Source organism: Chamaea fasciata, unplaced genomic scaffold (assembly GCF_029207755.1).
Source record: "Chamaea fasciata isolate MVZ Bird 193981 ecotype frontalis unplaced genomic scaffold, bChaFas1.0.hap1 SCAF_9, whole genome shotgun sequence".
Classification (NCBI taxonomy): Eukaryota; Metazoa; Chordata; class Aves; order Passeriformes; family Sylviidae; genus Chamaea; species Chamaea fasciata.
In genome coordinates, this window is record NW_027094094.1 from 17,521,375 (window position 1) to 17,592,982 (window position 71,608).

The following is a 71,608-nucleotide window of genomic DNA, read 5'->3' on the forward strand; positions in this document are numbered from 1 at the left end:
AACTCTAGGAGGTAAGGGAAAGTTTATTCTTCTGAAATTCAGCCTCAAGATTTTACAAAGTTGTGGCTTATTCTAAAATTCCATTAAAGTATTTCCTTCCTCTGTGTTTGACAGACCAGACTCTCTTTAAAGTGGGTGACTAATTTTTTTAAAGGTAGTGTGTTTCAGGCTACATGAAAGATAGCTAGAAGAATCAGCCCCTGGAACAATCCAGCAAGTCATGTAATGGATTTTCTACTGTTCAGTGTATTTAAATCAAAATGTGATATCCTGCCAAGCCATCTGTGCCACTTCATCTCCAAGACTCAGGCCTGATGTAGAAGTTACCAAGTGAGTATTTTTAGTGTCACACAGGAGGTCAGAAAGAATGATCTAATTGTCCTGTCTGGGCCTGAGTTCTATGAATAAATGAAAATCTTAGACTGAAGCACTTTGGGGCAAAGGAACATCTTTAAATATTTAGCAAAGCACTGCATCCACTGGGACTGCTCCACTAAGAAAAGTGGCAGTCACATGCCTGAGGCTCAGCCGTCTCAGGTCATGTAAACACTGGTGTGATGAGAGCCCAAAGATGCTCAAAACCCATGGTCACTTAACACTGAAAATGTACTGGTTTTGATTAGTTCTTTCTTAGACAGTCAGTCCAGGCCTTTCTGTGTGGTTGCTCCATTGTGATCAGTCACAGCCCACATACAGTATTTCCTGAGAACAAATTTCATAAATATATTCTGTCACAAAGTCCTTCCTTAGCCTCCAGTTTGGCAAAACACATACTAAAATCTGTGGAGGAAAGGCCTGCTTGAAAAGCAAGAATGAAGATTTGGCCAACTGCCAGCAGGTCATACCCTTAACAGCCCAGCCAGGCTCTCCGGCACAAAGGGCTTGAGAGGATCACCTTCTGGTAAGAACCAACACTTAGACACAGTAGGTAATGCTGGGTGCATCCCTGGGATGTGTTTATCATAGTTATAGGGATAACTTTAGAGCAGGAAACTGAACAAATCATGGACTAAAAATAAAATCACTGCCCCTTTCCCCCTAATCACTGACCATAATTTACAGAAACTAATTTTTCATTACCCAATTCAGAGACACAGAGACAAATTGCTTTCTTTCAAAGTTGTAAATCTATTTGAGCTTCCTTGGGAGTCTGAGTTTTTTCACATCCCTCCAGATCCACTAGCTGAGCTCTGAGCTGCTGCTTCACAAGGTGTGCCAGGATCCTTCCCAGAAACCCCACAAGGCTGATCATAAGGGAAGACACACATTTTAATTTCCCAGTCTTGCTAGTTCAAGTAAAAGAGCATATATCTGCAAATCAAAACTTGCCAGAACCAGGTCCAGCAACAGTTGTCATCACTAATGCTTACATACAGGGTGGGTGAAGACTGTGCCTATGTTACAACATTAAAAAACAAACAAACAAAAAAAGTCACACCTAATCAAACAAGCAGAACTTGTTCTGCCCATGAAACCACACTGCCAATGGTTTAGTAGAGTAGTTGCACTGCAGCAAGCAGTTATCTACATGTAGAAAAATTATTAAAAAGGAAAACAAAAAGAACATAAATGCAATTGCATACTTCAGCAAAAGATGTACATGCATGTATACGTGCTATGTGAAAATATCAGAAGTCATATGCGTATGTAGCCAAAGCCAGAATTGAACTTTTGGTTCATCAGAAGATATTTTTTCTGTGTGAAAATGACTGCACTGAACTTCAAAGACATACTGTCTTATAATACAGATCTTGTACTTTTACAGCCTTTTTAATGGACTATTCCAGGCAATAGGTGAGGCTGAGAACAGAGGGAAATGATAGATCTCCCCTGCCTAGATAAAACTGTGTATTGAGGTTGAAAAGTTAAAGAAAGTCATAGAGCTGCAAATGCACCAAAGATGGATCACCATGGAAAAAGGCCTGTGGGGTCTCTCCCTGCTTTGACTTTAATGGAGCCATAGAGATTTTCAGCTGTTGGAGGACCTGGTTCAGCGGACTTCAGTCGAACAGCCTCCATTCACACAACCTGTGAGCCTGACCCAGTTTGCCCAGACTAGCTATACAGTTTACTATTCATTGATACATCATTTCCAGAGTCTGTGGTGTTTCATGGACAGATGTCATTGATGAGACCCCAAAAGGAACTCCCCCATTTTTATATCACGGTTTCAAAACACTCCCAGAGAGACCACTTTCAGTCCTATATATGCCCTGACATAAAGAGCACAATAGGGATCTTTATCCTCAAGGTCTACCTGGGATCCTTGGAGTCACAGTCAGGATACAGCGTAACTGTTTTGTTTTGCAAGTATCTGCTTTGATGCAATATTTAATGTTGGATTATAACCCTTCTTCAGATCTTAGTTGTGACTATCTCTGACATTAGTGATCTCTTAACCCATAGAAGTCTGCTAACACGTAGGAAAATCTTCAGTTTCCTCCTGTTCTTAGGAAACAAACAGTCTGTCATTTGAAAACTTCTCTCCTAGCTAATAATACAAAGCCCTTTTTTCTGCTTCCAGGACAACTTATCTTTTGACCTTCATTAATCACTTTCTGGAAAATTGAGCCTACCCCTCCATGCCATAATTGAGTTTTGACAACAGCTTGGCATTGCTCTGTCCTTAAATGTCCCCAGCTGCTGTTTTTCTCAGTCTGCTGTGAGACTGCACTTCACATTTTAAATTGTTTCAGCAGTTACAAAACATCGTTCCTTCTACTCAGAACATGGCAATGAAGATTTTAAAAAGCTTCCTCATCGTAATCACTAAATACTAAAGGGTATGTGCAGTAATGATGTATTTCAGAGCAAAGGAAACAAACAAGAGTTTATCAACATAGCACTGCTTTATTTGCTTGATGACCTTTCAGGTCCACGTCTTAAAGGTATTAGAGAACCCATTCTGTGTTTCCCTGAGACTCGTAGACCTTACAAGGCAGCAATAAGGTAATGGAAAAGGAACATCTTCCGTCAAGGACCTGAAATTGTAGTTCAGAATAAAGCCGGGGAAAAAAAAGCCATTAACATTTTCGGGAATTATTCGTTAATATCTATGTGTTCTGCTATATATTCATCCTCTCACAGTCGGACCAAGGCTGCCAGTAAGTAAACTCAATTCTGCTGCCCAAAGTGGGGGGGGAGCTGGATGCGGGAGTTTCACGACGCTGAAATGCGGAGACAGAGGTTGGGGTAAACAGGCAGAGGGAGCGGCGGGATCCCGGGGACAGATGTCGCTCCCGCTGCTGTCACACATGTCGCCCCCGCTGCTGTCACCAGCGGAGCCCCTGCCGGCAACACCAGCCGCTCCGCGCAGGCGCCGCGCTGGCCCCGCCGCTGCGGAAGTGATGCGCGGCGCGGCGCGGTCCCGCGCAGGCGCAGAGGCGGAGCCGTGGCGGTCGGGGCAGTGCGGCCCGGCCCGAGCGGTGCCGCTGCCGCTCCCGCTGCGCCGCGGGGCCGCGGGTTGGGCACAGCCCGGCGGGAGCCGGAGCCCCGCGCGTACCCGTCCCAGCCGCGCTTTGCCGCCCGCCGTGGCGGAGACGGCCTTGGGCCGGCGGGCCCGCCCAGCCCCGCGCTCGCTCGCACGCAGAGGTGGGTGAAGCTCCGCTGCTGCCCGGGCACGGCTTGGGGCGGGCGGGGCGGAGGGCCCCGGGGTTCCCCGGAGGGGCGGGCCGGGCGTGGTGCGGTACCTGTTGTCTGAATGCAGGACCGAGCCTTGTGCGAGTTCCGAGCGGGTGGGCGAAAGCCGTGAGGTGGGACTGAGATCCGTGGGCTGCCGTGCTCGGAGAGGTAGCTGAACACACCAACTCCAGGCTTGCCTCTCTAAGTCAGTCCAGCATTAATTTCCTGAGAACTGAGATGCTTTATGCTCTACTTTATAGCTGAATTGTCAAACTAAAGCTTGCGGCCAGCTACACTCATTAGTGCTTTCAAAGGCAAGTCTTAACCTGTTTCCAAAAGTTGGTTTTTTTTAGGTTTGGGTATGTTAGGTTGCGTATGTTTTTGTTATGTCACAGTCTTCTGGAGGATGACCATTTCCACACACGACTGAGTTCACTGTCTGGCAAGGAGAGTAATTTTTACACGTTGTGTTATTTGTCTTCATGTCAACGTCTTCCAGGAGGGTTAAACATAGTTGTCTCTGAGAGGCTTTGGCCACTCTTTTGATTGTGGAAGTTGGTGTGGAGATGCCTCTGCAGGGAGGACGAAAGGAGAAGTAGACTACCAGGTGTTTTGAAACAAGAATTTATCATAAACATACTTATTGGTTCGCTTACTTTTTGGGGCACCACAGTCTTCATGAGGAGCTTTGTATGTGTGGATGTCCTTATGATAATGTGCTTCTCCTTTGTTGCCTTTGAGCAGAGGATGCCAACACACAAGAGTCACCTGCCAGACAGTATCCAAGAACAAGAGTCGGCCATTACTTCAAGCAATGCTTGCCTGCATAATGACGAGGGCTTGGGAACTGAACAGGAAAATGGCATTTGTGACAGCGGTGTGGGTGATACTAACGGAATTCCCAGCACTGACTGCCAGGCTTCCACTTCCACGGCTGTTCCTGTGGAGGTGCCCAGAAGAGGACATCCCCTTTTACAAATCAACAGGCAGCAGATTCAGTCTGTCTCATGTAGTGCACATGCTGCTGAGCTCAAAGATTTAGGAGTTGATGTCTATGACCAGGACGTGTTGGAGCGAGGAGTTATTCAGCAAGTAGATAATGCAATTAACGAAGCGAATAAAGCAGCAAAAATAGCTAATGCATCTAAAGAGTATGAGTCAGTACTGGAGGATTTAAGGTAAACTGTGTTTTTTCTTACTGTTCCTTTCTGCTACTGACAATCTAATGAGACTTGGTATCTCATGTTTTTAAAATCTTAAAGAGGAAAAGATGTTTTGAAAGTGCTTGATCACATGTTCTCTTGGGAGTTACTCACCTTTTAAAAATGAAGAAAATATTTTTCACATCAGACAATGCTTCATTGCTCTTACTTGACTTATCTAGTCATGCATCAAGGCAGCAGAGTAGCGTGCATCTCCTTTTTCTGCATTGTCTCCTACCTCACCAAGATGCATCTGTTTTCTGGGCAGTGGAGAACGGCATTATACTCTGTTATTCAAAGTTGCAGTCAGAAGAAGTGTCACTTCCCCAATTCTGTATCTTTCGTGGGGTCGTCTGCTTTGAGTTATATTCCTTCTGTAACTTGGATGACTCCATCTCATGAATGTCCTACAACCAAAACAGCCTTATCACAAGTGTTTGTAAGAAATACTTAATGATACCTTAAAAGAATCAAATGCTTAAGTAACATTGATACTATTAATAGTAGAAGACTTGGAGGAATAGGAGCCAGTAATCTTTCAGTGTTTGATCTCCCTTTCTGTTCCTAGTCTCATTGTAGAGTTACTGTGTGAACTGTTGCAGGTAAATTATTCTGCCTGTGTATGTTTCACTGTACTGTATTAATGATGTCTTTAGACAAGACTAGAGTGCTGTAGGTCTTAATTCTATGCACTTCATTCATTTTCCGGTTTGGATGTGGGGATGTGAAATTAAGTAAGTTTACAACACTGAAATCTAATTTCAGGTGTTGTGGAGCAGAAGAACGTAAGGAGTAAGGTGGTATTGAGAAGAAGACTAGAGCAACATAACCACTACAATTAGAGTATGTGGTTATTGAAAGAGTGGTGTGCAGCACTGTTAATTAGTTCATGTTTTCCTGTGTTTCTTTCAGAAGCATCCTATGATTTTTCTTATCCCTCTGTTTTCACCTTTCACTTCAAGTTGTAAAAGAAGATTTACATGAGGGAATGCAAATGGTTTATGCAGATTTGCAGAGCCTTGTCTGCATAAGATGTAATGTGAGAATCTGAAAGTGGATTTTTGAGAAAATTAACAAGTGTAGCTGACTTTGAGCAGAGGGACTAACAGAACTTAGACATCAGTAAAGGATGATGGAATTCCTTAAAATCCTGTTGCACAGTGAATGCAGGACTAAAGAAGAAATCAGACAAGTGTTTTTTGAGTAGTTGGCACCGAGTTCATGGTAGAAGCTGCATTATTCTATAATATGGACACAAATAGAAGCAGAAAAAGGAGAATAAAAATGTTTGAAGTTAAATCCTGTTTAAATTCCAGAGTCCTGTTAATTAAAGTTTTGTGGAAGAAGAGAGTGTCAAGAGACTCCAGGGCAAAGGAAACAAGAGCCAAAATTAGGAGTTGTGCAGGAGGATAGTGTACTGCAAAGCAGCACATCTGCAGAGTGAGAAAGAAAGGGGATGATTCAAAAATGCTAAAAGGAATGGAGAAGTGAGGATGGCAGTGATTGCTGGGGAGCTGTTAGAATATATCTCCTAGGAAGGATAACAGTGGTAGAATTCAGATTAGAGCTGGAAGTAAATGTGGCCCAAAGATTTCCTCCCTGGTAGTAGTTGAGGCTTCCTTGGTGCTTTTCTTTGCATATGGGGGGGATAATAATAGACCTGCTTTGCAGATCTTGTGAACAGTTGTCTTTGACTTTTTTCATAATGCTTTGAGATTCTAATTTGTGTATCTTTATGAAGTATTCTGATATATGAATTAACAAACCTGGGGTTGTTGTTTTTGATGGTGGGGCAGTTCCTTCTTCCTTGCAAATGAATTTCCTTATATAATGGCATCAAACCACTAAAACCATTTTAAAAAATGAAAACACAGGGTTTCCCATTTAGATTTTTAGTTTGTGTTTTGTTTACCTTGAATAATGAAGACAGCCACTCTTGCTTGTCATCATCACAACTATAACTTTTGAGTACTAAATACTACAGTGGTTGTTCAGTTTATGTTCTTCTGGAATTTTACTATTAGCAAAATTTAGTTTAAAAATATTTTGCAATGTACAACCTTTTAAAGTGTTTAGTATTTCCAGTGTTGCTTTAATATGTTATGCTTATTCCAAACCTTTAGACCTTTTTAAGTCTTACTGTAAATCTGGAATTTTTAAATTGTCTGAATTGAGAATATGCTGTTTTACTTTCTAGAATTTACCAGTTCATTGCAATCTTACTATTTTTTCAGATCATGTACAACATCTCTGAGACATATAAATAAAATTATTGAGGAACTTTCACCTCAAGCTGCTGACAACAAAAATATTAGCAGAAAACTAGATTCTGTAAAACGGCAAAAATATAACAAGGTAATTGGATTACAGTTATTTTCTGTTTACAATACTTAGTTTGTACTTTGTCTTGAGGTTTGGTTTTTGTGATATAATTCTTAATTATATAGTTCAGAGTCAGTCTAGAATTGCTGTTCATTTCCTTTGAAATGGTTTCATACTAATTTAAAGAATTTAAAGTGCCGATTTTTTTTTAATTTTAAGTTTTGGAACAAGATATAAAACTGAACAGTGTTCCAGGACCTGTTCAGAAGATTGATTTGCATTAATTTATTTAAAACCCTCACAGTAGTATTTGGAGAGTTGACAAAGCCTTGTTGGGGCATGATTCAGTAGTTTAACTAAATCTCAGGTCTCACGGTTATTCCTTCCCTGTGTTCTTTTCCTGAACCAGCTTTCCTTATCTGTATCTTGTCAGTACAGAGTCTCTATCTCTCTTCAGTGAGCCTCTTTAACTCATTGATTAGTCAGAAACTGCTGCAGCTTTTTTCTGCCAGAGCAATGAGTTAAGGGAGCTGTGGAGCCAACCCAGCTGGCAGCTGGGTAATGTAGGCAATAGACCTTTACAGCTGTGAATAGGGAAGAGATTTGAGAAAAGAGGAACTTCTGCTGCTCAGGAATGTAGCACCTTGATCAGCTCACTGTCTGCTGGAAATTCACCCTAGTACTTTCTCCAATGATAAACCTGACTGTGAAACTTACTGTTCTTTGCCCTCAGAAGGCCAGTCTTAGGTCATGTGCCACTGACTCATTCACTTGTAGTTTTATAACCTTGCTGATTTCAGCAACTTAGATAATACTGTGCTTATAATTTAGCCAATTAAGAGAGTGATCGGGACAGTACAGAGAAGTGGCAAAGGACTAGATAAAAGTAGCTGGAAGTAGTAGGAAGAAAAATGTTAAATTTGACTTACCATTAAAGAATGATCACTATTCTGTATGTTTTCATACTGCTTGAAGATATTTACACATGTGTTAGTTCAGGGGAAGTTCAGACCTCCTTGCAAGTTTGTTGTTAACCATATTTGAATTGAAAGAAAAAATCTCCTTTTGAAAACCATTAGCTATAAAAGTTCTCCTAATAACCTGAATTTTGCAATGAATTTGGTTTTTTACTGAAGTGTATGCCTTTCTAGGTAAGGAAATACTTCCAAAGCATAGAGTTACAAATGTGAAGGTTACCTTGCCTGTGATTTTCTTTTACTGCTTGTAACGTTTTGTTCCACAAATGAAGCTTAGCAACATCTAGGAATCATACCATCACAACTAGATATACTGTTGAGGATTACAATCAGAAAAAAAGGTGTAACAGAAGAATTACTAGCTAAGAATGATTTTCATAGTAGTAATGAACTATACTTCTTACGTAATTTGTAACATTGATCTTTTGAAGTCATTCCACTTTTTATTTTTTGCTGTTAAATTAACTGTGACCACTCCTGAACTAACCATGGCCAAACACCTATCAGGATGATGGACTGATTTACAATTTCAGTTCCTTTGTAACAAAACATTCCAAAACTTCTGGGATGGTGAATAAATCTTAGTAAATCTTGGAGCTGTTATTTGTGGCTTAGTAATCATGAACCCAGTCTTGCAGTCATGAACAAATGTCTTGGTATTCTTGGTGCATCTCTGCAGTCTGCTTTGATGGGCTTCCTTCACTGGAATCAGCACATAAAATGGCTTTAAGAAATGGACACAAAAATGCAGTGTGCACATGAATTTTGTGTGTGTGAACAGCCTGATCTTTCTATACACATATGGTAAGATAATCATGCACTCAAAATTGTGTGTCTCTTGTAGGATGGAGCCCTACAGGTATCACAGTGACACTTCTTTTCTACTTTTTTTTTTTTCTCAAGTGTGATACTGTAAATATTCAAATATGAGATTATTTGAAAATACTACAAATATATTGATTTCAGTGTTGTTTAAAAGGTTAGCAAATTTATAAAGCAGATTAAAAGTAAAATTACTTACATAATTCTTGTTGAAGGAGCAACAGCTGAAGAAGATAAAAGCAAAACAAAAACGTCTTCAAGGAATACTTGGTTTAACAGAGTTTTCTGAGGAAGCGAATGAGACTGAAATTGAAGAAGATGAAGGTATGTATAAGAAAAGTCTGAAAGTTGTCTTCTGCTTTGATGTAATGGCTTTTTTTTGTCTGAAGCTGTTTTGTAAGATTTTTGCCAGTAAGGAAATAAATTTCAGTGGTTGTCTTTCAGAGAGTTAAGGACACGTATTCTGTACACCTGCAGATTTGCAAATCCTGGCATATTCATGTGGGAAGTTTTAAAAAATGGATGTTAATCTGTGTTCAGCTGTGTAGGGGTGGCTAAGGCACATTAGAGTATTGGGCTTAATAAATTGGAAATTCTAACATTTTTTTCACAGCTAATTTGATAAAGATGACTAACATCATGATTGAATTACATTTTATATGCTGGATGCTATCAATCAGCATTAACAAAATTGGTTTTTCTTACTGTTGGGAAGTATCACTAGAAATGGAAGGGGGAAGTGTTTCTTCTTTTCAGGCTGCAGTGTGATTTTTAAAATTAAAGATAAGGTTTCTTGCAGAGCAGGATATATGTTGCCTGAGTGTTTTACTAGGTATTCTTTCTCTCTGCTCTCTGCAAACTAAGCTTGGCCACAGTCAGAAACCTGCAGTATTCTGCAGGGCAAGTTTGGATCCCACTGGTGTCTGCACATCACCTTTGGGTTATATTGTTATTTGCTGAGGTGAAAAAACTTTGTGCTGTTTGACCCTTGCACATGGGGCTGGAGTAGATTCCCCTCTTGCAGAGCTCATGCGTCTCTCCTGATCAACAGCACTTAAAGGAGTCAAAGCCTCCATTAACTTTTCTCATTAGAAAAGCATCTTAAATCCTATTTTCTTTGGAGGGCTCATGCAGCAAAACTCAGGCACCCAGTGTGTTGAAATTTGACTGAGAAGGGAGTGGAGCCCAAGAGAAGAGATGGAGCAGTTCCAGTAGGAAGGGGTGGAGATGGAGGGGTTTTCATGCCTGATGCATTGTTGTTACTCATTAAACATGTGATAGGTACAGTGCTTTAAAGTGGGGCATTTAAAGCTGTGCTGGCAATTCTGATAGACTTACTTTGAAATTCTGGGCCTTAATAATAGATTTCAGGCCAGAATTCTCCTTCAGCTTGCTGAATTCAGGAGCTTTTCTTTCTCTTTGGTTTCAAACACCAGTTACAGTTTGTGTAGAGTAACTGTAAGTGCACCTAAAAGTGCTCTTTATGGCAGAGTGCTGTGCAGCCATCTAACTTTAGAAGTCATCATCTTCATATTAGTATTGTAGGCTAGTAAGACAGGTTTTGGGGTTTTTTGTTTTTATTTTTGATGGGTTTTTTTTTAGGCATATGGTTGAACAGCCTGTGTTTTGTGAGATTTTTGTCTGTTCTGGTGTAGCAATCAAAATGTCAAATTTCAAGCTTATGAGTAGGACTGAAAAATCAGTAATAAAATTGAAATGGGCAGTGTTGCTGCAGATGGAAACACAGTGGTTTATTGTACTCAGCATGGTGACATGGGTGGAATTGACTTGCATAGGTCATACATTAGAGTTCATGTATTGTTGGGAATTGCAGTTTTATGGTACCTCTTGCTGCTGTGTGTTGCTTCAGAAGTATTTGCATTTTGATAGTATGTATAACTGTGTTTTAGTTACACAGAAGGTGTTAAAGGCATGCTGTATGTTCTGACTCTTATTGTAGAACCTGGTCCATCATCCCTTGGCAGTATGCTTATGCCTGCACAGGAAACAGAGTGGGCAGAGCTCATTCGAACTGGTCAGATGACTCCATTTGGAACTAAAATACCTCAGAAGCCGGAGAGGAAGGCACGACAGTTAAGACTAAACGAAGCATCTGATTTTGAGAAGTACTTGGCAGACCAAGCTAAGCTGTCATCTGAGAGAAGGAAGTTATCCCGTCACAAAGGAGCAAAGAAAAAAGTACAAGGCAAAAATGCTCAGTGTGTGGCTCCTGCAGCTGCCACAGAGGAAAAACATGGTAAAGCCCTCTCAAAAACAGATAAGCGCCTAAAAAAACACTTGAGGGAGCTTCAGAAGCATGCCCTTCAGATTCATTCAAAGGCCAGGATTCCAAAGGAAAAGAAATATCTTGAGGCAAAGAAGTTCAGGCAGGAACAAGGGGATGATAGTGGGGAATCTGAGTATGTACCTGATGAGGAGCTCTTCGATCCAGAAGCAGCAGAAGAGGAGGAAGAACAGGCATCTTCTCTTGCTGAGAATGATTCTGATTATGAACTTAAGAGTTTATCAAGAAAAAGAAAAAATTTGGTGAAGAAGAGTTTTAAAGAAGCTGAAAGTGATGCTGACTTTGCTCCAAGCTCTGAGGAAGAAGAGCATACACCAGGGAAGCACAAAGTGAGACGATGGAGAGATGATGGAGATGTGGACTATTATAAACAGAGACTAAGGTTAGTCCTAGACATTTTCATTAGTAATACTAATAAATTAGTATGTTAAAGATGCAAAGGACAATGTATATTATAGACTGCTAGAGTGTGTTGAAGTAAAGGCAATGAGGTAGTCAGAAGGATCATAGATAGCCTTCCAGAAGGATTCACACATGGAGCTTAATTAAAAGAACTTTGCTGTTAAATTTTTCTTGTTGTTACAGGTCCTTATTTGTGGATCACCTGTGCTATTCTGTGATTTATGAAATTTTTATAACTTATTTGTTGGTGATCACAGGCATGTTGTCTCTTTTCTAGTATAGTGATTTAGCTTCATGTAATAAACTTCAGCTTGTTGATGGCATGTGTACTTTTATTAGTTACCTTTAATGAATATCCTTCAGGTAGTTATATAGTCCTCTAGAAAATCATGGAACTTGAAAACAGCTTCTCTAGAGTGAAAGGAAGAACTGTCTGTGAAGGGTGATTGATGACAGTGATAAACCGTAGCACAGGAACTTGATTAATGCTTGGGAGACTCAAATTTTACACTTCTATGAAAATATAAAATCTTATGGATTTAGATGAGGCTGTGTCAGAGAAGGAATCAGGAACTAGAGGTATAAACACCATCTCTGATGTGGTGAGAGCATGAGTTGCTGTGGAGGAACAGGTATCTTCTGGTAGCAGAAGTGCTCTCAGTTGTAGAAAATCTCACATAGGAAGAGCCCAACGTCACATTCACATCTCAGGTTACAAAGCCAGATCAGGAACTGATATAAGGCAATAGGTTTGCAATCCCAGGATGTTGCTTTTCAGAATTAAAGCATAGTTTATTGCTCTTGAATAGAAATTTCAGCAAGAGGCTAATCTGAACAATGTCCAAAGGGTCAAAAAGAAATACATTTTCTATTAAATGCATTAACAAAAATTAATTGTTCTTAATCAGTAAAATATTTACTGTTTTATTGAGTAAAACTGTATTCTTCATATTTAAAGTAGACCAATATTAAATCATTTTTAATTCAGTGTTTTCATCAAGAGTAATTTATTTTGATTGAAAGTTTTAATATGACTCACAGTTTAAATTCATTCAAAAGTGTTTTTTGAAAACGTTTTTTAATAACGTTAAGATTGTAACAATTTATCCTTAGCAAAGTCATATCATAGACTACATTTCTTTTGGTTACTGAAGTTACAATAAAAGCCTAAATGAATTTCAGAAATATCAATAACTGTAATTGCTACCAAAACACTACATCTCTTAAAAATTTCATAGCTACAGTTATTGTGGCTGTTAAGCTGCAGCTGTCCACATTGATGTTTTTATGCTGACACCCCCAGGTAATCTTCATTATGGGAAATGCCATGAGAAAATAAAATGTAGTGAATTAAGAAACATATTAAGAATGCTGTAGAAATGCTGTCATTTGCTTACATTTATATCTTGTTTCATGTCAGTTTTACTTTTGAATGCAAACGAATGGGTGAGATTATGGTATATTTTACCCGTGAGAAAGGCAGAGGAAAGTCCTTCAGGATTACTTTATTCTTCTGAACATCTAGTCTTGTGCTTGGCAATGAATTCAGTCCTGCACTCTTAGAGACTGAAAATGAGTTTCCTTAACATTAAAACTTTTTGGAGATGGGGCTTCAAGAGATTGGTCTGTGTCAAGGGGAAACTACACTGATGTTGTTAAAGCATGATAATTAGCTAACTGCATGACTGCAGTGGATCTCTAGAACAAGAGACTCTTGTCAGAACGGGAGCTGTTGTCTGTAGGAAATGTCAGGCAGGAGAGCAGCCGACTGTTCCCTGTCCTTCTAAAGGCTACTTCCAGAGGTTTGCCTAGTCACTCAAAGCAAGGTGTGAGCAATGGAACATGGAAAAGCAAAATTTAGCTATGCAGAATCAGCTTAGGATATCAGGAATTTCAGGTTTTTTCTCTTTTGTGGTTCCAGCCTTTCTCTAGTTACTGTTACAGGAGCCATGTTGCCGTGTAGACATGCAGATTGACAAAATCTTCTGTTCTGAAAGGTCAATGCCTAAGGTGAATTCATAGTGTGCCGGAATAGTGAACAGTACCAGGAAACATCAGGGTTTTGGAGAGTAAGGAAAATAGGATACTGTCATGCATCTATAGGTAATCTGAATATTCACTGAAAATTAGTGTATTGTCATTCCTAGCTATCCAACATGCTGGCTATTATCAGCTGAACCCAGAGGCTTAGGTAATCAGTCTCTAGGATGGTATTGGAATGTCTCAGAGACTTGATCCCTGTCAAGACTTGATCCCTGTCAACAGGTATATTATTAGTGTCTGTTTCATACTCAGTAGTGACCATCTTCGTCTAGAAGTGTTCAAAATTGGAGCTGGTGGGATCAAAACCTGTTCCCTCCTGTCCAGTGGAGTGCTCCATGTCGTGGTTTAACCCCAGCCAGCAGCCAGGCCCCACGCAGCCACTCATTCCCCCACCAGGGGTCAATCAGGAGGGTAAAAGCTGGAAAACTCACGGGCTGAGATAAAGGCAGTTTAATAGAGAAAGCAAAAGCCACACAAGCAGGCAAAGCAAACCAAGGAATTAATTCATTATTTCCCTTGGGGAGGCAGGTGGTCAGCCATCCCCAGGAGAGCAGGGCCCCAACTTGGATAAGTAACTTGGGAAGACAAATTTCATCACTACAAATGTTCCTTCCTTCCTCCTTGTTCCCCCACTTTCTGTGCTAAGCATGGTGCCCTCTGGTCTGGAATATCCCTTTGGTCCCTTGGGGTGACCTGTCCTGGCTGTGTCTCCCCCCAGCCTCCTCGCCAGTGTGGCAGCACGGAAAGGCCTTGGCTCTGTGTGAGCCCTGCTCAGCAGTGACAACAACATCCCTGTGTTATCAGCCCTGTGCTCAGCACAGATCCAAAACACAGCCCCATTCCAGCCACTGTGAAGAAAACTAGCTACTTCATCCGAAACCAGCACATCAAGTCATGGCACTGTCAGTTTATATGAAGACTATGGAAAGGATGAATATGAACCTGTTTTTCAACTTCTTTTACTTAGAAGCACAAAACAGTGGTAACCTTGAATGCCTATAAAATGTATAGGAAATAAAACTTTTTTGTTTTTTTCTCAACAAGAAAACTGCTACTTTTTTTTTTTTTTTCTTCTCAAGCTTTGCAGATATGGAAACCACAAAGTATCAAGATTTTGTTTATATTAGTTAAAGTTTTCCTTGATATGTATTAAAATGCCAAACATAAGCATAAGAAAGTAATTTTTTCTGCTTATATGTAGTTAATATGTTGCATTATTGACACCAGTATGGTGTCGGTATAAGCTAATAGCTTGGAGTCAGAATAAGCCTTAGCTACAGTTACACTCTTCCCATACCAGTTGTCAGTATGTATCTGCCTGCTGCTTCAAGGAGGGAATTACGCGTTGTTATTATTACACGTTATTATGGGAGGTCAGTATCATATCTGTGTTTTCATGTATGTTCTGTATAGTTTATGGCATACAGTTGTTTTGGCTTCTGTTGCTGTCAAGTGCACAGAGGCAAGGCTAGGAAAGCTGTTTCTTTTCTTGTCTCTCGAGTGATATCCAGGCAGTTGAGTAGCAGGAAGTTTTGACTGTCACTATCCAAAGCAGTTGATTCATGAAGAAAAAAATTGTGTTAAATTAAATTTGTTTTCATAGATCAGTTTTCATGTGCTAACTTTCTTTGATGTATCTGAGTTACTGAATCTTTCCATGTTTCAAAGTTATAAATTAAAAAAGGATTAAATACTACCTTTCCTGAAAGATACTTTCTAAAAACATTCTTACTGCTCTTTAAAGTGACAAAGCCAGGACACAAATGAAGATATATTTTCTCTCACTCACCAAGTACACCTTTCATTCTAAACTCAAGTGTGTAATTGTCTGCATCAGTCTTAATTTACTTATGGAGGCTTGTGATACTAACTGCATGTATTTCATCTGTTAGAACATACCAATTAAATCCACCCATATAGACGATAAAAAGATAGATCAAAAAGCAATACTGAATGCGTCAATTTAGCAAATTAGAATAATCTGTAAGGGATTCTTAGCTGTATAAAATGTAAAACATATTGTGCTTCACAAATGCAAGCTATATTAAATACTCAGCTTGGTTCCTGACTGATTTTTCTTTAAAAAAAAAGTCAAATTGTGCTCATTACTGTTTTGGGTGCAGAATTTCTTTCTAGGGTATTGCAGTAAGTGGGAAATGGGCTTAGTATCTGAATACATTCTTATATTAAGAAAAAATATAATTGTATGATATATGGCTTTCATACTTCACTTTCAGGTATAAAATTATATTTATGTCAGTGACAATGGACAATATAAGGCAAATTTCTCAAAGGTCATGCTTCTGTTTTAAAGAGACTTTGGCAGTATAGTAAAGCCTGTATTTTCTGATTGTTTAGGCATACTAATGATGTTTAACTGATATGTGTAAAGAATATATTTACCAAATGGACAGTAAGTTGTTGTGTGTTTAAGTCAAAGATGATGGCCACTGTTTCTCCCTCCAAAGTCTGACTTCCAGGGAAAGGTACAAGACTAGATTAACCAATAGACTGACCTGATCTTGGAAATTTTGTTTGTCCTCCCATGGCTTCGGTCATTTGGATATTCACACTTTTCTAAATAAAATAATGAAGTTTCAGCGTAGAATATCCTAAATTATGTGCGTTACATTAAGTTCACAGCCTTTCAGAAACTGAATAGCTTATTCAAACTTTGAAAGTTGTTTGTGGTAACAAGTTGCTGCTGTTTTTTTAAACTGGTGATTGATGCCTAAAAACCTCTAGACATTTGGAAGAGATGTAGTACTTCAATGAGGTAGCAGAGCATGTAAAAAGGAAATGGTTTTTTTGAAAATTAAGTACAGGATTTATTAATTCAAATTATAGATGTATGATTTGAGGAGAAATCCCAATATGGATCACGCTTCCTGAAGAAAATGTATGGTTACATGGAGGTGAAATACCTAAATTCCTGGACAGCTTCGAGTTAACCTCGGAGTTTGCTCTTGCCTGTTTCTGGATCACTTTTCCCAGTGCACACTAGAGGGCAATCTGCTCCTTCCCAGGGGAGGCTGCCGCTCCAGTGCTGGCTGTTGGGGATTCGTGTTGGAGCACAAAATTAATAGCAAACTCTTGTACAAATTACTGCCCTGCTTGGGTTTCACCTAGATGTCTCTTTGGAAACTTTGTAATCTGTAGTTGTTTTGATTTTAGTGTGTTAAGTAGGAATTTCCTTCCTTGGTTTGAGTCGTGTCATAACCCAGTTGGATGAAATAATCAAGTTCTAGCATCTCTCTCTTCCGGTAGTGATACAGTCTGAAGCAATGACTATCAGCATTTGTCGATTTGAATTCCTTTTTCTGGAACTCAGAAAAGTAAGACCCTCTGTGCCTGATATCATAACATTGTAGTACTGAAGAAACATAAATGCATTCTTATGCTGTGACTCTAGAATGTATCTTATCTGCCTGCTAGACTCCAAACCATGAGTGTAATTTTGTAATTTAGCAGACTTCTAGTCTAAGATAGAGATTTCCATTCCTGTTAGGATAGGTTTATAAAGGAAAACACTGGCACTTCATGTGTTTTTAGTAAGTTCTTTTTTACTACTTATTTGGATTCATGATTTCATGTCATGAAATAAAAGAATCCTATATAAACATTAACAAATCATCAGTTTTAAACAGCAAACTGGAGACTGTCTTTGTTCATCTAATTTTTCCCCATAAATGTTCTTTTTTTCTCTTCGTCATTATTTTTGCTTCTGAAGACATCTTGACTTTAGAGATGAAAATAAGCTTCAGTGAAACTGGCCCTCTAAACCTGACCAGCATTGTGTTGTCTTAGCTTTTCAGTGCTTTAATTCTTGGCAGTGATTGTAACCTGTGTGTGTTTGGAGATGGTGATGTTTATTTTGAGTTAATAGAACAATACCAAGTTTGTGACTAGTTCCAGAAAGACTGACTTGAAGTATTTTCTCAAAAGGTCCTGCTGAAAAGCCCATCTAGAAACCTCACATAATTAGCTTTTTTTTCATGAGAATGAGTATATGACTGTGTTGCTTGTGCATAAAGTGTTGAACTTCTTCCCTGTTCTCTTGTTCCTAACACAAGTATTCTTAAACAAATTTGCCAGACATGCAGAGACCGTTAAGTGGAAGTTTGCTTTTGCACTGCATCCAAAATAGCATGTGGATGGTTTTAATCTGTTGTGTACCTTGTGAATTTCTGAAGGGATTTTGTCAGTTTATCCACCACATTCAGTGTGCCTGTAGTAAATGGCACTTCCAGGAGAGAATTCCAGCAAAACCCAAACTGTCAGTGAAGTGCTGTTGGTTGAGTAGTACACAGCCAGCTAGAGTACACTTTACTGTAGAGGCAGATGGGTTTGGGTCACTGAAATACAAGTTCATCTCTTCGTTGGAATGTTGAAGATCCTTTGGTACGTTTTCAGCAGTGGGGGAATGATGGGACAGGAAGGTAATTCTCTAAGCTGCCTGGAGTCCAAATAAGATGAGGCTGCAAACCACAATCACACTGTAATTTCAAAACTTAATAAAACTCATTCTCTTAATAATGACTGCTTTACAGATTTAGAGCATGTTGCCCTGAAGATGGTGATGTTTCCAACTGAATCTTCTGTGTAAGATTATACACTGCTTCACATTTCTCTACAGGAAGGAACTTAAATTTAAGTATTTTGTTAAATTAATAAAAGAGCTTTGGAATACCTAAACTTTATCAATATTTTGGTGGGGGGAATAAGGGGAGGGATATTTAGGAGTTTAAAGTTGCCAGTTTTTTTGATGCTGTTAACTGTTGATTCCATGATATTAATTTTTTTTGTTTATAGAAAATTGTAGCTACCTATAAAACGTGTAGCTTTTATAACATATCTTTATATATCAGATATTTCAAGCATTTACTTGCATAATTCTCTCCTCTGAAGGATTACTATTTTAAATCATGACATCAGAGCATGTGTTTTTGTTGGTTTTTTTACCTGATCGAAATTCAGTATCATTTTCGTACAGTGTCTTTTCCATGCTATAATTGAATGTTGATTCCTTGTGTCTCTCTAGGAAGTGGCAAAAAGAACGTTTGGAGGACAAAGAACATCAAACAGCTGAGGAACTTTCTGAAGAAAGTGATGTTGAATTTGAAGAGGGTTTCAAAGTACCAGGATTTCTCTTCAAAAAGCTTTTTAAGTATGTATTGTGTACTTTATTTTATTATTATGCTGCTGTATGCTGTTAATAATATTAGCAGCAATAATCATGGTGAGTTCCAGATGCCCTTTGCTGTAACTTTTACTTCAGTGAATGATGCCTCAACTTTTGCTTCAAGTGTTCCAGTAAGATTCTTTCTTTTAAAAAGATTTTGTGATCAAACTTCAATTAAATTAACTTATTGTGAGCACAAAATGCAATTATATGAAAATACAGGTGATAATTGGCTGATGTGAATATTGTAAATGTGTATTATCTAAGCTATGAATTGAGAAGCCTTCCTTGTCTCTTTTTATAAATGCTTCCTTTTACTGATATATGCTTGCTCCTAATGCAGGTGTGAAGTGGTAGAATAACTTTACTTTGAAACATAAGATTTGGCAAGATGTGATAAAAGAAAACAAGAAATATGGTGTTTCTCTGATTGAGTGGACTGAAATTTTCTGACAGTAAAAAATGTGGAGAACTTTAAGTAACTACTGAAAGTCTTTCCAAAGTAACTACTTGTAATTCATGTTATAAAATAATCTTGAACATTTTGCCAGATAAAATTTTAAAATAATAGAGAGTGAATTCTTAATTCCTTTGGTATACGGAAAACATTCTACAACTCGTTCTTCAGTTATTTAATGCTTAATTATAGATTTTGACATAACTGTTCTCTGTTTCAGTTTTTTAAAACATAGTGCCCAGTGATGCTTTCGTGTTCATCTCAAAAAAAAACCCCCCAAAAAAAACGAAGTTAGCAGCTGACCAGTTAATTTTATCCATAATCTCTCCCTTAAATTTCATGCATAATGGGCTTGAATTCACTTTTGTTGGCAACATTTCACACAGCGGGAAAAACATCTTCTCTTTCAAAAGCAAACTCTCTTGAAATCTTACTGTAGTAGAAAGCCCTGGTTTATAATGGGCGTGTGTGGTATCCCTTCCAAGAGAACCACTTAGTCTTGACCTCAAAGAAATTACCACTGTTGTCCTGTTGTCATCAGAAGGAAAGCACTAGCTCTGAAATGGGATTGAATTAATGGCTTGGTTGCTGGGACCATACAGAGCCAATATGTGGTCTCCAGTTGTTTATGAGGAGGTCCTGCACAAGTATTCATCTTGAGGACGGATGTGTGGTCTGAGCAACCCGAAGGGAAATGAATTAGAGCAGTCACTAAAAATTAATCTGGAAGATGCAAGCCTCATTAATGAAGGGTATCCCTGCAAGCATGAGTCAGTTGGCAAAACTTCCTAAGTGGTTAGAAAGATCAATTGAGTTGAATGATTTGTCTGACTTGTAACTTAAATGCTGAAATCTCCAACGTAGGAAAGCCCATAGTCAATAGGCATTAAAACTGTTGAGTTCTGAGCAAGTTTAGTACAAAACATGGCAGTATATTGACCCAAGGACACGTAAAGCATGAACTTTTAGTGGTCTTCCTGCATAGTTGCATTCCTAAGAAGTTAGCTCATGCTGGAAATAGGAGACCCTCAGGTTTGTTCTTTGGTCAACCTGTTAAAGTGGACAGTCTGTTTCTTCCATGTACACTTGTCTGCTTTGCTAAACAATGAGCAGGAATGGCATTGGGGCTGCTGTGGAACAAAACTGGGCAGACCTGCAAACATTGCCTTATTCTGTCTGCACCAAGCCTGAGAGAACACTCTCTGTATGGAAAAGAAAACAGCCTTCATCACTGTTTGCTTCCACTGTGTGGTTTCCCTGATAAATCTGAAACACAATTTTGTCTCTGCAGCAGTGCAGCTGAACTCTGGTATCTGCTGTGGTGAATTATGAAGGATACATCACAGCATGATTGCTCATGTGAAATACTGTACAATATAACTATTTTGGAAGGCCAGCAGCACTTTTATTTACTTTCAGAATATTTTTGGAATTAAAAAATAAAACAAAAAACCATCATAAAAATTTGTGCAATAAAAGTATAAGGTTGAAAAGAATTATCTTTCTGTATAACCACAAAAATGGAGGAGGATGTGTTCCTTTAACTTTTGAATAGTTGCAGTTATTGCATGTTTATATGATTATACAAAGAAAGCACCTGCATCTATCATGTTTTTGTATAACCATGGAGCAGAATTTTTCACAGGCTTAATTATCTACTGTGAAACTTTTTCAGGAGAAGGAAGGAGAGGGAGAAATATGCTTATAAATTCATCTAATTTTTAACCTCTGTATGTAATCCTAAAAAGTAATACAATTTATATTAGGAAGTTTTTGAATGGTTATCCCCTGAAGAGAAATGCTGAACATTTGTCTGGGGGGGCACCTTCTGACTGGAATTCGGGTTATCTTCAGTTCTTTAATGTTTGTCAGAAGATGTTTTGTCTTCATAAAATGTAGCAATGATAGCATCTTAATCCAATTATAGCTAATCCTGCAAGCCATTTCATAGTTGTTTTATAGATTGCTGCATTTTAAGGTGAATTAATTTCTAATAAAAGGGTTTCTTAAGGGCTTCGTGGTGTAATGCTTTTGAGACAATGGCAGATAGTGTGATGTCTGAACCATTAGATGTGTTCTTTGATCATCTTTTTTTAACTACTCAAGCCATTTGTTTGTCTCCATTTAGCATTCTCTAAATCCATACCAAACTCATCACAAATTGATTTTTAATAGTACTTTGTAGACACTAGTGTCATTAGCTGTCAGTAGTCCTAAATATTATTTGTTCAAGGGTGGAAACAGGATTTTGAAATGCACACAAGAAGTCACCTAAAATGAACAACTCCTATTTAAAAAAATGTGTTCTGTTCTTTGCTGTGCTGTGCACTCCAGAAATGCGTGTTGTCAAGAAAATTATCAGTAACCTTTTTTTCCTGTAAGTTGCAATGAACTGAGCTGCTGAAATACATTTGAATTTTTTTTTGTGATTCAAAGATGTGATTTTTCATTTATTTCTTTTGTCTTCAATTTAACCCCCACAGATGGTATGTTATTCCTACTGGTTTCACTATTCCATATTGTTGTAAAAAGGTGTGTCCTAAAGTGATTCTCGGCCCAGCATCTTATCTTCACCTTTTTAGCTAGTTGTCATAAATCTTACTTTCTAGTCCACTTATTTTAAGTGGGATATATTTTACCTTGTTGCTTGTATGATTTCCAGTGAAGGACTGGGAGTAGAAAATGCTCTGATGCTTTCACATAATGCTCTACTGTATCCCGTGCACTGTAGTAATTTCTATTGCTTAGCCTTGGGTTTTTTTCTTCATTGGAAGAGACTAAATGTTATTAAATAAATGTCTGTAAAAAAAAGCATGGTTTGGCAGATGTGATCAGTTTTTGTAGTGTTGTATGAAGTCTGTACCCCTTACAAGTCAACCTTTTCCTTCAGTTCAAAGAATATGTCCCAAATAATATTATTTACTAGACCCTTGCATGTTGTCGTTCCTGAAAAGATAATGCTTCATAAGAGTAACTTTCCAAGCTGCTTTTAGCACTTAAAATATATATGAAATAAAATACCCTCTAATTACAGTGACTGTTGGTTTAATTAGAAATGTTTTAGTGTTGCATAAAGAACAAAAGTCACATGTAATGTCTGAGTGCATCAAAAATGTATGACCTAGTAAATACAGCACTCATGTAAAACACACATCCAGCATGTTACAGTAACTGGTATGAGAACCTTGCCAAATGATTAATTCATGAGTACTTTCTGTTATGATCTGTATTATCAAACATTTGCCATCTTCTTTTTCCTTGTTTTAGGTACCAGCAGACAGGTGTTAGGTGGCTTTGGGAATTGCACTGCCAGCAGGCAGGAGGAATTCTGGGAGATGAGATGGGATTGGGCAAGACCATTCAGATAATTGCCTTCTTGGCAGGTCTGAGCTACAGCAATATGAGGACTCGTGGTTCAAATTACAGGCAAGTGCTTCTCTGCAGACTGTCAGTCTGTGGAGCTCAATTAATATTTCATCAGATGTATTACTGGTGGAGGAGGGTCCTGTGAATTATTAATGACATTTCAATTACAATATTCCTTTAATTCTTTTAGTGGGGGACATCAAAGGAAAAATTTTACGAGACAATGGAGCTGTAGGGCAGGAAAAATTAAACATGTAACACTTTTAATGAATTCCAGGCATTGATGCTTCATTTTGCAGATGAGCCACGCTAGATATTTTGGGTCAATACAGTGTCTAAGGTTACCTTCCACAAATGGATTGTTTACAAACTCAATTACATTAATACCAATAGTTTACACAATATGGAATTTTAAATTAGATGTAATACCTTTAGTTCCATTTATTAAATTTTACATTAAAATATTTGTTCTGGCAAGCCACTAGGTAAATGTTTTACAGGAAGTAGCAAGCTGATTTGCAATGAAAGTTAGAGTTTCTGATGGGCAGGGAATTATCCATGCCAAAAATCAGTAGTAAGAGTAAAACCAGTAACTTGTACAGAGGGATTTCCATCTGCTTTTGGTTTTTTGTTGTTGCTGCTTTTCAAAACATATGCTAGTGTGACTGTCTTTTCTTATGATATATTTTATGGGGTTTTGTTACTGAACAACTGTTTTAGAATTCCTTCTTCATAGGTGGTATTACTGGTGAGACACTTGTTTGTGTCCTCAGATTTGCAAATGCATCCGTGAATAGTACTTGATTTTTCTACTTCTGTTACCCTGTTTATCTGATGTAAACAGCTACATGAAATTTGGCAACTATCATAGTACTGTACTAAACAAAAATAATTACCTTTATATAGAGGTATGTTGAAATTATGTTCAGCTTGTACAATAATTGTAAAATAATGCTTTAAAGAGAAAATACTCCTGTTTTCTCTCTGGTCGCTTCCAACTACAGGCTTAATATAAAAAAAAACAAAACAAAAAACAAAAAAAAAAAAAAACAAAAAAAAAAAAAAAAAAAAAAAAAAACCACAACCTGTAGGTCCTTCAGTTAGGCCAGTTGATTTACTTTAATATGGCTGCTTGATTAAGGATCCTTCTGTACAGATTATTTTATATTCCCTACCCCAGTTGGGAGACCACTGAGTTGATGGGAATCCTTCAGGGACATCTCTTGACACTGTTAAATAGTGCAAAACTACAGTAAAACTTTGAAAAGGCCAAAATCGATTTGCTCATCTCAGTTGCAGCATTCTTTCTGCATGTAAGATAATGTGTTGTGTTTCATGTTTTGTCTGGTGCACATCGTTGAGTCCATCATGGTAGTAATTCCCTGGGAGGAAGCAAGGTTTAAAGCATTGCTGAAGCTTGCTCTGATTTTGCTTATGTGCTGTAAGGCAGGCAGTCTAAACAACTTCATCTTTCATAGTCAAATATTTCCTCTCCTGGGCTGATACAGATAACCAGTAGTCCTGGTTAACTTGTTTCTACTTGCAAGAATGTAGTCTGATAGGCAGGGACTGACTCCCTGGGCAGCCTCACTGCCAAGCCAGCACTAAAGGGGCAAAGTTGTGTTGTCAGAGCTGTCAGTGTCTTCCAGCCTAGCCTGTGTCTCTTACCTTGGTGTGTAACAAAAACCTTTCGCTACAGACTTGCCTTCATTTATTTGAGAGGACAGGTGAGAAACTGACAGAAAGTTTTTACACTGATTATTTGTGCTCTTCAGGATACTGAGACATAAACATAAACAGCTCAATCTCTACTTGGATTGGCAGAGATTAATTTCCATGGTGCTAAAATAAATAAAAATCCATTGCCCCAGAAAAAGTGTGTTGCTCTTGCTTCCCTGTTCTTTTATTTTCATAGGGTTTAGTTATTGTTTCAGCTTGAAAACTTGATTTGCCAGTCCTTGGCAACATCTGGTTATAATGAAACATGTTTTCCTGTGCTAATTTTTTGAGTGTTTAAAGATTATAAATATAGAATGAATACAGTTTCCTTTTTCTTGGTAGTAAGTTGCAGGGATAGGAACTTATGTGCAATTCTAATTGCATCTAATTAAATAACAATAAATAAAGGGTAATTGTTAATTTGGGCTTTGTAAACCAGAAGCAACAGAAAAAGAAAGAGCTAATAGCTTATGGTCAAGATCATATATGGTCAAAATCATGTATTTTGACCATATATGATCTTGACCACAAGCTATTAGTACAGTGCAGCTGTGAAAAAGGGATAAAATACAATATGACAATATATTTGGAGTAGGAACAAGGCAGTATTATTATTTTGGTACAAGGCACACTAGTGAGACTTTGGTTTTGAATGTTTGAAGTGTCACCTTTGTTCAAGGAAAGCAAATTTAAATTGGATGGGCAGCAGAGCAAATCTTGCAGTGTTGCAGTCATTAGAAGAATGAAGGATGCCTCCTAAGTGTGGCAAGCAGAAGCATATGATTTGTTTAGTTTTGTGAAACAGCTCAGACTGGGAGAAGCTAGATGACTCTTTTATATAAATAAATAAAAGCTCTCAAGAGAATAATAAGCTGTTGGCTAGTGGAAAGTGGTTAGAGCCAGACTAGACACAGAAGAGTTTTCACACAGCAAAGTAGGGGGGGGGGGGGGATGGAGTTTCTGAAAATTGATCCAAGGAGGTGTGAACTCTTTGTGTAAAGTTGGGGGGTGGGGGGGAAATCTGGATAAACCTTTCATGTGAGCTTGTGTGATACAGACCAGGGGAATAAACAGACATATTTTGTCACTGCCCATGAAGAGTGAGAAGGAAGTATATACTGGGAAAGTTGGCTTTTTTGTTGTAGGTATTTCTAAGAGCAGTAGCAGTGATTATTTGGATTCATAGCATAGTTGAGGCTATTTTTCACATCTCCAAGTTCCCTTTTACTTCTCTTTGCATTGCAGGGAGTTTTTTAATTAGATCCTGTAAGGTTGTTTTATAGTATTTGTTTATAATAAGCAACGTCCAGGTTGTTGTTATGCATATGTAAAAGCTTTTAATAGAGAATATTATTTCTTCATGTCAGCAGTTTCTGAAGACATTGAGAGGTTTGGCTGTTTTTTAAAGCAGGGTGTTGTTGGTGTCTGAGAAATCCTTTCCTGCTATCAGTGTGTGATCTTGAATGTATACTGTGATCTTTTGCATTGTTTATTTATTATCACTTGAATGGTACATAGACACAAATCAGTGTATGATAACTGAAGCTATTGCATTTGTTTGCAAAGTCATTTTGTTCCGTTTTTTAAAAGAGGAAATATATTTGAAAAATAACTGCTAGTAACCACTACTTAATATATTTCTTACAGGATTGTTGATATTTTTTTGTGGCAGTAGAATTTTCTAGTTGGCTGGTATGCAAGAGATTTTTCCCTTCTTAACCTTAAGAGCAGCTCTGAACTTCATAAATAGAATGACTTCATTTCAGACCTCTTTAGTAATTCTCAGAAACAGTAGCATAATAACGAATAAGAAGCTTATGAGACAGTTTTAGCCAAGTTCAGATCTCAACTTCCGTGGATGATATAGTCTGCCACTTTAGAGTCCTTGTCTTAGCAATAAACTATGATGATGAGAATGCAGTATATTACCAACATGAAGCAGAACACCTGTGTGTAAGTCCATTTGTGAGACTCTAGCTACACATTCTGTGTAATAGAAGTAATAAAATAATTGCTTGTAATGATTTCTTTTTGCTTATAGAAACAGCAGTTGCTAAAACCTGATTTGTAATATCACAGAAGGAAGTTCCCTTATGCCTTATTGTTTAGAGCTTTTCTATTCCTGTTTATCTTGATGCATCCATTAACTGTTCAATGAGTAGGTTCTTTTCGCAGTACCCTCTTCATCTTCCTTTAAAAAAACTGACTTCCAGGAAAGAAAATTGCCAATTAATTTCCACAGCTCTCATATTCCACTTAAACTGTAAAGTATGTCATTTTAATATATGTGTATTTTAATTACCCACTTAATAGAGATTATTTATTTCACATTAAGGTTTTTTTTTCCTTGAATACTCTTATTTTAGGTACCAGGGATTGGGTCCAACAGTGATTGTTTGTCCAGCTACTGTGTTGCATCAGTGGGTAAAAGAATTCCACACTTGGTGGCCTCCATTTAGAGTTGCTGTGCTCCATGAAACTGGTTCTTATACAAAGAGTAAGGTAATAATTGACATCCATTTTGTAATTCCTACGGCTTCTTTTTCTTTTTTGTCACTAGCTAAAAAAATCCCCTTTTACTTAATGCGTCTGTGTAGGAAAGAGCTTGTGCCCTTTCTCTGAATGTATTAAAAGAACAAAAAGTTCATTGTCTTGTGTAGTTTTGGTAGTAAACTGGACTAAAAGGGGGATGACACAGAATACATGCATATTATGATAAAGACTTGTATTGCCTAAACAAATTAAACATAGTAACTGGTTTCTTACTTGAGTTTTCCTTGTGCTGTAGTCCATGCTAGGAGTTTGACTAGACTGCTTGTACACCAGATAAATGCTTGTAGCACTTACGAATTCCCGTCTTGAATTTCTTTGCATCACTATGTCACTGATCTGATATTTAATGTGTTTTGTATGCATGGGCAATTTCTCTTCAGTTGGTATCACTTAGTCTCGTTTTCTTTAATGACAGAGTTACTTTGTTAGTTTTCATTGTTTCAAGCAGTGCCCTTCCTGTCTTCCAGTTTTCTTTGTCAGTCTCTTTGTATGCATGTTCTTAGTCTGTTTCTTAAGTTGGAAAGCTTGACTTGTCTGAAGTTTCAAACTTTGGTACCTTGCAGGAACTAAACAAGGAAAACTTAGATTTTTATTTTCCCCTAGTCTTATATTTCAGATGTTTAAATGGATTTTCAGGATTCAGCAAAGCATTTTTAAATTTCTCTTTAAATATTTATTGAATTTCTTGTAATAGCATTAAGATTATATGGTGCTTAATTGCACTTGATTAAACGTATTCTGAAGTAATTGATGCAGTTACAGTACATGGCAAAAAAGGAAAAGGAGTAGCACACACTAATGTGCTAACAGCTTCCTGTTGTTCAATTAACTTGGTGTGTTTTCAAGCCCTAAAAGTCTGTTAACCTCAATAACATGGTCCCATGTCTTCCTAAATTAAATCATGTGTGTTTATTTTGGGCTGTTTCTTAATTAATGGACCTGACAGACTGACTCAATTTTTTCCATCTGCAGGAGTAGTAAGTTTTTCAAGATTTCACCTTCCCATTGTCACCTTCAAAGGCATATTCAACAACTTAAAATCAAAGATATAAGCACTTTTGAGCAGATTCAGAGAACTGAACCTAATGCTTCATCTTTTAAGGGCTGCAAGAGTGCTTTTAAAAAGTGTTGAGTTCAGGTGTTGAGGAACATTATTGTTCTCCAGACTAACTGGACATCAGACAGTGAAAATCTTAATGGATTTTGAGGACTACCTTACCCTGTAGTGGCTGGCCAGCAGGTTCTGGTAAAACACAGCTTGTTCTCTATAGGTCTGTGAAAGAAGGGCAGGTTATCTCTAAAGAACAAAGATTAATTGTAAAACTATTGAAAGAGAATTTTGGAGAAAGGGGTTTAAGCAGTGGCAGATGTCCCATGAGGCAAGACAGAACTTCATAGTAGAAACAGACAACAGCTGAAGTTTCATTTGATAAAATTTAAGTTGATGTTTTAGGTGAGATGGATCTATGTAATTTTTTCCGTAACATTGTCGGGAATCCTGAAATCTTGGCAAATACTAAATCTTTCAACACTGGTGAAATCATATGCTTTTATGAATAGGCATTTTCTGGTGTACCTTTGAAGATACATAAGCATTGATGCAAGAGCCTGTCTCCCAGTTCTTCAGAGTTGCCCACAGAAGTATTTCACTTGACAGTGAAGAGTAGGGAAGACATCTGTTCTGATTGTTTCATCATAAATTGATTCTAGGCAATACTTACCACATCTGTTCAGTTACTGACACCTCCTTAGTGTTACAAATGGACTTTGGGCAATGTGGTAAGTTAAAGGCTCTCTGATCTTTACCTTTTTATCAGTCTGTTTTGGTTTTCTTTGCAAGCAGTTACAGGATTTTCACAATAAGAGTATGAAATAACAGAATTGTGGGCATCAGATTGGCTGCAAATCTTGTCAGACTGTTTCAGCTCAGTCATTGAGACATCTCACTGCTATAATATTTGTGTGGTTTTTTGCAGATACAAAGTTTCAAATGGGAGACTACGTTATTCTTTCTCTAAAATAACAGTAGTAGAAAAATTTGGCAGTTAAGGAGGGAAGTGTAAATTTGCCATTTTATCCCTTGGACTGTGATTAAAGGCCTTCAGCTATCTATAAGGGAAGGCAGGTTGGTGTTTTAGATGATGAAAGGAAGACACAGTAGCAAGTTAGAGGAGTTTCCAAGACTTTTGAGCTTGTTTAAGGCATTCGGATGAAATGTAAAACTTGCTCTTTTTAAAAATTATTATTTGTGATTACAGATGATTATTTAGGTCTTCTATGATCGTAAATGTGCTTAAGTTGGAGCAGTAGGTGGAACCAGATTTAAGTGATAAGTCTTCCCCTGTGACGTCAGCTTTCAGTTTGAAAAAGGTATAGCATTTGTAGCTAAATGTCCTGTGTGCTGTCTTATGGTATTAAGCTCCTACTATGGTTTACACTCAAATCTGATCTGTAAACATTGAGTGCTCTGAGACCTCTAATCATGAGAAAAAAAAAAAAAAAAAAAAAAAAAGAAGTAGATCTAATGTAGTGTATCACAAGTGCTTTTTTCTTTATGGTATAGAACGGAACGTAAGGAGAAAAACTTTGATTGTGTTGGAAAAGCCTTCTGTGCAAAGAGCTTGTCCTGTTTTTTTTAAAACATCTGTTGGCACATGAGCATTTGTAAATCATAGAATGTAAGAGGCAACATGGACTTTGGTTATTATGTTTAACATATCACATGTGGCAGGAGGCTGTATTTTTTAAGTTCAAGGCTGAACTTTTAATTTCTTAATCTTTAGAACAAGTATCACTGAGGTTAAGAATTCCTTCTGATGTGATGTAAGTCGCATACCTCTTGTAAACATGTAACTTTGCATTCCCTTATTCTGGTCAAATGCAGGACACACAATGCAGCCCTAGAAAGTAATTGTCAAGTTCATGATGCTTGCAGCTGTGAAACCATCTACTTGAAGATGACTTGGAAAAACATGGAAAAGTTTGGACCTTCTAGCCTCACAGTAGAGCACATAATCTACATGTAAAGAAAATAAATTTCAGAGGTTACAGTTATTGGCAAGATTGCATGTGGAACCTGTATTTTAGCCAAAGGCTCTATTTCTGAGTTAAGGACCAAACTCAGATAAAATTAGTATCGTGCTCCAAGAAGTAGCATTCTTGTAAATATGTACTAAGTGCTTTAGTTCTTTTTATTGCAACTTTTACATTATTAAACATTATAATGTGTTCTTTTGAAGCCTCTTCATGGTGCCATTTAGATTTTTTTGTTGGGGCAGGGAAATAATAAAGAGGTTTTATATGTTGAATTTATGGATCCCCAGGCCTAATGGTTGTTTATGAGATAGTGATAAGCCTGCTGTAGAATGCACTTTTGATTCACAAGTGATGTATGGTTGGATAAGTGACTAGAAACTATCTCTGACTTCATGTTTGCCTCAAATGTATCTGAATGTTTAGTGAATTTTGTAGTTATCACTAGTCTATGTCTTTAAGTTCAGACTTAACATACGCATTTCTGTCTTGGAAAATTACCATTTTTAATACATAAGAGTTCAGATTTCAGGTCCTCTTAAATATTTTTAAAAGGCTATCAAAAAAAAAGCCTGATTTCTATAAGCATCAGTCCAAAAAATTGTCCTGTTTTTGTACCTTCAGAAACAAACTTGTAGGTACATTGAGATACCAACAGGAAAACAGCATTTACTTAGAGATATGTCCTTAGAATAAATCATAAACCTTTTAGCCTTAAGAAATGGTGCTTGCCAAAATTCATCCAGTCTTTGTACATCTTGTGTGTTCCAGTGGAGACAAGGCAAGACCATCAATTTGTCTCACTCAATGTTGGGAGAAAAGACTGTCCCTGAATTGTAAAGGTCTGAAGTACTGTGCTGAACAAAAATGCAAGTTCATAATTACTCAGTCTAACCACATGTTCCTCTATTCATTAGCATCAGATAAAGGCCAGAGTGCAGAATTTTAAAATTAGGTAACTGCTGTGTAATCTGGCATGAGTAGGATTTATTTCTCTCAAGCACACATTTTTTTAATTTAATGTAACAGTGCATGACCTGAAATATTTCACTGAAATGTATTTCCAGAGAAAAAATAAAATTTAGACATACCTTAATCTTATGAAACAAGAACTGTGGGCTAAAGAATACATTGTAAAATAGCTTAAATTATAAAATACCACACCTAGAAGAGTTTGTATCCAATATTAGTTCTGTTACCATGTTTTAAAGTATTTAGAATGATTCCAAGAGTAGCATCTAAAGTGAAGGCAACCTTGAAAAAGTACCCAATGCAGTAAAAGGAGACTTAGTAAGTGTTGCAGTATAAGTTGATAAAATGGTGTTGTTCTATTTCTTCATTGTCAGCACAAATCCTCGTTTATTAAAAATTTAGCTTGAAGGAAACTTTAATTAATTACAGGTTCAGTAAATCCTGACTAGGATTCTGCCTTGGTGTGTTTACAATGAATGGCCTTCATGTGCCTGTGTTTCACTTCTGTTATCTCTGCTACCTGACAGCGTGATTTATGGCTGTTGTTTTCTACGAGTCCACTGTTTGCCCTCTAGGAGGGATTGGTCTCTTGAGCCTCCATAATAACAGCAGCACTTTCACAAAACATCTTTTAATGACAAGAGTGTAGCATTCTGTAAGTCAGGCTAATTGCAGACATACCCTATTAATTGCAAAAATTAGGAGAGGTTACATATTTTACAAGCTTTTAATTTTAAATCACCCGAGATGATTTGTCTTAAGTGTTTGGGTAGAGATGTCTACAATATTCTATGACAGACCATTGCTGAGACTTGAGAAAAGTTGCAACTATGGATAATGTACCAGTTAGAATTAAGCTTTGGGTGTCCACACCTGCAGAGAAATTCTACTCTGTATGTAATACAAATTATTCTAAAGATTACGTATTCTCTTGAAACTTGTGATATAAACATTAAATAATGTGTTGTGGTTTTATCAGGAGACGATAATCAGAAAGCAGATATTCTTGAACAGTAAAACTCAAATTTGAGATTTTTAAATCTCAGGATGTGTATGAGCAAGTAATTTTACAGTAAAAGGTCATGGGTATTGACACCATCTGAGTTTTTGACATGGGTTTTTCCCTTTCATTTGGTTTTTTAATTGCTTTTTATGGGTTGTTTTTTAATTAAAGGCACTTCTTGTAAGAAGGGGTTTGTCTTTCCTTTAGCAAATTTTGGTGGTTGTACTTTTTGTTTTTCCCTTCACATCATCTGCTGTTTAAGTCTTCTAGATTTATACATGGAAAATAAATGCAGTAAAGAAGAGTCCAGAACACCGTCAAAAGTGATATAGACTGTTCCTGCCCTACATAACATGCAGCTATAGAAGTTAGTAAAAACTTGGGGAAAGGTTAGAGATTACAAAAGAAGCACAAAATTTGAAGACTGGTAACAACTCTTTTAATCCTATAACAAGAACGGTTACACAGAATTTAGGATTAAACAAATAGATTTTTGCATTTGTTTTTCGGTATTTCACTTGTTTAATTTTCCTCTAACATCCTTGATTTTGCTTGCAGTACACAAGGCTGGGTTTGTGAAGTGAATAGCGGAGAACTTGAAGAAACCCATTACCTTAATCAAATCCAGTGTTTTTTCAGACATTGCCTTTAAAAAATCCGTTATAAAAAACACTGTTTCCTTCTGACCAGGCTTTTGATAAATTCTGATTTGCTATAACACAGTATTCAAGTGCTTCATTCTTTGACAGATGAGCTAAGAATCATATAATCAAAATCTTGCATATACTTATTTTCTTTGCAAAGTAAATTGTAGATCTGCTTTTATAATACTTTTTATATATGTTTATATGTACCTTGGACAGCAGATGTCTGTATGTGTAGATCTCAGGATTCTGTCTCACTGAAAACATGCACCTTTTGTTTTTAGGTGAAATTAATCCATGAAATTGCTTCATGCCATGGAATTTTAATTACGTCTTACTCGTACATTCGACTGATGCAGGACAACATCCACACGTATGATTGGCATTATGTCATTCTGGATGAGGGTCACAAAATCCGAAATCCAAATGCTGCAGTCACACTTGCATGCAAGCAGGTACTTTATAAAAAAAAATTTTAAGTGCTCTGGCGGGATGTTCCAATATCTAATAGCCTATCATAAAAATATATGTTTGATCCTTAATAAAGAATAAAAGCATAAATTATAATGGTCTGTATTTGACTATTTAACTTTAAGAGTTTTAATGAATTTACATGGGTAAATTTACACAAGTATGGTAGAGGGGAAAAAAATTAGAAATTTTAAATTGCATAGTAATTTACCAGTAGTGATAAATGTCAGGTTGCTGGTGTGAATTTTCTGCTAACAGCTTATGAACAGTGTATTGCAATTATCTGGGGGTCTTTTCGTCAGTGTGAGGCCACATATTTTGACATGAGAATTTATTGATGGTGGAGTTGAATATCCTCTGAGGCAGGATACACCAGGAACCGTGAAAATAACTTTCTTTTGGTTTTTATTAATAGTTCCGCACACCCCATCGAATCATCTTGTCTGGCTCCCCTATGCAAAATAACCTAAAGGAGCTCTGGTCCCTCTTTGACTTTATATTCCCAGGGAAACTGGGAACACTGCCTGTGTTCATGGAGCAGTTTTCTGTCCCAATAACGATGGGAGGATACTGCAATGCCTCTCCTGTCCAGGTAAATGCATCCAAAATACCATTTTGCTTGAAGGAAACTGTTCCAAGTGTTAATGTTGTTTCTAGTCTGACTTCTAAATGTACTTAATGCTGTGTGTCCTAGACAGTAACCAAAAAAAGAGTTGTCTTTGTGTATTACCGCTGGTTACTGCTAACTTGAATTTTATTGCAGTTCTTGTTGTGTTGAACATGTAACTATAGATCCATGTAAAATTAGCCATTTAATTGTATTAGGATTTTCCTGTTGGTAATTATGTAATTTTGCTAGTTGCTAAAATTAATATCAAGAATCAAAATACAACTTGTGCCTTTTCTTCCTTTTCTCAGGTAAAAACTGCATACAAATGTGCATGTGTGTTACGGGACACCATAAACCCCTACTTGCTGCGAAGAATGAAGGCTGATGTAAAAATGAGCCTTTCACTTCCAGATAAAAATGAACAGGTCTGCTTATTTTTACTACTAGATCTCAGTCCTCTCCCTCCCCAAAACTTATTCTTCCATTAAAATTTGGAAGTAATTTGTGCTAGTAGCAGATAAAATGCTGGATAAGGTGCAGAGCTTTCAAGGTTCATGTTCTTTCACCATGGTACTGGGTATTAAATTATTGCTGTCTTGCAGGGTCTGTATGAGTTCAGTTATCTAAAAAGTGAAGGATAGATAAAGTGTAGTCAGGGCTACTTAATACTGTCCCCTTAGGTCTCAGGTGCATTGAAATCAGTTGTCTGTTTCCTTTTGTACAGCAGGAAACAATTCAGCATTTTCCTACTGTAGAAAGATTAATTTGTGCAGCAAATAATAGAGAAATACCTGCAGGCAATTGTTCATATTGCAAGCTAGCTGCCCTATACGTTATAATAAATTTTTAAAATATTAGCTTTGTGGTGTGAAACTTGCTTGCTTTACTACAAGGTGGTATGTTTCTTTAGGAAACATTTTCATTCAAAGTAGAGGAGGTTGAAAGTATTAGTTAACTTAAAATTCCTACAAATACTCATTGCAGTAATTATTAGTTTCTTCTTCAGTCTTCAGTGCTTCAGGCTTTCATGTTCTGTCCTGGCTCCTTTCCTGTCTTCTCCCTCTAAAAGAGAAGTAGACATGTTAGTCTTCGTAAGACAGTGCTGAAAGGTACATAATAAAGAAGTAGGCCATACTGTGTATATGCAGTTTAATCATCTTTTTTTAACCAATTTTTTAACTTCTACATATTATTTTTAACCAACTTTTTAATGTTTAGGTATTAAAGAGTCTGGGCTCCTTAATCTAAAGAACGTGATCATAGACAGTTTAAGCAAATTCGATTTTGGCTCTTGTCAGTTACAGTGCACTACATCAGTTTGATTTGGAGCATAATGTTGGGTGCCTTGCAGGATGCAAGAAAGTGATTTTGTTTCATTTTAGCCCATATAACATATGTGAAGTTTTATTGTAGCACATGGTAAAATTCTAAAATTCACACAGGTTGGGCTTGAGTGGTTGGTTTGTTTTGTAGGTCCTCTTTTGCCGTTTGACAGAGGAGCAGCGTCAAATCTATCAAAATTACATCAACTCTAAAGAAGTTTACCAGATTCTCAATGGAGACATGCAGGTGGGCATTAATAAGGATAGTGACAGGTAGGGTTTGATGGATAAAATCATGGACTGGCCTTTGCATTCTTCTAGCTAGATTCTGAGCAGTAAGGGAAGCAAACACTGATCTCTGTTCAGCTTTTGTAGTTGTCTATTTTTTTCTCAGAAATGTTGCATGAAATATATTTGAGTTAGTGATCTGCAAGTAGTGACATGACCAGATAAAAGTCAGAATGGAATGAGCTTCACAATATGTTTGTAATCTTGGGAACAAATTCTAGCTTTTTGGATGACCTGCTGTAGGTAACTGTATGCATGCTTTTAACTAATTGCCCAAGTGAAGCAAAGGAAAAGTATAGCTGGTCCTGAGAGTACACTTCAGGTGTGATAAATTTGTCATGCTACAGTTGATGATTTCACAGTATTAACAGAAAGCAGAGCAAATAGCAAACATCCTTGTTACTATCTTACAAGTCGCTTTTCAACATCTTCTGCCTCCATCCTCACAGTGTAAGTGTTGAAATTGCTGTGGCCAAGTTAAAGGCACAATTGGGGTACAGTTTTGGTTGCTGGCTGCTGATGCCGGTGTAGAATCTGCTATTCCCTGTGACTCCTGTGTTGCACACATCTGGTTTGACATTTTTTGCATGGATGGATGTGTCTCCCTTCCATTTGAGCCCTTGTTTGTAGGAGGAGGGATATTATGTTTTGGCTATAATGTGTCATTTGCCATATTTTCATGTCTTATGAACTGTGAAATCCATTCTCCCTGCATACCCAGTGGCTCCAGTCAGTTGTATGGTCAGCACAGCTATATATCTTGCCCATATACATATATATTGCCCACATACATATATATATATAGTCCCATATAAAGAACACGTTGAACTTACTACTCTTTAACTTATTTTAATTTTCCAAATCTCACAAAGGTATAGTGGGCAAGTTTTTTCAAGTGTGTAGCCATTTTAGTTATCCCAGTGAAAATTACTTTAAGGAGCTTGTTCTTTTGGAGATGGCTTGTACAAGACTATCTGTGGAAATTTCTCAGAGATGTTGCAGAATGGGCTATCGTATTTACTAGGGATCTGAAAATTTTGAACAGGAAATGTCAATGCTTTTATTAGATATTCCGTGATGACTACAGCAAATCCCAGCTGAAAAACAACATTGTAAAAACAAACCATAAATTATGGGCAGGCTCATTCAGCTTGTAGTGCTAAAACATTGGGGGATTCACTGTTTCAAGGTAACTCACTTTTCAGAATATTCAGAAGTATAAATAACACTTGTAATATTACTGAATGAATAACTGAATAGAACTCTTCTTACATGGCATCAAAAGTAGCAATTTCAGTTTTGTATGTTTGTTCAAATATGTTAACTCATATATTCTTTATCATGCATTCTGGTGGGTATACTGACTATCCTCAAGGTCTGTCTTAAGTTGCCTGCTAGTATGGTAGGAGTTGGAAGGAAAGACATAATGTTTTCAAGAAACAAAGTGGTGGAAGTTTTCCTTTTGAGTTAGAAAAATACGACCTTACAGCTAGGGATGGACTGGTTTTACTAGTGTGAAAATTGTTGCAGAATTCCCTTAACATTGCCACCAGAATAGGCTCACAAGTACATAAAATTTCAGTCACTTTCTCTTGTACTGATTTTTCCTAAAACATTTGATATTAGTATCGAAACTTTATTAAAAAAAATTAATGGTGAGTGGATTAATATATTGCTGTTTATTTTTCTTGTCCCCAACCCATATAGATACAAGTATATGTCATGAAAATAGAAATATTTTTCTCCTGTATTCTTTAGATTCTTTTAGGACTATCAACTTTGAGAAAGATTTGCAATCACCCTGACTTTGTTGCTGATAGTCCCAGAATTCTGAAGAGTGTGCCAGATGCTGAAGCAGAGGATCCAAATCAGTTTGGATATTGGAAACGTTCTGGAAAAATGATAGTGGTAGAATCCCTGCTGAAAATATGGCACAAGCAAGGTCACAGAGTGTTGTTTTTTACTCAGTCAAGACAGGTAAGATGAGCTAATTGTTTTTAGTTTTAGCTATTACTATTACTTAAAAAATGTGTGTGAGTTCCAAAAAACTTGTATGTAGAACCACCTTTTGTAGTGTCTTTCTCATAAAATCAACATCTTACTGAAAAAGTTATTGTAATGACTGATGTCTTTGGAATAGTCAGAGACCAGTTCCCAGACTCCGTCAGCTTTACTGGAATGACACAGCATTGGGCACTGGCCCAGTGTCAATATACTGGGTCAAAGCTGTGTCAGTCATGCCCGTATGCTACCAGGCTGTCCCTGCTGTGTCAGGATACAGCTGGTGCTCAGTTTGCGTGCTCTATGTAGTGCCTGTGCATGTCTGATCCTCAGAATCAGTCCCTTCAGGACAGTGGCACAGGCAGTGACCTTTGTTTATTTTCCTTATGTACTCAGTTTTGTCTTCCTTCTGTGGATTTCCTTGGGGTGCTTCACCCCTGTCTGTTTAATTGTCTTGAAGCTATGGCCCTGGACTTTCCAAACCAAGCACAAATATTCCACTGCATTCAGATGTGAAATATTTTTTCCCCATTTACATAAGTTGGTTTTCTGTCACTTAAGAAACTGTTTCAAGTTTTTCATTGTCATTGTTTGTTTGTTTGATTGATACTGCAGTTAGTAGCAGAAATTCTTAAAGATTCATCACACAGATGCTCAGTCTTCATGTCTGGATTTCATTAAATCTTTTCTATCACCACAGATGATGCAGATACTTGAAGTTTTTGTGAGATACAGAAACTATTCCTACCTCAGGATGGATGGCACCACAGCAGTAGCTTCCAGACAGCCTCTTGTAACAAAATACAATGAGGTGAGATGCTCCATCCCACACATGAATACATATTAATGAGTATGATTGAGTTCTTCCATTCCTTTTTGTTCTATTTTTAAATATACTACTTCAAGTTGGAGACACAAAACTGAGGAGTTCAGTGAAATGAAACCCCTGTCTTTGTGAGAGAGGGGAAAAAAAGTTTCACACTTAAGTTGGGTTTTCTGCTAAGAAAAGAAACACATTTGAGTAGGGGGAAAAGTAGTTTTATTGGGTAACAGTAAATGAAATTTAGATCAGACTACTTTTATTTGTCAAAAGAAATACTAGACGAACAAGGAAATGTGTTCCTTTTCTTGGCTTCCTTTGCATCTTTGCATATAATGCTGATAAAGTAATTCAGGAAATATATTTTTTTAATGTTACATTTTGGTAATTCTTGCTTTAGTAAATTCTCTCTTGTGTCACAGGACAAATCTATATTTCTTTTTCTTCTGACAACTCGTGTTGGTGGCATTGGAGTTAACTTGGTTGGTGCTGACCGGGTTATTATTTATGATCCTGACTGGAATCCCAGTGTAGACACACAGGTGAGTTTGATTTATTACATTCCATTTACCAGCTAAGTTGAAATAAAACTGAAGACAAAATGACATTTATCTCCTCAAATAGTGTTAAAGCACTGTGTTGCTCTTTCCTAAGTTGCTGTTCCCAGCAATGGTCACTTAGGGTGCAGCTCCACATTATGATTACTCCTGTAGAAAAGCCAATTTAAGTGGTTCCCACCACATCCCCTACATGCTGTTATACCTTGCCACTCTTCACTATTGTTGGTTCATGTAGTTGGTTACAGTGCAGTCAAACAAACAGTTCAAATGGCCTGTGTTTTTAAAATAGTAAACCATATGTTTCTGAAGGGAAAGTACGGCTGTGCAAGCTCTCAAACAGGCAGGACTGTTGGTGGTAACAGTGGGTGAGAAAAGGAGAACAAATGCTGCTCAAATTGTCCTTCTAACTAGATAATGATATGTAGCTGTGACCTTAGAGAGCTGCTGTAAGCTTTTAGTTGTTGTTCACTATCTCATGGTGTGATAAGACTAATTTATCAAATCATGTAGCAGTTATATGGTGCTTACAAGTTTGAGAGGAAAAACCTTTTTGTAGAAATCCTATGTAGCTCTGAGATCTGCAAGTGTCTGACTTAGAGTGCTCTGTATCAGTGATTGGTTCAGGAAGTTTTTAGGAAAGATTTCAGTTAAGTTGAAGAAGAAAGGTTCAAAGGAAAGGTGTGTATTAAAACTCCATTGTGAAATTTCCTTCTGGAATAAGTCCATATAAAGTATATATTTTAGGTAAAAGTTCCTATTCTAACATAATCTATTGATTATTTTTATTGATAATTTTTGCATAGATTTCTTGGTACAATTGGAAACTTTCTAGATCTTTTTCCTCTCCAGCTAAGTTACTTATCCTGTGCTCTAGAAATACCACTTCTTGAAGTATTTGTTAGATGTCCAAACTAAGTTTGAAAGGGCATTATCATTAGCTCTCTGTCAGACACGTTTGATAGGCTCATGTCTGGTAACCAAACCTTTTGTCTTCCAGGCTCGGGAACGTGCTTGGAGGATAGGCCAAAAGAAAGAGGTGACCGTGTATAGGCTGCTCACTGCAGGTACTATTGAGGAGAAGATATACCACAGGTCAGTCAGAACCATTTCTTGGATACAGCTGCATGCTCAGGAAAATGTTTGTAGCAAATCCAAGGTGGTGTAACAGTGACATACCTGTGCACGTGCAAACATTGCTTGTAATCTCCAACCCTGGTCATGATTGGGCACATCGTGGAAAACTTTTCAAAGTTTCTTCTGAGAAATGAAGAAACTTTTTTCTTGTACTAGACTCCCAGCTGTACTGCTCCATCCCTAGCTGCAAGACCCTTGTGCTAAATGTACCTTATCAGTCTGTTCCAGCAGACATCCAGAATTCACTGTAAAACAGAGTGTGAGGCATAGACATAAAACAGTGGGCACCTTATTCAGAACATGAGACTGAACAAGTCTGAAACACAAATTCAAATCATCAAGTTCTTTATATTCTCCTTGGGATGTATCAAGATGTATGTGGTACATATATCTATTTACTACTGTGCAAACCCAATTTGATTTTATTCCCAATTCATTCCAAAGTGAAAGAATTAAATCCCAATAACTACCAGTCATATTCATGTTATTTATTCCAAAATGTAGCTAAAGCCTTTAAAATACTTGTATTTCGAAACCAATGGAATCTTTTTGGTTTGCTTTTTCCCGTTCAGCTTTCCCAGTAGTTAGCTTCACTCACATGAATTCCAGATGAATGTACATGGGAATCCTGTGTTTAGAACTGAAATACCCTCTTGGAAAATTCAGATGAACAAAAAGCTCTTAAATAATGAAATGCTCACACTTACTGAATGCCTTTTCTTAGTCTGTTTGGCCACATGAACACAAAGCATCCGCTGCTGTTTGGCTTGCATCCCTCTGGCACACTTCTGTTTGAACATTGCTGACTGAATCAAGGAATTGGACTCTAAACAGTCAGAACAGCCATCAGAAATTTATTTCTTTCCAGAACAGTGCAGTGAACCTTGTGCTTTAAGAAGTTGTCTTTTCTGTTTTCCTGTGTTTTCTTGCCTGCAAATGAAAACTTAAGTTTTTTGACCACTGGATTTTAAAATAGTTTCCCTGCTTAATGTCAGCAGAACCAAAAGTGTGATATAAACTGTTTGAAAAAACGGATTGCCAGTTTCATTTAGGGATGTATTTTTTGTACAGAATAAAACAGCTTTAGCTTTAGACACTGTGTAGTACAAATGTGGCACAGAAGCAGTTTTACCAATACTAGAAGATTGCTTTCAGCTTTGTTCTCCTACGGATTTATTCCTTTTGGTCCTCTGCAAGTGGACTCTTCTCAACCACAAGTCTGATTCCCCTTTTCGGTAGCTGTCGTCCAGTCATCACCATCAGACTGAGCTACTCTGCTGCTTTTGATTCCTTCAATCAATTGAACCCATAAAATGTTGTCATTTTAACAAGCTCTTGTTTTTCTTTCAGGAGCTTTCTGATGGCTTTTATTGTTACATATGCAAGCTCTTCAATTTTAATGGACAAAAAAGTTCTAGCTGTGAAGTTATTTATTGCTTAGTTAAGGGATGCCTCATAGGACATCTCAGGATGGTGGTTACCTGGTGTGTTATGGGGTTGTTGCAAAATAATAAATCCCTGTGTTTAACAATCTGCTTGGTTGTTTGAAAGTTACTAACTCAAGATGGTCTTTTGGAAACTAACATCTTCTTCCCACTGCTTAATTGTTCTGCAGAGTAATGTTTGTGCTTATAGTTTTCTGTTTTAGTAATGTACTCAGTACTTAAACATAGCTAGACATTGTTTCATGCACGAAGTACTTTTTTTTCTTTTTTAGACAAATCTTCAAACAGTTTTTAACAAACAGAGTGCTGAAAGACCCTAAGCAGAATCGCTTCTTCAAATCCAATGACCTTTATGAGCTATTTACTCTGAACAGCCCTGATGTGTCTCAGGGGACAGAAACAAGTGCAATTTTTGCAGGTACGTGGTTTTTTCTATTTGTTTGGAAGAAAAAAATGTCTTAATTGTTTGTTAAATAGATACTACTTTCATTCATCCCTCAGGTACTGGTTCAGATGTTCAAGTCCCAAAGCCACCTGATAATGGCACTTCTAAACGTGATGTCCATCTTGCAGAAAGCAGCTCACACAAGAAGATCAAGTCCTCCAATTCCTATTCCACCACACACATGAAAGATTCTTCTTCTAAAGCAATAGAGACAAGTGAGGAAACCAAGGGAAACTTGGAAGCCTTTGATCAAAATAGCTACACAAAAGACAATGCACAAGCTGCTACTGATATAAATTCATTCAGTAAAAGCAAGGAGGAATGCTTGGAAAGTGATGACAAATGCATGTTCCAGTCGATGCCGTGCAATGCAGGGTCTTCAGAGGATGCTGATTGTCTGACTGCTGTGGTGGCTGGTGAAGGACTTGGAGCAGCTAATGAACATGCCAGGGCAGACCCTAGCCTTACTTGTGATGCAGCTGGCTCTTGGGAAAAAGAGGATGCTAAAAGTGAGGATGGGCAATTTGATAATAATCATTCTAAGTGTATCTCAAAAACCAAGCACAAGGTGAATGTGTTGTCACATGAGAGCCACAAAGATAAGTCTAAGAAGAAACATCACAAAGATGCCAAATTTGAAGGAAAGCGCATTCCTCATCTAGTGAAACAAAAGCAATACAGAAGGGAGAACAGTGAAGAGCAAGATTCAAAGAAGAATGATGACTATGTCTTGCAGAAACTTTTCAAAAAATCAGGTAACAATTGTTGGTTGGCTGCTGACTAAACATGTATATAAAACCTATGCAAATGAGGAAAAGAGCAGATCTGTTACTCTGATGGTTAGAGCTACAATACAAAACTTGTTTATTCTGTTACTTTAGTGAAACTTAAAATGTTCATTGTTTAATTTAAATTTAATTCCAGTTAATTTTTAATTCCAGTTACAAATTTGCTAATTGCCTTGAGACAAACTGTTCAGAGAGATCCTCATTTCTGTATATAGAAGTATATGCAGTGTTTCTCCTGGATATTTCCAGGGTGTAATCAACCTTCATTTACACAAGAGTTTCACTTCTGTCTGTCCTGTCTATAACAATGAAAATTATCAATTTGCCCACATAATTGCCAGGTCTGTTGTGAATAATGACCTCATCAGCACACCACAAGTGATTTGCTGTCAGATTGATTACTTAACTGATGAAGAAAGGGGTTCTCTCATTAGAAATTACTGTACTGATGTGCTTAATATAATCACCCTGAAGAAGGAAAAATGCAATTGTGGCATTCATTTCAAAAGTGAATGTTTGATTTTCACAAAAATTAAGAGATTTCACCTTTTGTATCCTCTGGTTTTAGGGGTACACAGTGTTATGAAGCATGATGCCATTATGGATGCTTCCAGTGCAGATCATGTGCTGGAGGAGGCAGAAGCCAGCAGAGTGGCCCAGGACGCCTTGAGAGCCTTGAGACTCTCTCGTCAGCAATGTTTAGGAGCTGCTTCTGGTGTGCCAACCTGGACAGGCACGAGTGGTCTTTCAGGTGCACCACCAGGAATAAAGTGAGTTCAGTTCTCATTCTGCTTTCCCAAAAACAGGAGTTGCTTAGAATGTTAAAAATTGACATTTTTTGTCTTGGTATTTGCAGTAATATGCATCAAAGTCATGTGCACGTTTTATATTTAGTATAGACGTGAAAGCATGTTACAAGTGCGGGTAGTCCGTTCTGAAGTACAAAGAAAGCATTATTGTTGCACAGTAGAAGAGAGAGCTTAGCAGAGGGCTCTTGAGAACAAACCCTAAAACATAAAGCCAGTCTGTCTTTGAAAAAACTGTCCTAGTCATTTTGAGAAGGATGTTTCATGGAGTTAATTCTTTCATGGGTTTTTAGGAGTCGGTTCGGTCAAAAAAGGAACTCCATGCTGCTTTCTTCACATTCCACTTGTGCATCACCTGCAAAGAAGCACAAGGTAAGAAACACAAGCTAATATTTCTGGTGTAGTAGCTGATATATGTGAAGTGTTGATGATTTATGCAATAAATCTGACTGACACTGTACATGTGTTACACACATTTGTTGCATAATTATATAGAATTCTAGAATTTTTTGTTACCTGTGAATTTGATTTTTTGTTTTGATGAGGTCTAGTTAGATACAGCAGGCACAAATTGCACCATGGTTTGCTTATCTGTCTCAAGACCAGCAATTCTTTTCTTTCGCTCTCTAAGTTCTAAAGTTGAGACCAGAATACATCACCTCTTTATTGTATACTTCAGGTGACCAAGTTCTGAGTGCTAGTGTTTGTTACTTAAGTCTAAATAAGAGGCAGATTTTGTTTAATAGATTCTGTGGGTCTCAAAATGCAACTTTCCCCAAAGTCTATATGTTTATTTGCAGGATGGAGATACAATGAAGAAACAAAATCTAAAGAAGTGTAATTCCAGTGAGCACTTCAATGGAAAATCTGGAGAATCGTCATCCGGTGCTCTGGACTCTTCATCTTTGTTAGCTCGTATGAGGGCAAGAAACCACCTTGTTTCACCACAACAGACCAGGCATGAGGGTGATGAGAATCATCAGCCAGCCCCTGCCCCAGTGCAGGGTTCGACAGAATACGATGAGCTGCTGGTGGACCTGCGGAACTTCCTGGCATTCCAGGCCCGCGTGGATGGCGAGGCCAGCACCCGGGAACTGCTGCAGGAATTCGAGTCCAAACTGCCTGCAGAGCACTCCTGTGTCTTCAGAGAACTGCTCCGCAACATCTGCACCTTCCACAGGAGCCCCAGCGGGGAAGGGGTCTGGAGGCTGAAGCCAGAATTCCGATGACCCGTGAGCAGTGAAGGCACCTGTGTGTCCAGCTGACCACCATTCTTCTCTCTAAGGAGGAACACTGTGTGACTTGGAAAATTTTGAAGTATTTTGTACTCCTGAATTAATGCCTTGAACAGTCAGTGGTGCAGGACTTGTTGCAGGCTTAAAGCTAACTTAATTTCTGATTTACACTATTTTATATAAAGTACCATCTACCTCATAGATGAAACAATACAAAATATCAGCACCTTTTCTTCAAAAGAAACTTTGATATAAATGAGAAGAAGAGCATATACAGACCTTTTATTACAATAAGAACCATGGATGTTGCCATGGGCTGTAAGACTTTGATTTCTGTGAAATTCCAGATGACTACTTCCTTGATTTCCTGTTTATTACTTGAATGATCGTAGGGCACACAGTATGCCATCAAAAAAAAAAAAAAAAAAGGACAAAAAAGGGGCCGGGCGGGGGGAGATGATAGTAGCTAGCATGAGAGATTCACTTGTTCTGACAAGTGCATCAGAATAATTTTTTGTAACTTTCATCATTAGTGAGAATTTTGTTGTAATGTTTAACTGACTTGGGAAAGAATTCTAGTGCCATGGAGGCTTAATCACAAAAAACAGAAAATGTGGCAGGATATTGAGTTAACTGACAACTGATAATTACGGAAAACTTACTAAATTCCAGAACACCTATTAACACCATAATCAGCAATCCAGTTACAGTCCCATACACCACTGGCAAGTGTTTGCTCTACAGTATTTCTTAAAACTAAGGCAACAATAACTTTTATGTCTGTCACAGGTTGTGGACTTATAATTGAAATCTCATTAAATGTTCATATATTTGACTGTGATTTATGTCCAGTTACCTCCTAGCACTTAAAGTTTTATATGTTTACATAGACTGGGGTGTTAGCTGGTCAGAGGGGGGGAAGGGTGTCACTGTATTTTACTCACTGTAATCATTTTTGGGCATAGTTGGAGCATATATGGGAGTTACATGTCATTCATCTTCTAGTTTCTTGACAGTTGGGTAAGATCAAATACCAGTTTTTTGTACCAAAACCAAGTACAACATTGGTTCTGTCTTCAAGGTACTTGTGTGCTACAGAAGGAAATTTTAAGGTGGAAAATCTGGACATATTTTGAGAAGAAGACCATATTGTTGTAGCAACATTAAATTACTGTATGGCTTAAACTAGGAGTAGTTAAATATGCCTAATGTCCTTCCTATCCCTAAGCTATGGAAAGCTGAGCTACATTTAGCCTTTTTGTTGACTGTGAAATTATCTGGTTTACTTTAAGGGGAAGTACAGATATTCAAAGATAAATGGTGAAGCAAGAATACAAACTTGCTCTTTGTAAAAAAAAACAAAACCTTTAAGAGACTTCCAGTGGCTTTTCCTCTTGCTTTTACTCAGTGATAAAGGGTCTGTAGAGATTTGCAAGAAGTGGTGCTTCTTGCTTTTCAGAGGGTAGAATTGGACAGGGCTGCTAATTCAAGAGTGTTTGTTTTCCTAATAGCATTTGAAGATGGGACTTCTAACTTCTCTTTCTCTGATCCCATTTATATTCACTTACATTCCCTCTTTTGAAAAAAGGTGAAACAAGGAACTCGGGCTGCAACTGCTGTTGATATGACTTGAAATGGGTCAGAAAAAGAGTAAAAACAAACCAATTTTTGTCTTCTTCAAAGCTACAGGGAATTTGAGTTGGTTTGGGTGTCATGTCCCCATGTATCTCTACTTATCCCAGCAACAAACCAGGAATGCAGCAGTCAGCAAAGCTGCTGTTGTCACCTTATCTGTTAGTTTTGGTGTCCTGTTTTATTTGTGCTCCCAATTTTAAAGACATTGTTCCTGTATACTAAGGAGAGTTTTCAGCTTCTTGATCAGTTAATGTAAATAGATTTGCATGTACTTTTTGTAAATTCTTAGCTTTTATGGACTTATTAAAAAAGGAAAAACAAACATGTGTTCTAGAAGTCATTGGGCCATGGGAAGAGTGGGCAGGGAGGCATCTCCTCTATGCTGTGCACTGACCAAATGATTCATATTGTCTTTAATTATATTTCCATTATTCAGGTAATTTCAAATTATGCATCCTAACTAGTGTTTTTCCAGTACTTGCATTTGTGAAAATCTTTAAGGACTGAATTAGTACTAATATAATAGTCAAAAAAAATTAAACTCAAAAGCATTTGTGATTGAAGGTTTACAGAGTGAGTTATAGGTAAAAGTTTTTCTAGAATATAATATAGCTACTATACATTTTAATGTAGAAGAGTTATTTCAGAAAAATTCTACTTTATTCCATAAAAAATCTGATTTTTGTTTGTTTAGCTTTACCTGTGTAAAGTGAATTCCTTTCACGTCTTAACAGATTATCTGAAGCTGTTCCTCACTAACAGTGTTGCATAGTCAAACAAATCTTGTATTTTAGCTGTCTCAGTTTCCAAGTATTCAGTGCTGTGTAGTTGGTAGTTGCTACTTTATTTGTGCATGATTCCAAAAATCACTCATGTGGAATGCATGTGTTCTTGTAATTTGTTTTCTTACCTCAGAAAAAAAAAAAAAAGAAAAAAAAAATCAAAATACAGATGTTAATTTAGGAATCAAGCTAGGAAAAAAAAAAATTAAATCTTACTAAGGAAAGACACGTCAGCATGGAACAGTGATTATAAACTTTAAATTAAAAAAAGCATACCACAGGGAACTACTGAAAATTTCTTTCCTGTAAAGGTGCTAAAATCTGAGGGATGTGACCCACCATCCACACGGCTGAACAGACAAATGCAGTTGAATAAAAATCTAGAAAGCTAAATAGCAGAAACTTTGATTGTTCTGTAAGCAGTTGGGGGAACGGTATACACTGCTTAGGTAAAACATGCTGAATTGATACTGTAACAGCAGAAGTTAAAACATCATAGTTGTTCCTTCTGGTTTCAAAACATATTTGTAAAGGGGAAGGTAAAAAAACTTCTTGTTCATGAAGATCTTTTCCCTTGTCCTCCCATCCCATCCTCCTTTTACATTATTCCATGTGCTGACTCTCCTGTGTTCACCCTTTTGCAGAATATGCATAGCCAACCAACACATCTCTGGTATAGAACTAAATTTTGACATAGAGAAAAAAGACTTAAAGGTTGTAAGCCTTTGACTTTTCTGGACTAAAATGACCCACCACAAAACAAACGTAAGATGCTGAATGGATAGATTGCTTAGAAATGGTGATTAAAAACGGTATTTTTAAATGCCTAACTTCTATCTGCGGCTCAACCTCATTTCAAAGGGCTGCAGCATGTGGAGAATTGAGTCTGTTGCAGATAATAAATGTCATCCTCCCAAATAAAGCTGTAAAGAAGTGGGGTTTTACATCTGCTAGTTTTGGCTTCAGGTGACAGTCACCTATAGACAGTTGTACTCAAGTCATAAGGTCAGCTTTGCTTTTGATTCCAAGATTGCTAAACTTGACTAAATTTTAGTGTCTTCTACTACTGCAATTCTCTGCCTTTCAATAGGCTATAACAGAAGGGACAAACTTGATTGTTACTTTACTTTTCTCCTATTCTAAAATAATTTTATTTTTAAAATAAAGGACTGGGTAGATGAATAATTAAACTGGTGGAATAATATCGAACTTGAATTCTTTTTGCATACTGCTGTGATTCGTATGTAAAATCCAGCCATTATAGTTTCAGCAGTTTTCTCTCTTGAAGGGAGGAGGTGTTAAGGAACAGTGGAACAGCTGTATCTCAGTGATTCAGCAAGGAAGAATGTTGCAATGTCTCTTGTGCTGCTGGTGGCTGTGCCTTCTCAAAAGATACATAAAGATGGTGAAAATTTTAAATATGAAGAGGCCCTGTAGCAACTTTATCCACATTCAGCTTATTTCCAGTGTACGGGCTAAGAAATCACTAAATCTCTTCCTAATTTTCCCTCATGTTTTACATTGGGTAACATAGTCACTGAGATGATTTAAAATGTGGGGTAATCTACCTGCTTGGTCTTTTAGGAGCGGGGGTGTCTGGAATTTCCTGCTATAAACCTCTGGGTAACTTTGGATGCAACACTCTAATTTCTGCATTGGTTTCTCCATCTGATTGATGCAGTCTTTAGAGGGAGCAATGCATCTTTCAGGTCCTTCAAAAATGCTTCAAGAAATGATAGCATAGTACAAAGAAGTCCTGGTTGGAAAACCAGGTGTAACATGGCATTTTATTATCTAGATCATTATTTCGGCAACCCTAATTTACACAAAACTATCATAGACAATTGCTGAGAGTGCAGCTTTTGAAGGGCTTGCATAGGGCACATGTCTAGGAGTCAGGATGTGCTGGCGAGTCTGCACTTGGGAGTTTATCTCCTCTGGGAGAGGTATTTATATATTAGATACATGGTAAAAACACTTTGCTACTTAGGGCCATTTATAATGTCCATGTTCCAACATTCAGGCTAAATGCTGAATATACTGAATGCTTACTAACTCGCCCTCTCCATCTACCCAGCCCTCACGGGATTGCTATTCTAGGCTCTGGGGTGATGTCACCACTACTACTTCACTCAGTATTGCTGATGTACAGTCCTGTGCCTTCAGCAGAGACTTAGTAGATGAAGCTTTCCTTAGTACTTCTTAACTTGTTCTTGTGGCCATGGTTTGCTACCTCTCCTACTACTAAAAGTAAAAAGGAGTCTGACATCTTTCATGCAAGGGCCATTCCTCTTTTCTTTTTTAAATGGCCCCAAGATGCTATGGAACTGAGTGAAATACCTCATGTTCTTACTCCCAGCCTGAAAGACCTGGGGAAGACTGCAGAGCATCATCATTTCATTCACAGAGCAGAAAAGTAATCTTTTCCCCAGAAAGAATAGACCTGTTGTGAGTCATTAAATTAGGAGCTACAGAACCAGCACATAAAACATAGAAGTGTTGGGCAGCTGTGTTCAGAAAGAAGCAGCTTCCAGCCTGCTCTACCCACGGGCTCTTATTGTTCATGCTAATGTGACACAAATGAGAGAAGGGAGGGTGTGTTCTGACCTGAGCTCTTCCTTTCTGAACGGCAGGGTTGGACTTGCCCTTCAGTCCAAACTTGAAAAAGTTCTGAAATGCACAATGAAGGCTCCCAAGTTTGCTCTGCCCACATGGTAGTGATACTATGCAATAACCATGCTTTTCCAGTATCGCTATCCTATATTCACCACAGATGTGGCAGGCCATATAATAAACACCCCCATTCTTAACCAAACGCTATGCCTGAAAGCCAGGTGATTGTGAACTCTTCAGACCCAACAAGCTGTTTATCCAGTCATTTGAGAGAGAAGGGAAAGCAATGCCAATGCTGAACTTGGGAATCTACCTAAAATTTTTTCTATCATAGTTCCCTACAAATTCCCAGCTTTTCCTGGGCTCCCAAAGCCACACTGCTCACAACACATAAGTTGAGAGAACCTATTTTTATTGTACAGAACAGGGAGGTTGAAGCCTTGCACTAATTGCAAACCAGGACTTAGAATCACCAGAGGAGCTATGACCAACTCCTGCATAAGGCTTACATAAGTGGTGAGTCATGCAGTCTTACAAAAGAATAGGGAGAGAGACTTTCATTATGTTGTTTGCCTAATCAGAAATATGAAAATAAAAGAACACAGCACTCAGTGGGTTACGTTTGGCTAACTGTAGGCTGAAATTTCTGCAGTTGCACTACGATAGAGGCATTTCGTAGTTTGTGGTCCCAGCTTATATTAAACAGAGAGGATTTTTTCATAAATCTTTGCCTCTGGGGCAGAGTAAAGGTTCTTTGGGAACCCTAGCTATGTGTTCCCAGACATTAATGTCTGGAAGCAGCACCATGAGAGTAAAAGTGAAGGTATATGCCTAGGGAGGATACTGGGAGTAAATGAAGAGACCCAAGGGCAGGGTAGGGTTTGTGAGGATAAGCATGTGAAGAAGCAGTGGAGTGGAAGCAAAGCCTTTTAGGTTGACTGAAAAACAGTCTAGTGATGATTTCTGTGATCTTACTAGTCTCTTTCCAAGCTCTCAGGCAGGTAGCTGAATAGGTATTATTTTATCCAGCTCTGTTGCTAGGCATAAGCTGAGATACCTGCAGCCCTTAGAAAGACAACTGGAGAATTCTGAGGGTCAAAGTTGGCTGAAGCTTTATGTGCAGCGACAGTACTCTTTACACTGTTCTGATTAACTCATCACTGCTTCTCATTTTCCTCCACTTGTCTTTTGCTCTTCATGGGGCAAAAATTTGGGATGGTGTGGATCTGTGGCCTCTTTGTCCCCACCTTATTCTCCTATCGGTCCACCTGGCTGCTCAGTGCAAGTACTCCTGTCTAACATCGTGTGGCTAAGCAGAGGAGCCAGTAGACATTTTTATCTGCTGCACAAAATACCTCCCAATACTTTCCTGCCTGGAAATAGAAACACAGCACAGTGTGGCACAAGCAGAACAGGCACTGCTGCACGAACCATCAGGAAGGTGTATTTGCTCCTCTGTAAGCTGCCAGACTGCCTTGAAAAGGACGACTACGGAGGATCCTTAGGGCTGGGGTGGGTTCGTTTGGGTTGGTTTTCTGTTTTAGTATTTCTTTGGGGGTGGGGGGGTGTGGAATCCCCTTCATCAACCAATGGGTGGGAAAAAAAGGCAAATTATTGAAAGATTGTTGACTCTGGAAAATAGTTAAGCCTTAAAATAGCTCGTCAGAATGTGTATTCCTGCCCCTATCCCTGAATATTTCGAAGGCCGGCTGTTCTTACTGCACTGCATTACCAGAACCACGGACTCTGTCCTTAAAGCCTCCTCCCCTTGGGCAGCTGTCGGGCCGGAGTTTGAGCCTGGGGAGCTGCAGCCTCCGTCCTGCAGTCTGGCCATGCCCCCGGCACCGGGGCCGCCCCAGCGGCGATTCCGCAGGCTGTGAGACGGGAAGGTACCGGGGACCCCGGGCATTCCTCGGGCTGTGAGACGGGAAGGTACCGGGGACCCCGAGCATTCCTCGGGCTGTGAGACGGGAAGGTACCGGGGACCCCGGGCATTCCTCGGGCTGTGAGACGGGAAGGTACCGGGGACCCCGAGCATTCCTCGGGCTGTGAGACGGGAAGGTACCGGGGACCCCGGGCATTACGGAGACAGGGAAGTACAGAAGCTCACGCCCAAGTACCAGTATACATTTTACTGCAGCGGCAACGACAGGAAACATCATCTGGGCTCAGCAATCTCCAAATCATAGCCATTTTCGGCTGAAAAAAAAAAAAAAAAAGAAAAAAAAAGAAAAAAAAAAAAAGAAAAAAAAAAAGGACGGTCGATTTAAAGGCTAGGGGTTTCGCAAGTGCGGTGTTCTCCGCCGACAGCTGGCCCTTCCCCCGGCAGCCGGAGCCCCCGAGCCGGCCCGGCGGCCGCTCTGATGCCGACGAGCGCACGGCGATGCCCCATTGAGTCCTTAAGAGCCGCTGATGGCGCGGCCGCCCCTGCCCGGGGCCTTTGTCCTTCAGGAGTGTGCTCCGCGCACTCGCCTGGTCGCGCCCAGCCGGGCCGGGCCGGGCCCGCGGAAGGGCCGCTGCCCCCTCACGCCGCGCGGTGACGGCCGCGGCGCCCCCGAGGCGGCCCGGCCGAGCCCGCGCCGCCCTCCATGGCGACCCGCCCGCCGTGCCTGTGGCTGTGCCTGGCCGGGCTGCTGAGCCTGCGGGCGGCGGACGCCCTGCCGCTGCGCCCCGACCCCTGGGACGAGGTGCTGGCGGCGGCCCTGCAGCGCCTGCGGGAGGTCTTCGACATCGAGGAGCTGCCGCCCGACGTGCTGCCCCGCAAGAAGCCGCCCCAGTTCATGGTGGATCTCTTCAACAAGGTGGCCGACGCCAACGGCATCACCCGCGCCCCCGGGCTGCTGCAGGGCGACGTGGTGCGCAGCTTCGAGGACCGAGGTGGGCCCGCGGCGGCGGGGCCGAGCCCGGGGGGAATCCCCGCGGCCGGCGGGCGGGCGGGCGGGCCCGAGGGGTTCTGGCGGTGCTCCTAAAGAAGGGTCTTTTCCAGTTCACGTGGACCACCACCACTTCTACTTCGACATCAGCGCGATGGAGAAGGGCGAGCAGATGCTGAAAGCCGAGTTCAGGGTTTTCAAGCTTAAGAGGACGCATCGGTCCAGAAGGTCCGACGTGCAACACTTCTGCAAAGTAAGTGGCGAAATAGTTAAACATTTAATTCTGCTATCTTTGTTACTAATATTGAAAATAAAAAGTGCAACTACGTATCACATAAACCTGCTTTATTATAGTTTTTGTTTTGTCATCCTCACTTTTTCTTTGCCTCCAGCATGCAGAGAAGTAATGTTAAGTTTTGACTTTGGCTTAACTGTAAAAGTGCTTTTTGTAGCACAAACTGACCTTTGTGCTATGGTTGTGAGCTTTCCCTAAAGATACCGAGACGCATCCCAAATTAAACTGTACTTTTCTGGGATTTGAGATGTTTCAAAATTCGAATTCAAATTTATCTGCTGGAGCTGCTCTGGAAAATAGTAATAGCAGCCAGGGATTAATGGGAAAACAGGGTGGGTAAGGAAATTGAATGTATCTATTCCTCTGGCAAAGGGCAGGATTGGACCTTTTGCAGACCTGAAGACAGATATGTGGAGGAACAGAAGACTTTGATGGTATCAGGTATTCAGAACAGGATAGGGATGGTGAGGATATTTTTCTATAGTATCTATAGTCTAGTATCCTGCTTCTGAACACATTTAGAAGTAGATGTATGTAGCGATAACTGTTTTTCTGGTTAACGGTCCAAAATCTACTTTTTACCTCTTTTAGAATGACGGTACAGTTTTACAGCTGTAATGTAGCAGAAACTTGCATAATCTTCATCCTCCTATTTTGCTGTAAGAACAGTCAAATTAAATTCCAATTGTTTTTGTTGTATATTGCTACTATTTAGGTGGAAGTGTATGAGCTCCTGGAGAGTGAAAACAAGCCACAGAAAAAACATCTCATTGCATCAAGATTATTGTCCCTCTACACGGAAGGCTGGGAAGTCTTCAACGTCACCCAGACAGTAAGCAGAAAAGTCTGACTTAATTTTATTTCTAAAATTTTTAAGGTGACACGTTATAACTCCAGCATTGCCATTAAGCTGGGGTTTGAGGTCAGTTCAGACAGAATGATAAGAGAGGGAGATGCTTTCTCTCCACCCTTAAAAATAGGCCTGGTGCTACCTAAATTAAAGAAGTGTTTATGAGCTGCTAGGAGCACAAACATGGTGAGAATTGAGCAACCCAAACCTAGTGGAAGGAGGGACGGCCGGCCAAGTATGTCGTTGTGGTTAAAACCTTGGCATTGCTTGTGTATTAAGAGTAGGTTTTCATTTTTCCTTTTTATTCTGGCAGCACTTCTGTAGAGCAGGATGCTTCAACGTTGTGTTTCCAGAGTTTATCATGGTTGTCATTCAACTTCCCCCATAGACCTGTGTATTTGTGAGCTTCAAGATTTGTTTTGTAGATATCCATAAATTGTAACAGTAGGTGAATGCCTTTCCGAAGCAAAAGAACACACACGTGGTTTAAAGCTGTGCTCTGGGACAGTGTTTTTCATTGCTTAAGCTTTATGATCAGACTGAATAGCATGCTTGGATAATTGGTTGAGTTCCATCTTAAGTCATTATATTCCTGCTAGAGAATGGCCTGGCCTAATTGATCAGTGTGTAATTATAACAATTAGATAAGTAAATTTGCTTGATTGTGAATTTCTTCAAATGACATGGGTTTTAGATTTACATAAGTCTTAACGGTATGAAAAGTCTGGAGAGTTCATATTACTGTGTTGAGATTGCTATAAAAAATAAATTTCTGCTGAAAGTCAGAGTGAGTTTATTTTAATAATAACTTCTGCACTCAAGTGTTCACTGGTAAATTCTCTGAAATTAATTATCTTTCCATAAATGTAGCTTTGGGGAATGCATATGCTATTTTGTATTTTTAAGTGTTGAATTACTGGTTTAAATATTAAACTCAATGGAGTCTCAGCTATACAGTTATCTCACTTCTGTTATATGCCCTTATGCTCTCATAGCTTGTTGCCTATTCTCTTTTCCTAATATAAATATTGTTTAATCATAATGCTGTAATTAGAATATTGAAACAATATCTTTTCTTTTCCCTGTCTTCACCAGGTTTCCAAGTGGGTTGAAAAGAACAGCTCCAACTACGGCTTTTGGATAACTACTACACATGTTTCCAACAATGGAATGAAACATGACGTGGTTACATTTGCCAAGAGCCAGGGCACTTCACAGGACAGTAGAAATGCTCTCCTTGTCCTCTTCACGAACAGTAACAAACGGAGGTCTCACAGCTTCGTGCCCTCTGCTACAAGTAGGTGCACTTTTAGAATATGAATTGCCTGTTCATTTTCTGTTACCTCCTGCTACCTCATGTAGATCTAACCTCAGTTATTTCCTTGCGGTATCAAGCAGGTTTGAAGTTCAGCTTTGTCAGTGATTGAAATTTGATTTGATAGTCCTTGCTAGTAGGACACCAGCATCCTAAGTTGCCTCTCCCCTCATAAAAACTGTGTGTGCCAGAAATATTCATTAATCCTAAGGGAAATCTGGTTTATTTAGTTTGTAAAGGGGTGGGAGTTCTATTTTTTTAAGTACTACTTATATTATTATTCTGGTGGTGAAATTTGCATGAAAATTTTTTGTTAGGTTTAGACAGAAAAAACCTCAGTGACCTGGAATACTTTGTCGAAATTCTGGTAAAGTATCTGTAAGTAGAGTCATTAAGTGTGATTTTAAGAGTGAAAGAGGTTATTAAATAAGCACTTTGAACTTCTCTGTCCTTGGCTTGGTTTTTAAGCACCTATTTAACTTCAATGACTAATTAAGATTGTGGCTAAAGGCTGCTTTCATCAAAGACAACGCCCTTGTGCCTCAAAATACAAAACAGTGTCTTACCTCTCCCACTGGCCTTGGTGTAAAATCAGCTAAGGCTGGATTTTAGGGCCTGATAAACACTAAAAGCAAAAACTTGAAGGAGGGGTAAAAATCATACTGTTCTGGCTTTCCAAGTTTTCTGGTAAACGGTTGTATTTGCATATCAGAAAGAAGCTAGGTAGGACAATATTAAGAAGTAGGTGGTGAAATTGATTAAAAATAAAATAAAATAATTAAAATGAGGTTGATCTCTTATTTTTGCTTCCCAAATAAAAATTAATAGTGAAATGCCAGATTCACTTTAATGAGCATCAAGCTCTGCACGGGATGCTGTGTTAGGATGGAGAAATTTCTTAACAAAGAAACTCTAGACTTGCCCGTTGTTAGTGGTGAGTGATCACACAAATTGTTCTACATATCATGAGTTTCAGCTTGTGTACATGGATCTCCATGGACCTCAGGGCTTCTCAGAAGATATTTTAGGAAAACATCCTATTGTCAGTACACTTCATTCTTCAGCAGTGTTCTGTAAACCTGGTGGTGTTTTTTCGTAAGATCAAAAATTTGAAAAATATATTTTTTACAATGTTACTTTACACATTATCAGGTTACTGCACATTCTGCTTTGCAGAATGTATGTATGGGGTATGGGTAGGGTTCCTGGTATAGGTAGAGTTCCTGGGAAAATAGTGGAGAGAGAAATGCTGAAAGAAACATAACTTATGGGTAGAGTTCCTGGGAGAATATTGGAGAGAAAAAGGCTGTGATCTCCACCCTCTGTTACCACTGCCCAGAATAATGTGTCTTGTAGGAGTAGCTGTATGAGGACAGATGATACCATTCTGACCAGATTCAGCCGTGAAGAGGGACTGTGGAATTCACTGAATATTTGGTAGATCATTGCATTTTTCTTTTCTATTTCTGCTGAAATGGGGATTTTCCAAGACACAGAGTGAAACACAAGATTTGACAGATTTGGAAGTATGTCTGAAATGGCATTTAAATGCACACCCCTTCTAGTACATTCACAGGTTAGGCGCAGTTTTAAAATTTGCTCTGAAGACTTTGATGTAGATTTATTTAATAGACTTTTATGCAGAATACTGTACTTAGTAAATGAACTTTTTTTTTTTTGAAATATTAACATACAGCTTCCTTTCAGAATCAGAAGCAAGCCCTGCCAAATCTGATGGTTCACGTGTTTCTCATGGCACTGGTGTCATGGAAAGCAGCAGTGGCAGCATGAGCAGGAAGCCCCGAGCTGCTGCAGCTGCCAGAAGCCCGTTGACAGCATGTCACCGAAGGGAGCTCTATGTAGACTTCCATGCTATCGGCTGGTCAGGATGGATTATTCACCCCAGTGGATACAATGCATTTTATTGCAGGGGATCCTGCATCTTCCCCTTGGGGGAAAGTCTAAATGCAACAAACCATGCTACAGTTCAGTCCATTGTCTATACACTGAAACTGTCTCAAGAAGTCAGCATGCCCTGCTGTGTGCCAGATGAATTGAAGTCCCTCAACCTTCTCTACTTTGATGACAAACAGAATGTCGTCCTTAAAAATTATAAGGACATGGTGGCAACAAGGTGTGGTTGTCATTAGTAAGACTTCTTTTTTCTCTGCATTTGATGTGTACCTGGATGCAGTTCCCCATTTGCCACTGAAGATACCAAAGGAGATGGCATTTCAGTTTGCAGGGCAGGAGAGACAGAAACTGGTCTGTGCTTCAAATCCTTCTCCTCTCACCATGGCTGTGTGGAAAGGTGGCTGACTTCTGAAGAGCTGTGGACTTCAAGACCTCTATGGAGAGCTCTTTGAGTACCTGTACACCAAGGAAACTATTAAAATCAGGAACTTGCTATATGAAGGAGTTGAAACACATTAATTAATTAAAATCAAAATAAGGTCTTGTTCTGTATATCAAAGCTCAGAATTTCCAGTGATTTGATAGGCATGGCATCCTGCCTCAATCCAGTATGGGATGCAGGTGTCTTAGTAGCACAACCTTAATCAGTTTTGGCTGCATGATACAGTGGGGATGTGCAGTCCTACTTTGACTTTTCAGGGTAAGTATTTGCCCAGAGCTAATTTCAGAGGTCTCTACCACTTGCAGATCATGCATTACCAGGACTTCTTCCCCTGAGCTTTATACAGTTCTATCAAATGCAGAGACCTCCTCATAAGTCCCCATGGGACTTGCTAGCCAGTCGGAAGGGGCCCATAGGTCAGTATTTGTCTGGGAATCAGCATACTTGGCTTCTAACTCAGGGCTGCAACTCTCTATGGTGAGGCCAATGCCTGTCTCTGTAATGGCTGTTAGGGTGTGTGGCACCAGAGATTGCCTCTGTGTATTTGCTGTACTGTGGGATCCTAAGCTTGGGTCAGAATCCTCACGGTTTAGCAAGAAGAAAGAAAACCACAAAGCTTTGGAGGTCCATGAGAAAATGCTAGATATGGCCTGGTCTGAGGCAAGTCTGGTGAAATGTACTTGCTGATTCCCTTCCCTTCTTTGAAGAATAGGAGGACATAGGCTTGGATGGGGACCCTTGAGTTCTTTCAGTCTTGCAACGATTTCATGCAGGTAACCAACCCATTGCTGCTCCTCAGTCAATTCATTGAGTTGTATCTTAAACCTGGGTAGGTTTCTTGTCTCCATTAACCCTTGAAGGAGGCTAACCTCTCACAGAATGTGACATCTCCCATGAGCAGAATCTTCATGGAGAATTTTTTTTACTCCAATGGGATGTAAAAGAAAGAAAAAAAAATGTTGTGTCTTTCTTTCTGTAAATACTGATGTCTATAATAAATTTTATATTTAAAACACAAACAGTTGGGGTATATTAAATTAATCTGTAGTATTAAATGCTGATTTTTAAATAAATGTAATGTAACATTGGTATGGTTGGTATGTTGTATTTGAACCTCTTTCCTAGAGTCATGAACCAAATAATTTCCCAGAAGAGGTCATTCCCAGTGGCTTCAGTGGGTACTATATTAAGTCCTCTGTGTCAAGGAGTATAATAGATAAGGAGAATAGATATGTTTCCCTTCAGGGAGGGTCCAGTAGTTATTCCTCAAGTGGAAGCGTTTTGATCTCAGTATACGGTTGCCCTGGTAAAGTGGAATGTAATTCTGGTAACAGGGTGGTTCTACCTGCTGCATCAGCCACACCCAGCATTGGGATTCAGTTCCATTGCCAAAGGGACCTTGGGACACATAGAGAGCCATAAAGTATCTCCTTTTACTGTTTAACTTCCCAGGCTGCTCTTTTACACTTTTCCCTTTTCACTGCAGAAATACCTGAGGTGTTTTACCTCTACAGGAACCACACCTTGGGAGTGGCAAGATGCATCTACAGTGAGTCTGGACTGGTTGTTTCTGAATGGTGACTTCAGCTGATGTTTTATCTCTGCCTCTTTTGGTAGAGGCCCTAAGAACTGAAGCCAGAAGTTTTTACTGGCAGCATTTGGAGTGGATTGGCAGAGGCAGGTTCTGTGTCCAACACCACATCTTCTGTCCATGCATGTCAAATGCTTCCAGCACCATCAGCTGTGTATCAGCTTCCTCAATGACTGCTCAACCCAGAGAACTGCCCATTGTTTCTCTAGGATATCTTAATGTGTTTATTCTTGTTTCAGATGCCAGGAAAAAATAGGGAAATTTTCTACTGAAAAGCAAGTATGATTAATAATTGAGTAATGGGCACACTGACTGTTAGCTAACATAGTGCTGCCCTACAATAGGTGAAATATGCACAGGCAAGCTAGGAGCACTAGGTAGTTTTGCACACATTAAATTATTTTTTTTTTCTGCACCACTCAACTTAGTCTTATTATGCCCCATTAAACCCTGATAATTAAAACAAAATATATTGGAATTGTTTATCCTGGACTTTGTGAGGAAATGAGGTTCATAATAATGCCAAGGGAAAAAATTTACACTACACCACAACTTGTAATTAGAATAACAATTAAGCTCAAGTAGGCTCTTTCTTTTTGTTGCCCTTTTTTTTTCTGTTTTGCTTTAGAATAAAGGTGAATTTTCTTCTTATTCATTAACTGAAACATGTAAAAATTCCAAAATAAGAAGGAAATCCTACTCATGGTAAAACTGAAGGGTTATGCTCAGCCCCATGACAAAGTGTTTGGTCCAAGTTTGGAACTAAAATGGTCCAGGCATGTGAGGTATGTGCAGTCACACTCTGCTCCTTAAGGTGGGGAGAGCACTGGGCTCTGACAACACGGCAGTGGGGTCTGAGTATGTTGTGGGAGAGAGCCAACGGTAAGGAGCACAAATTCACAAGAGTGCTCTCCTCGTTGGAGAAGCGTTTGTTTTAAGGGATTTCTGTGGTGCTCCTTTCACAAGGTAGAGACGATGGGAAGGTGCTTCTCGACACTGAAGCAGGGGAGGGGATATGCTGGGGGGTGTCCTGGAACAGGTGAGTCAGAAGGGATGGGCCTGGGGAAATTGATCTGAGATGGTTTCTTCTTTTTGGTGGGAGGGGCAGGACCGGGCGTGGTGTGCTGGGGAGAAAGAGAAAACTTCTGTGTCCCTGCCCTGAGGAAGCTGGAGCACAGCAGTGCTGTAAGCTCTCTTCTATCCATTCTGCAGGCTTGAAAATGCTGTTTGGTATGAGGCAATCTCCTAGGAATGCTCAGTGTTTCTTCCAGACTGCCAAGGGTAATTACTATGGTTCCTGTTCTTCGCATAGCAAATGGGGCAATTATTTGAAAAACCCATGGAGGACAGTATTTATTCATAGTCCTGGAGCTTGTTTCCGGGAAAGAGGAGTGGCTGGGTGCCTATGGTAAATTCCAGGGCTTTCCCACAGATGCCAAACGCTCCAGACTATCACCAGTCCCTTTCAGATTGCACATGCAAATGCATATATACATGTGGGTTCATTCTTATGTACACCTATGTGCACATGCATTCATGTTCAGCGGCAGCTTCCCTCCTGGTTCATCCCAAAGGATGGTGCAACTTACCGGGAACTGAGATGGAGTGCTCGGCCTAATGTGAGAACATTACCACATCCAGAGGGTGCATTTCAATGGCTTTTGTGCAAAACTATGTCACACCTAGTCCACTTCTCTCCTGGCCTGGAGCGCAGCTCACCTCCAGGGAGAGCAGTTAGTAGGTGTGAATTTGCCTTACCCTTTGTTGAACGAGACAATTGTGCATTAAAGCAGCTAATAAAATGTTTTGTTTCTTCCTGTTGGGTTTATTGCTAGAAGCCATTCACAGAATAAGGGAGACTGCTAACTTTCTGTTGTCACGAGAGTGTTCAGCTTTAGATTCATGGATATTCTAGCTGCCGTTACTCAGAGTTAGACCATGGCCTGCCTTATATTGGAAAACAAAAGCTGCAGAATTTCCCTGAGAAAATGACCTGATACTGAGAAGTGACTAAACTTTAACTGAAACCATGATTTGGTGATGCTGTAAATTCAGCCCTTGTGACACAAAGCGGCATTATGGCATAAACCCCAGTAAGCTGGTTCAGATCTGCTCACAGAAACCTTGTTTGGTTAACCATCAGGTTACATGGAATTGTCAGGCAGCACAAAACTGGTGTGTGTATTTAAAAATCTGCATAGACTTTCTACTGTGATCCACATGGTAATCACCTCTTCATTTGTGTCAAATTTTCTGCTAAATGTGCTGAACCAATGTTTGTGACCAAGCAACTGTGTCCTCAAAAGCCATAGACTGAAAGACCGTCCCTTGGAAATCTTTATTCACAGCTCTCGGTTAGAAGACTTGTTTTATCCGGGAAGAAGCACCTTTGTATGATATCTTCACTAAAACCCCAGACAATTCCCCTGCAAACCAGTGTTGTTTCGCCTCATCCTGGCTCTGAGTCAGTTGAAATGGTAAGCATGGGTTTGGTAAAGGCACAGCTCCTGGCAGAAAACAGCGGATACTGAGGAGGGCTCCTGGCAGACTAATCTTGTGTGCCACTGGAGATGCCACAAGGTACCTTCTTGTTTTCCATTGAGAGGGAAGGCAAGAGTGATTTATGGGTTGTTTCATAGGGTGTTCACAGGGTCCTAGCCAGCTCTGAAAGGAAACATACACACTGTGTCTAAGAGAACTATATGGAGGACAGTGGTGAAGGTCTGTGTGTACCTACATGAAGATTTTGCAGTCTGGATTGAATGAATATGACACTCACAGGGACATGAACAAGACAAGAGATCACAGGATCAGGTCTGGCATACTAAATGACTTCTCAGTGGTATGTAACTTAAGCTAATATCCCTTTCTGTCTCACACACTTCTTTTGCCATATCATGAAATTTCTTTCAAATTCAGTTTGTTGCTTAGCTCTTGTTCAGGCTCTGATTAGAGACTTTCCTCTCTGATGTTGCATGTTCCTTTATCTAAGGGTCATGTAATTTCTGTCAACAACAGTTGTCAAATGAGAAGAAAAAATATACCAGTATATACATACCTGTATATACATACCAGTATATGAAGTCTCCACTAAGGGCAGAGGGAAGAGAGAGAAGGAAGGCTTACTTTCATTATAAATGGGACCAGGAACATAAAAGTTCAATTAGCAGAATGCATTTGCTTTGCACATTTTAAACCTGTTGTAACTACTGTAACCAGCACATGCAGTTGGGTCTAATTGCTGCTTTCCAGCTTGACCTAATTGATGCTCTGATCTGCAGTCACCTTACCTCTATGAGTCCCCATGTTTCATTACATTTTACCCTTGCTTCTGAAATCCTAAAATTCCCATGGGGAAAAATAGACTACAGCAATCTAGAGCTTTTGTGTATGAACTGACAATTCTTTCTCCCCTGTAAATTTCTTCATCTATCCATGAACAGTGAAAATACAGTGGGTTGACAAAGAGGTTTATTAATTACCCCAAAATACTCCTTATTTAGGCAGGCATAACTACTTATAACTCACTGGGAGTTTTACTTAAACTCTGAATGAAAACTGCAGTGATATAAAATCAGCTTAGAGATAATTTCATAACCTAATTGGGGTGTTTATATTACAGGACTGTGCTATTCTCAGTCTCTGCCCATAATTGCAAGGAAAGAGTTCTCTGGTGAAGAATGTGTCAGTATTTTCCATGGAAAATTATTTCAAGAAAACCTTTTGAAATATGAAAACCTCATGGTTTTAGCTTTTAAATAAGCATTTCAGTCATCATAAAACAAAATAAAAACAAAAACAAAAACAAAACCTAACAGAAACAAAACAAAAAAAAACCCTCTAATGTCTCCTGCAGCTTTGATTTCAAACACGTCACATTCTTCATTAAAGCAATCATTGTTAAAACAGAGGGACATAAAGCAACATAGGATTTATTCCTTCATTAAACTGATGATCCGTATATGAAGCCAATTAACATTATGAGTCTGGTGAACATCAAGTGTAAAGAGGTTACAGAAAATTAAAAGCAGTCACCTTGGTCTTTATCTAAAGAAAGAACACTTTTACATTATAAATTATAAGAGTGTCCAAGCGGGACAAATCGGCAAATTTGGTTAATTGGAAAATACATTTTACTGCACATGAATTAGGGTAAAATAACCTTTCAGCTGCTAGCCTTTTTCTGTGGTCAGGTATTGAGAATCACAGGAAAGGAAGCATTTGGACATGGAAAGCCAAGAGCGCCATTTCATCAAACTGAGCTGTTCCTTGAGTTTTACAAATGATCCCCTCAAAGCTCAGTGCTTCCAAGGAAAACATCCATTCAGTGATTTTGCTCAGCAGTTCAGCCCTAAGTTTTGTTTCCATGGGTGAAAAATAAGAAGAGGTCTGTTTGTGTGTGCAGAACAGGAACAGTTCTGCTCTAAGACAGACACCATCAGCAAAGTGATTATCCAGAATTATACTTATTTGGGCTTTGTCTTGCAGACCTAGTAACTAATATTGATGTCACAATAGCCACAGTAATAACAAGAGTAATAATAGTAATAGTAATAAAAATTAAGTTTATGACGGAGACTTTAAGGACTTTACATAAAAAGGTAATTATTTTTTTCCCTGAAATATTGTAGCTCTCTATGTTATTTCATTCTTGCTTTTAGCGCTTGCCTTTGGTAGCTGGATCAGAGGAACTACCAGAGAAATACTACACATGATCCCATACAACTTACTGCATATTTTTGTGGTCCCAGATTGGCAGGAGAGCGTCTGCAGCAGGGGGACACGGAGGGCCGCAGGAGCAGCTCTGCCGGCAGCCTCTCCCCGAGGAGGGCCGGGCGGAGCGGGGCCGGGGCCGGGGCCGGGGCCGGGGCGCGGAGCTTCGGGCGCTCTCCGTGGTGCTGAAGCGCCGCCGCCCCGGGGCTCCGTCCGCCCGCGAGCAGCACCCAGGACTCCCCAGCGCTAACTTTTAATTAAGTCAGCCCCGCGTTTCGAGCATTAAAATTAAACAGACACCGAGCGGGCGAGGGGTGGGGGATTATATATTGCTTAGTTATCTCCTTGTTTTGCAGCTGCTGGTCCTTGGGAGAAAGTTGAGTCTTGACCGGCTCAGGGTTCTTCTGCTTCTATTTAAAAAGCAGCGACTTGGAGCACTTCCCCGTGATCCATTCCGCCTTCTCCCCCTCCTGTAATACGCTGAACTTGCAGGCTTCAAACTGCTGGGGAAAGTGAGTCTTGGAGCCAAAAAACCAATGCAGCCCCCTGACTAGGGCAAGGCCTGAGAGCACCATAATGAAGTTATTATTATTTTATTAGGGGTTCTTATGATAAAGCACTATCTCACTCATCTCTTCCTGATGTCAGAGAGAAAGAAAAAGGCACATCTGTCTCTTTGCAAAGGGATCCTACAGTACTGGCCCTGTGTGGATTTGAAAGCTCAAGAGGGAGAGACTGGCAGGGGAGATCCAGGCAGCACCTCTGGGTTATGGCCTTCTTTTTAAGGTTACTTGACCTAAAGCTTGTGCTTCTATTTTATCGAGTGCAGTCAGATTCAGAGCATTGGTCTATGATGGTGATGTAAAAGCCATCTCAATTCGTAATACACTTTACTGCTCAGAGACTTGCCTGGTTGGTGAGCAAATATCTATTGTCAAAGATATTCCAAAAAGTGTGTGTGTAGACATGGAAATATACATAAAACAGACAGCCTTCTACATCTGTTACTACTGTGATAAAATTGTAAGTGAATGGATAAGATAGGATCAGATCCAATCAATTTGTATCTCTAGTAAAATTAATTTTTGCCTTGCTTTGCTAAAGTAATGCCTCACAGGATGGAAACATAACTTCAACTTGAATATGCATTAGGGGAATTTTCACATCTATGCCTAATATAAAAGACAGAACAGGTGATATTTCTAAGGCTTATTAGTGTTTATTTAATGAGATCATATGTACAGAATCAACTTTCCAAAGACATCATCTCTTCAAAATCACTATTTCTGCACCTGTATTTCCTGTATCCATATCCTTTGCTCTGGTATGAATGTGCTGTCTTTAAACTCCCATCAGATCTAAGAGAGTCTGTGTAGATTTGCTCGCCCTTCCTGCACAGAACATTACAATCTTTATAAAATATTAAATTTGTGTAGTCTGCCGGAGAAGCAATAGTTCCAAAATAAAATCAGCAGTCTAGACGAAACATAGACACCAGAACTTATCAACAGTTGTCTGACTTACATCTTCTGATGCATCTTGAGTGGGTCATAATACCAACTTTATTTTCAGTGGTGCATAAATTAATTACACGCATTTAATAACCAAAATATCATTATATTCCCCCTTTAATATCATAAAGGCTTTACGCCAGGGAAGCACTTAATGTGCAGGGGGCCATAACAGGCTATTATCCTTGTGTAATGCTATTACAGAACCAATTATGCGCCATTATACTTGCTTTTTTTGCAGTTTATGTGATTTGATCCAATCCCGCGTCCCTGACTTGAAAATTTCATCTGGGTACTTTAAAGTCTAATTTTCACCCGGGCTGAGGCAAGGGCCATCTCTCTCCGCTGAGCCTATGTCTCGGATGCATTTTAAAAGTAATTGCGAAGGGTCCCGCCGCATATCATTTGCAGACGGGAAGCGAGCATAAATCCAGAGACCCCTCGCTGCGAACAAAATCAAACTTTGCCGTGGTACGATCGCTTGGAAAGGCGAGGCGTGTGCAGAGCGGCCCCCCAAAACCCATCCGGCGGCAATTACCCGGTGCTCCGGCAGCGCCGGGGTGCGGGCGGTGGGGCAGCGCTCAGGGGCACCCCGGGGCGTGGGGGACACGCAGGGGGCTGCGAGCCCCGGAGCGCCAGTGCTCTGAAAATAATGGGATTGTGTTGCTGCCGTTCACATTCCTGGCGTTTGCTGAGAAATGACGGTTTTTTCTTTTCATCCTCTCCACCCCCCCCTGCTCTGCACACCACGTGGGCCATTTGTAGGGCCCAATAGACCTATCCAAGTTACTCACTGTAGACAGCGCTGGAAATAATCAGATTAAGGCCAATTATGCGTGAGATTATAAAGGCAAGTGCTGAGAGGCAGAGCATGCTGTAGACAGATATAAAGACATCTGGCCACTTCCAGAACTCCACAGAGCCCTTCTGTCTCTGCAGCCAACAACTCACAGCGCCTTATTCTAAAGCAAAACACTCCCAAACCTTACCGGTGATTTTTACTTCTGTTCGATTTAGGTATGGATTACTATATTAATGTACCTTCTGGATTTTTTCTTGTTTGTTTGTTTTTAGTATGACTGCATATAAATTTGAATTGTTGTTTGGGTTTTTTTTTTCCTTGCCGAGGACATTGGTGCCCAGTGTGTCGGATGCTTTAAAAAGAAGGCAGCTTTTAGGTTTTACTGCTGTTTCATTTAGGCAAAATAATTTAGATTACTTTTAAGCAGATCAATCTTACCTACAAACATTTTTTTCTTTATGTAACTATTTGCTCCAGAAAGAAATATTTGAGATAGATAGATAGATAGAAAGATAGATAGATGGATGGATGCATAGATAGAACAAGAGAGTCACAATCTGCTATTCTGTGAAGAAAAAAACCCAAAAAACCAAAAAACAAACCACCAAAAAAAAAAAAAACACCCAAAAAACCCCCACGAAGTTTTGCTGATTCTGATTACTGTACACCAGCCACGGAGTTTTCTGCCTTTGGCTTTTTTAATTCATTGCACAGGGTTAGACACTAATTTCTCTTCTTCCTCTGGGATGGGCTTTAGGGTTATCGACGAGTTTCTTCAGGAGTTTTCCGCTGGCTCTTCACCTGTTCTGTTCTTTCCCTCTGTGTCCTCAGGTCTGCAGGAGGCACCTCGGCGAAGCGTCGCGGTGCCCGACTGTGGAGCTGGTGCCGCTCCGTCTGTGCGGGGGGTGCGCGGGAGCCCCGCGGGCTGGCCCCGGCCGCGGCCCCGGTCCCGGCCGCCGTCGGGTTCGCAGCTGCGAGCAGCGGGCGCCCACCGAGCCGCGGGGCCATGTTCTACTTCCACTGCCCGCCACAGCTAGAGGGTGAGTGTTGTCCCACAAAGGTGTGTAAGTACAAGAGCCGAACTTCGAGTTGTCTGTGGTGGGCGCGGGGTGCGCTGGGGACGGAAGGAGAAACTGTGGCCGAACTTGCGCCACGGCTGCTACGTACAAATACGTGCTGGGATAAGATGCAAATTTATAGAGACAACTAAATAGCATCCTTTTCCTTAAGAAAATACAATCCTACCCCCCTCCTCCCTCCTAGCTTTCCCCTCTTGTCACAGGAAGGAAAGAAGGATTGCATGATTATTTTTTTTTTAAATTTGATTCCTACTGGAAAGGTCTTGGTTTTACACCCCCACCCCCGTCATTTTGCCACCTGCCTCCCCTCTGTGGATAGTGATCCCGCAGTTGAGCCTCAGGCTAAGAGAGAGATGCTTTTCTCCCCTCCCAGCACAGATGTTGGTGTCATGGCTGTAATCGGGACACTTTCAGGACGTGGTCACGCCTCCTCCCTCCAGCCAAAGGGACTGCATAAATCTTTAATGCTATTTTACAAACATTCTGTGGGAGGATGGGGAAAAATGAGGTACAACAGAAGGAAAAAAAAAAAAAGGCGGAAAATAAATACTTGGGAGGATGCTTTTGTTATTGGTCAGAGGTTTTTTTATTTATTTTTGTTATTATTGTTGCTGTTGTTGATTTCCTATTTAAAAAAATTGGAAGCCTTCAGGATTTCCCCGTGTCACCCCCGCAGATGCCCAGGGCCCTCTGTCCTCTGTCCCTTCGGCCGCTACTCGCAGTGCGCGGAGCATCCCGCAGCACCAGCCCCCGGCGGGCTGTCCCGCCGTGCCCGGCCACTGCCGGCGCTCCCACGGCCGCACGGCGGAGAAAGCGACCCGGACCCGGAAAATCCCCTTGCCCGGCCACCCCGCTCCTGGCACGGGCATCCCCCGGCGAGAAAGGGGCTTTCCCTGCGGCGGCGCTGGCAGGAAGAAGTGGTCCAGCGGTTTCATCCCACCTCAGGGGAGGGTCAGCCGCTCTTTGACACGGCTTCCCAGGGCCAGCAGACCCAAGCCGATCTGTGCATCCCAGCTGGAATATTCGCTCCCCAAAGTTTTCTCCGGGCGGGACAGGGGAACCAGACTGGGCAGGACAGTGCAAGGGTCCCTCCCGCCGGTGCCGCCAAGCTCTGAGGCGGCTTTGTTTGCTAGTTTTTGGCAGACAGCTTTGGAAATGTGCTCTTGTTTTTCCTTGTTTGTTTGTTTGCTGTGTGTTTGTTTCTCCGGTGCCTGTGTTTGGCGGCCCGAGACGGGAGGGGCCCCGCAGGCTGCAGCCTCTCCCGCCGATGTTCGGGGCCGGCCCCTCACTCTCCCGGCTCGGGCAGCAGCGGAGCGGGGGAAGGGGCGATCTGTCCTGCCAAAGCCTGAAAACAGCGTTGGGCATCACAAGTGAAAAAAAAAATAAACCTATATCTATATCTATATCTATATCTATATCTATATCTATATCTATCTATATATAGATATATATATATTTATATATATATATACACCTCCGTCCAAAGCCCCCCACCCACCCATCACCAAACCAAAGAAGAGAAACAGAAAAGCTCTGTTCAGAGCTGGCCAGCGTTTGGGCACCCGGGAAGGCCCGGTGCCCCAGGGAAGAGACCGCGTTCTGGGGCTCACTGGACAGTATTTTATTCTCTGATGAGCCTCTCCCAGGCCCACACGGAGTAAGGTCTGTGCGAGGAGGGGGCTCGGGGCCGTGTCTATCTTTTAAATGATGCTGCAAGATGAGCGGTGACCTCCAGCTCACTTACGCCAGAGCAGTCCAGGGGCAGGTCTGCGAGTGGGGTCACAGGGACACTCAGTAATGCTTCTGGGGTTCGCGTAGTTTTCTGTTCTGTGAGGGTTTATTTTGGTTTGGTTTTGTTTGTGGGTTTTGGTTTGGGTTTTTTAATTTTTTCTGGTTTGGGGTTGGTTGGTTTTTTTCTTTTTTTCTTTGGTTTAAGTTTTGAGTGGGTTTTTTTGGTCTGTTTCGTTTTGTTTGTGGTTTTTTTAGCCTGTTTTGTCCACGAACAGAAAGGGAGTGACACATTTCAGCACGGGCACGCAGGGATGATGTGTGACTGGGAGAGCCACGAAGGCCAGGGTGTGCTCCATGGGACATGGTTAGCATCCCGGTGGCCCATCTGCCCTCCCGACCTCCGTCTGGGGACAAACCCCCGGTTCTCCAGTCGGGCCCTCGAAGGCCGGTCGGGGAAGAGCAGGGCGGCCTCCTCCAGCTCCGCTGCCGACTCCCGGCCGTTCAGCCGTGGCCGAGCCTCCGGCGCTGGGCTGTACCGAGCCCCGTGCCCACGTTCTCCCCCGAAGCCAGGGCGAGCAGACGGGGCCGGCTCGGGGTGCGGGGACAGGAACCTGCCCCGGCGGCCCCGCTGCCTCCTCGTCCGGGCAGGGCTTTCCGCGGGCCCCCTCGGCAGACGGACACGGCCTTTGCCAGCTGCCGGCCACACGCCCGTGTCAAAGCTTCTTCTCTTCGTCCTTTTAAAGCACAAATGGCCCGGAAAATACTCTTTCCGGGGACGGGGTGAGGTCCGGGCGGCAGAAGCCCACGGTGCCCGCAGCAGCAGCCCGGGGAGACGGGGCAGCGCTGCCCGCCCGAGCAGCCCCGTGCCCCGGCCCTGTGCCCCCAGGCCCCTAACACGGCTCTCGGCCCGCAGGCGCGGCCCCCTTCGGAGGTCACTCCGCCGGCGACTTCGACGACGGGTTCCTGCGAAGGAAGCAGCGCCGCAACCGCACCACCTTCACCTTGCAGCAGGTAGGAGCCCACTTCTGCCTGCGCCCGGCCTCCGCACCCACTGCCCCCGGCTTGCTGCACCATCCTTGCTCCCTGCCAGCTCCCAGCCTCCTTCCCGCACGCCCCGTGCCGTGCCAGCCCCGTCCTGCCTGCCCCTCTGCCGCGGGGGCCCCGTTTTCCTCATCCATGCCTAGCAGACACCCCTGTGGGGCGGCCGGATCCCTCACGGATCCCTCATGGATCTCTGCTCTCCTTCCCTCCATCAGCTCGAGGCCCTGGAAGCCGTTTTTGCTCAAACCCACTACCCCGATGTGTTCACTCGGGAAGAGCTGGCTCTGAAAATCAACCTCACGGAGGCCAGGGTGCAGGTAAACATCCTGGGGAATTACTTAACTCGGATATTCAAACTGGCAAACTTTTTTTTTAATATTTTTTTTTTATTTGACATCATGACTGCAGAGTGCACATTTGGCCAAAGAACGCAAATGAAGACGATCTGTCATTTTCATGATGCACTTTAATAACATCAACATAATGTGGAATATTAGATTAGGTTGATTAATCGGTCATTCATAATTAACTAGTGATAATGTTCTACACTAATTTGTCCGCGTCTCCAAGGTACTAAATTACATCAATGCACATCCATTTCCTTGCTTTTGGAGGGGGGGCGTGGTGCAGAGAAAAGAGCTGAGACGTGATTCTCCAAAGCAACTATGACCACTGTCGAGCAGTGGGGTTAGTCAGCTGCAGGGAGCCCGGCTGCCAGGAAGAAAGCTTCTGCACCTCCTCAACTTTTCTCCCTTTTGCCTTCTTTCTAAACACTTAATTTAGGCAGCTAAAGAGCCTGCAGAGCAATTCCCACACCTTTAATATGATCCAATAAATACCATTAGCCATGATTACTCTTTTCACAGCCACACTTTTCCAGCCCTTCCTTTCTTCCTTCTCCTCACCTTTTATTTTTTTCTCTTTTCCATATGTTTCTTTTTCCATATCCAGTCCATATATATGTGTCCATGCTCTGCTAAGAAAAGCAGTCCTGCAGTTGTCAGAGATGGATCCCTATAACTCTTCAGGCATCCACCACAGAGTTGCAAACCATTTTTTGAACATGATTATGCATTCGTTTTTATTTATGGGGCTTCTCTGCACGCTGTTCTTCTATTTCTTTTTTTTTTTTTTATTTAGGTGCTTGGGGTTAAGACTATGCAAAGATCTAATTGTAGGAAATATAATAGCTTGCCTTTTGTTCCCTAGGGTCATGTTAGTATCTTTTAAAACCCAATGGCTGAAGAGAGATAATGGAATTCACCACAGTAAATTGGGGATTGTAAACAAATTATTTCTCCTCTAATCAGATTATGTGATCCTGATTATTAAATCTGAACATGAATCATTGGTCATATGTGGGCAAATTAAACTGATTATTATTTGGAAATGAAAATCTCCTTTTACCACTGCATTGTAGGTACTGGCTTAAAAAATAATAAAAAATGCCATTTTGGCTATTGGTGCCTAAAGACTGAACTGCAAATTGAGATAAATGGGACAATTATTGAGCATTCAGAAGTGGAAGATCATAACTTCTTCCTGAAAGGTGCAAGGGTGAGATAGGGGTGGTGACAATTAGATTGCTGAGGACTGGTGTTTAGCCTTGTTGTTGGCTATTATGCAAACAGACAATAGATGCAAGCATTTGTTTAGCCTGCTTTCATGCAGGGACATGAGGAAACACAGAGGATGGGAGATATGTTTACATTTATACCCCTTGCTCATTCAAATATGATTAATGTGCTATAAAGCAGAGTCTTAATCGAAGATGATGTTGTCAAACAATAACTAAATAGGGAAATAAACGACTTCATCATGCTCTTTCCTCAGAAGCAGGCAAACTGTCAGTGCAAAGTCATTAAAATATGAT

At 40.0% G+C, this 71,608-nt stretch overlaps 3 protein-coding genes across 4 annotated transcripts in view; all 3 read left to right on the forward strand.

The window, feature by feature from the left end:
* The first annotated feature begins 3,394 nt into the window (after positions 1–3,394).
* On the forward strand, positions 3,395–46,756 carry ERCC6 (ERCC excision repair 6, chromatin remodeling factor). 2 transcript variants are annotated; one of them, XM_066191258.1, is made up of 21 exons: positions 3,395–3,591; positions 4,366–4,799; positions 7,058–7,178; positions 9,160–9,268; positions 10,905–11,631; positions 18,736–18,861; positions 22,601–22,759; positions 26,785–26,920; positions 32,908–33,078; positions 33,510–33,686; positions 34,013–34,129; positions 35,178–35,273; positions 37,073–37,291; positions 38,016–38,126; positions 38,558–38,677; positions 39,693–39,787; positions 41,547–41,692; positions 41,776–42,474; positions 43,076–43,277; positions 43,607–43,685; positions 44,114–46,756. In XM_066191258.1, the coding sequence occupies exons 2-21, from the start codon at positions 4,369–4,371 to the stop codon at positions 44,540–44,542; spliced, it is 4,470 nt and encodes a 1,489-aa protein (XP_066047355.1). In that variant the 5' UTR covers positions 3,395–3,591; positions 4,366–4,368; the 3' UTR covers positions 44,543–46,756. The 2 variants fall into 2 exon arrangements, with proteins under 2 accessions (XP_066047355.1, XP_066047354.1); XM_066191257.1 differs by lacking the exon at positions 3,395–3,591 and having other exon boundaries at positions 4,300–4,799.
* Positions 46,757–51,941: 5,185 nt separating this feature from the next.
* On the forward strand, positions 51,942–57,061 carry LOC136293676 (bone morphogenetic protein 2-like). The gene is given in 7 exon segments (XM_066190609.1): positions 51,942–52,000; positions 52,002–52,128; positions 52,131–52,499; positions 52,501–52,704; positions 53,462–53,578; positions 54,692–54,893; positions 56,619–57,061. Coding segments are annotated over 7 exon segments (1,521 nt in total).
* A 9,829-nt stretch (positions 57,062–66,890) lies between these two features.
* DRGX (dorsal root ganglia homeobox) overlaps positions 66,891–71,608 on the forward strand; it is a 16,339-nt gene continuing 11,621 nt past the window's right edge. Inside the window, exons 1-3 of the mRNA XM_066190610.1 lie at positions 66,891–66,924; positions 69,608–69,705; positions 69,951–70,052. Coding sequence (XP_066046707.1) covers positions 66,891–66,924; positions 69,608–69,705; positions 69,951–70,052 — 234 coding nt within the window. The remainder of the gene's footprint in view (positions 66,925–69,607; positions 69,706–69,950; positions 70,053–71,608) is intronic.

Coding starts and splice junctions, on each gene's coding strand:
- ERCC6 (XM_066191257.1), top strand. CDS start 4,300: ATGAGGAGCTTTGTATGTGTGGATGTCCTTATGATAATGTGCTTCTCC. Junction 18,862..22,600: donor CTCTTCAAAAAGCTTTTTAA/GTATGTATTGTG, acceptor TCCTTGTTTTAG/GTACCAGCAGACAGGTGTTA. Junction 39,788..41,546: donor GAGGAGAAGATATACCACAG/GTCAGTCAGAAC, acceptor TTTCTTTTTTAG/ACAAATCTTCAAACAGTTTT.